The sequence below is a fragment of the Rhinoderma darwinii genome, chromosome 9 (genome assembly GCF_050947455.1).
Source record: "Rhinoderma darwinii isolate aRhiDar2 chromosome 9, aRhiDar2.hap1, whole genome shotgun sequence".
NCBI classification, from domain to species: Eukaryota; Metazoa; Chordata; class Amphibia; order Anura; family Rhinodermatidae; genus Rhinoderma; species Rhinoderma darwinii.
Window position 1 is genome coordinate 11452889 of NC_134695.1, and position 72089 is coordinate 11524977.

A 72089-nucleotide genomic window follows, 5' to 3' on the forward strand; every position below is an offset into this window, starting at 1 on the left:
GTAGTTGCCCTCCCCGGGATCCCCAGTTTTAACACTCCTTCAACCTCCAAGCCATCTTTTCCCCTTTCCCCCCTAAGCACAGCTTCCCCCATTCCCATTCAGTTGCAGCCTATCCCGAAAAACCTGTAGCCAATCGTTAAGTTGGCCCAGTTCTCAAAGGACCCTTGCCCCTCCGTCCTTCACAGGTTCTCAAACCACTTGCTTACTTCCCTAATCTCCCGCTGCCTTTCTGGTGTGGTACAGACAGTACTTAAGAAACTACTACATTTGACATCCTTGCTCTAAGCTTATGTCCTAAGTCCCTGTACTCTTTTTTAAGGCCCCTCCAGCTATCTTTAACTTTGTCATTGGTGCCAATGTGCACCATGACCGCCGTGTCTTTACCAACCCCTTCCAGTAATCTATTAACCGAACCACGATGTCAAACTCAAGCGCCAGGAAGACAACACACTGCTCGAGGATCCCGGTCTTTGTCACAGATTGCCCTGTCTGTTCACCTAATAATTGAATCACACACTACCAGCATTTGTCTGGCCTGTCCTGTGCTCCTACTCCCCACCTGACTGTAGCAGACATTCCCCTGGCTGTCAGAAGACAAGTCTTGCTATAGTAGGGCTACCCCTGAACTGACATCCCCCTCATTCGCTAACTTGTTGGGGTGTACCAGATCAGGACTAGCCTCCCTGGCATGCTTTCCTCCACCACACCTTCTGTCACTCAGTTAGCTGCCTCACTTTCCTGCACCCCCATGCTACCATCCTCTCCCACATCTGCACCAGCAAGTGCCTGCTCAGTGAGCAGCAAACTTCTTTCCATGTCATCAATGGATCTCAGTGTTGCAAATTGCTCATTTAGATCCAGGATCTAGGCTTCCAAACGTGCACACATTTTGCACTTCAGTATGCTCCCTCAAACGGCTGCAAACATTACTCAAGACACATGCTACACAGCATTGTTAAAAAGGCTATGTCACCACATTATAAGTGCCCTATTTCCTACATACGGAGATCGGCGCTATAATGTAGGTGACAGCAGTGCTTTTTATTTAAAAAAAACTATCTGTTTTAACCACTTTATTAGCGATTTTAGATTTATGCTAATGAGCTGCTTAATGCCCAAGTGGGCGTGTTTTTACATTAGACCAAGTGGGCGTTGTACAGAGGAGTGTATGACGCTGACCAATCAGCGTCATGCACTCCTCTCCATTCATCTAGGCAGCGCATAGGGATCCTTTTAGATCGCTATGTGTTGTCTTATACTAACACATTAACGATACTGAAGTGTTTAGACAGTGAATAGACATTCCACGGGATGTCTATTCACAATCTTTGCACTTCGTTACTCTGTGGTAGTTACAGCAGAGGAAGCGTAATCTCGCGAGATTATGTGGTAAATGACAGGTTACAACGAGATTACGCGTCCTCTGCTGTAACTACCACAGACAGAGTAACGAAGTGCAGGGATTGTGAATAGACATCCCGTGGAATGTCTATTCACTGTCTAAACACTTCAGTATTGTTAATGTGTTAGTATAAGGCTGGGTTCACACAACCTACTTTCAGACGTAATGGAGGCGTTTTACGCCTCGAATTACGTTTGAAAAAATGGCTCCAATACGTCGGCAAACATCTGCCCATTACTTTCAATGGGCTTTACGATGTACTGTGCTGACGACCTGTCATTTTACGCGTCGCTGTCAAAAGACGGCACGTAAAACTACAGCCTCGTCAAAAGAAGTGCAGGACACTTCTTGGGACGTAATTGGAGACGTTTTTCATTGACTATTGAAAACAGTTCAAAAAAACGCCTGAAAAGAAGCCTCTAAAGAAGCTCCAAATTTCATTTTCAGCTTTAAAAACGCCTGAAAATCAGAGGCGGTTTTCTCTGAAATCAGCTCCGTATTTTCAGACGTTTTTTGTTAAGCGTGTGAACATACCCTAAGACCGCACACAGCGATCTAAAAGGATCCCTATGCGCTGCCTAAATGAATGGAGAGGAGTGCATGACGCTGATTGGTCAGCGTCATACATTACACTGTACAACGCCCACTTGGTCTAAAGTAAAAAACACGCCCACTTGGGCATTACGCAACTCATTCGAATAAATCTAAATTCGCTAATAAAGTGGTGAAAACAGATCGTTTTATTAAATAAAAATCACTGCTGTCACCTACATTACAGCGCCGATATCCTTATGTAGGAGATAGGGCACTTATAATGTGGTGACAGAGCCTCTTTAAGTATGAAGCACATAGTTTGTAATAGGGATGTCACAGATACACTTAAAACAAGCAAATTTATACAAGTAAATGGAGACAAACAGTAAATACATACCAGTAATTTTAAACTCTTTTAAACGCTTTGAAACTCCCCGAATCTAAAGTCACTTAACCCCTTCCCGACATTTGTCATAAGTATACGTCATGGAAAGCTAGTGCTTCCCGCAAATTGTTGCATACTTACGGCAAATGGATGGCTCCAGCTCAGAAGCAGAGTCGGTGCCATCATCCCCGAATGTCGGCTGTATCTTACAGCTGACACCCTGCTGTAATGGCGGGAACCGAAGTTAAAGAGGCTCTGTCACCAGATTTTGCAACCCCTATCTGCTATTGCAGCAGATAGGCGCTGCAATGTAGATTACAGTAACGTTTTTATTTTTAAAAAACAAGCATTTTTGGCCAAGTTATGACCATTTTTGTAGTTATGCAAATGAGGCGTGCAAAAGTCCAAGTGGGTGTGTTTAAAAGTAAAAGTCCAAGTGGGCGTGTATTATGTGCGTACATCGGGGCGTTTTTAATACTTTTACTAGCTGGGCGCTCTGACGAGAAGTATCATCCACTTCTCTTCAGAACGCCCAGCTTCTGGCAGTGCAGACACAGCCGTGTTCTCGAGAGATCACGCTGTGACGTCACTTCCCCAGGTCCTGCATCGTGTCAGACGAGCGAGGACACCGGCACCAGAGGCTTCAGTTGATTCTGCAGCAGCATCGGCGTTAGCAGGTAAGTCGATGTAGCTACTTACCTGCAAACGCTGATGCTGCTGCAGAATCAACTGTAGCCTCTGGTGCCGTGTCCTCGCTCGTCTGACACGATGCAGGACCTGGGGAAGTGACGTCACAGCGTGATCTCTCGAGAACACGGCTGTGTCTGCACTGCCAGAAGCTGTGCGTTCTGAAGAGAAGTGGATGATACTTCTCATCAGAGCGCCCAGCTAGTAAAAGTATTAAAAACGCCCCGATGTACGCACATAATACACGCCCACTTGGACTTTTACTTTTAAACACACCCACTTGGACTTTTGCACGCCTCATTTGCATAACTACAAAAATGGTCATAACTTGGCCAAAAATGCTCGTTTTTTAAAAATAAAAACGTTACTGTAATCTACATTGCAGCGCCTATCTGCTGCAATAGCAGATAGGGGTTGCAAAATCTGGTGACAGAGCCTCTTTAAATGCAGCCGTCAAAAGCGATCACTGCATTTAAGGTGTTTGCAGCTCATCAGCACCCCAGAAAGGAAATTTCCGGGGTGCCGGTGGCTGCAATGGCAACTGGAGGCCTAATAGTGGTCTCCCAGTCTGCCTAGTACGGAAGCCTTTAAGGTCCCAACCCGGAGGCAGGGCCTAAATGGCTTCCGTAGCCGTCGCCAAGATGGCACCGGCTCAGGAGATGAGCCGGTGTCATCAGCGCTGGATGTCCGCTGTATGCTACAGCAGACATCCACCTGTAACAGCAGGAACCGGAGCCAGCTCTGATTCTTGCCATTAACTCCTTAGATGCATCTTAGCGGTTGGCAGCAGATCGCAGGGCAGCTATGGCAAAAGGAGGCCTAACAATGGCCTCCCGCTCGGCCATTACGGAAGCCGATTAGGCCCCACCCGGAGGCGAAGCCTAATCGGCTTGAGGTCAGTGAATGACTGACAGCGAATACATTGCACTACATAGGTAGTGCAATGTATTAGGAAAAAAAAAACAGACAGTTGGACCTACAAGTCCCCTAGTAGGACTAAAAAAAAATAAATGTTGTAAAAAATGTAATAAAAGTTTCAAATAATAAAATAAAACACTATGGCCATTTTTCCCTGATCAAGTCTTTATTATAGAAAAAAATAAACCATACATATTTGTTATCACCGCTACCGTAACGGCCTGAACGATAAAATTATTATGTTATTTATTCCACGCAGTGAATGGCATAAAAATAAAACCAATGCTAGAATTCGTTTTTTAGTCACTTTGCTATACAAAAATTGTAATAAAAAGTGATCAAAAAGTTGCATGTATCCAAAAATGGTACCTATAAAAACTATAACTCGTCTCGCAAAAAACAAGTCCTCATACAGCTCCGTCGATTAAAAAATGTAAAAGTTATGGTTCTTACAACATGGCGACAGAAAAAATACATTCACAATGGTGCTTCGGTTGCTGTTACTTCACTGGAAGAAGGTGTCTCGATGTTACACAAGTGGAACATTCGCGTCCCAGATCTGGCTCCTAGAACAGGAGGTTCGCGGGTGCACACTCCATTGATCTCAGAATGGCGCACTATGGGTCCCCGTGGGCATATTATCTGACCCAACCTATTGTGTGGTACTTTGCGAATCCTTAAAGGGAATGTGTTGCCAGCAAAACATGTTTTTTTTTTTTTTAATTAAACATTTAGTGTGTAGGTGATTAAACATTGTTCAAATTTTTTTTATTTTTTTCACGAGTCAGGAAATATTATAAATTAGATTCTAATTTATAATATTTCCCATTGCTGGTCGCTAGATGGAGCTATTCCCAAAATTGCAGCATTGCATGTGGTAAAGCAACCACATTGCTTTTTGCTGCAAAATTGGGAAAAAAGCACTCGCTCTAGTGAGCTCTGAGAATCCCCCCCTCCTTTATCCTGGCTAGTGCCGGGATAAACGAGGGGATTGAACGGTCTAACCTCCTACACTGTGTGTCGCCATTTTTTGAGCTAACACACAGTGTAGTAGGTTTACATACAGTAGTAAACACACACAAACATGAACATACATAGAAATCTCTTACCTGCTCCTGCCGCCGCGGCTCCCTCCGGCCCGTCCGCTCCGTCTGCTGCCGCTGGTCCAAGTGCACAAGTCCGGAAGCCGCGACCGGAAGTAGTAATCTTACTGTCCGGCCGCGACTTCCGGTCCACAGGAAAATGGCGCCGGACGGCGCGCATTTCAAATTGGACTGTGTGGGAGCAGCGCATGCGCAGTTCCCACACAGACGGCGTACACAGAAGTGGATGGGACGGGACCCGTTCGCAGTCCCTATGGGACTGTGGCTGCCTTATTCCATGTCTGTATGTGTCGTTAATCGACACATACAGAAATTGAAAAAAAAATGGCAGCCCCCATAGGGAAGAAAAAGTGAAAAAATAGAAAAAAGTAACACACAAACACACAAATAAATAAAAACGTTTTTAATAAAACACTAACATTAAACTGACATTAAAAAAAAATTTGTGGTGACACTGTTCCTTTAAGCTTTAGTACCCTTAACCTGGTTAGCTTTAATGTGAATTGCATAAATGAGCATTTGTAAGAGGTGCTTGTTCTCTTTGCCGGATCTATCAGTGCGTGTATCGCACTATGTCTGTTCCTAACTTGTTCGAATATGGTTTGTTTTATGTTAACATTTTATGTATTGTAGTCTCTGCTTCTCGGCTAATAAGCATTTATTTCTGTCGTAATTGCTACCTATTACTGTATTGTCTGGCAGTCTGTGTCCTCCTAACTTATGGGAAGTACTATAGTGGCAGTTTTTTTGTGCCTGTTGGCATCCTTCGATGAGTTACTATGGTGATACGCTTCTCATCAATTAATGCAAGGGTGTTGAATAGTCCCTCTAAAAGAAGTATGATGTGGCGCGAGGCTAAGAGTTTAAAATGTGATATTTTACTGGTACAGGAAACACATTTTCATGCAGATAAATCTCCCACACTTACTAATAAGTTCTTCCCACATATTTTTACCTCCTCCTGTCCAGCTAAGCGCAAAGGGGTTATGATAGCTGTTAAAAATACGGTAGTTTTCAATTTTAAATCAATTACTCAAGACCCACAAGGGAGATTTTTGGGATTGGTGTGCAGAATTAATAATATTTTATACACTATTTTCAATGTGTATTTCCAAAATAAACGTCAATATCACTATCTGAACTCCTTGCTCCCAAAAATCAAGAATGTAATGCAGGGTCTGCTGGTTATCAGGGGAGACTTCAATATGATCATCGACCAGTCTATAAACACTACGGCTAGATCTCGGCTTTCATCCCCCTTCGCTGCGACTCTGGTGGAGGAGGGTTTGTATGACGAGTGGAGGTGCCAACACGGGGATGAAAGGGACTATACATTTTTTTCTCCCCCACGTTTCATATTCTAGAATTGATTTTTTTTTAGTAAATAACAAGGGACTTTTGCAATCTCAGTCTACTGATATTGGACAGATTACCTGGTCAGACCATGCCACTGTTTCTCTTTCTTTAGCGGAAACATTTTCCTCTCCTGGCATTTCCCAATGGCGGTTAAATTATTATATTCTTCACCATTCTGATCACAAAAAGAAATTGACAGATGAATTGATACATTATTTTTCTACTAATATAGGCTCAGTTACCTGCCCACACGTATTATGGAATGCTCACAAGGCATATATGAGAGGGATGTTGATAAAAGCCTGTTCACAGGCCCAAAAAAAAAAAATAGAAAAACACTTATTTGATTTAACTAGGAATATTTCGAGCTTGGAATTGAAAAATAAAATATCCCCAACAATATCCTATACGGCAGAATTGCATTCCTTACGTTTAAATTTACAATCCTTACTTGCTTCCCAGCACGATTTGTATCTCAAACGTATGCAAATGCACACTTACATGCATAATAATAAAGCTGGGGCATTTTTAGCTAAGAAATTAAAACAAGCAACGCCGCACTCTCGCATTGCTTATCTCATAGGTGAAAAGGGGCATAAAATCCTGGATCCTAGATTAATTGCTAAGAAATTCCAAGGGTATTACAGTACTTTATATAGCCTCCATGGAGATAATGATACCTTTCAACCTACAGATTCTGATATTACAAATTTTTTCAATTCTGTTTCACTGCCACAGGTCCCACAATCTTATCTATCAGATCTTTCAGCACCATTTACTGAGGCGGAAATAATTGAAGCTATATCTTCCCTTAAATTATTTAAGGCGCCTGGCCCTGATAAGTTCACAAATAATTATTATAAAGTGTATGCCACAATTCTAGCTCCTCATCTCTTGCAAGTCTTTAATAAGGCTGCAACAGATGGTAACTTCCCGGAGGAAATGCTATCTGCCACTATAGTTACCATTCCAAAGCCCGGAAAAGACCCTATATCTCCAGCTAATTTCCATCCGATTTCGCTTTTGAATTCGGATATTAAAATTTATGCAAAAATTCTTACAAACAGGCTTTTTAAAATTGTCCCCGAACTAGTTAAATCAGACCAAGTAGGATTTGTCGCAGGACGACAGACCCAAGATGGAACTCGTAGGTTTATAAACTTAGTACAATGTGCAGAAATATCTCAAAGGCCTTCTCTGCTTTTAGCTTTGGACGCTGAGAAGGCCTTTGATCGAGTCCATTGGAATTATCTATCTCACCTTTTGGAGCAATTTGGCATTAGAGGCGTTATAAAATCTTCTATACTTGCATTGTATTCATCTCCTTCAGCTAGAGTTCTTTCCTCAGGGTTCTTGTCCGATTCATTTAAGATACAAAATGGCACGCGGCAAGGTTGTCCCCTATTATATTTGCCCTAGCCATGGAACCATTGGCAGAGTTGATACGCAATGATCCAAGTATTAAGGGTATTAGAGTTGGTCCTAGAGTCCACAAAATTGGTCTCTATGCCGATGATGTTCTTCTTGCAATTACGGACCCTCTACAATCAATAATTTCGGTCCAGAAAGCTATTTTTGAGTTCGGTAGAGTATCATACTATAAAGTTAACCCGGCTAAGTCTCAAATATTGAGTATAGGTATAGATCCCACCATTAAAGCTGCTTTAAATGCGAAATTTCCCTATGAATGGAAAAAGGATCAGATTATATACCTAGGAGTGTCTATTATTAGTCCTAGCTCAGCTCTCTTCATGAAGAATTATATTCCATTACTTGCTAAAGTCTCCAAATTATTGAAAAAATATTCAAAACCTATGATTTCCTGGGCAGGTAAGATAGCTATAGTTAAAATGATGGTATTGCCTGTAATATTATATATGTTTCGTACAGTAATCATCCCGGTTCCTAATTCTTATCTTTCTAAACTTCAGAAATTACTTACAGATTTTATATGGGCTGGAAGGAAACCGAGAATACGACTTTCCACGATGGTCAGACCTTGGCTTTCTGGGAGGATGGGAGTTCCGGATATTAAAAAATATTTTCATTCTACTGTTCTTACCCATATGTACCATTGGTGGCAGAGTAATTCGGATCTTAGATGGGTAGAGATTGAGAGGGCCATAGTGGGGTTTCCTCTGGTCTCCCTTTTGTCTATAAAAGAGTCTAAAGGCCCAGTATTGGGTAGACCTTTACTCTCTATTGTTGCTTCCATATCCTCCTGGAAATATCTTATTTCAGTTACGCCTGTGTCGGAGTGCATATCTCTGAAGTTACTTCCCCTTTGCTATCTATCTTACTTCATGCCAGGAATTAATTTGGGGATTTGGGTAAAGGCTGGAATATGTGACATAGGGTCATTGTATGATGGAGATGTATTAATACCTTTTTATAATTTGGTAGATAGTTACCACATTCCCAAACATGATCTGTTTAAATATTTTAAAATCCGCCATATTTTACAGTCAAGTTCTGTCGATTCCCCAGTTTTCCCTATTAGTGCACGCAAGATATTTGTCTTAGCATCGTAAAAATCAAAAGGGATCTCTCTGCTTTATTCTGAAATTTCCCGATCTCAGTCGCTAGTTAAGCCTGGGTATTTGTTGCATTGGGAGCTAGATTTAAAGCTGGAAATTTCACTAAGTGAATGGTACTCTGCTATACATTGGGCCTCTAGGATTTCAAGGAGAGCTAGCCACAGAGAAATAGCGCAAAAAATACTACTTAGGTGGTATAGAACCCCTCTGCAAATTGCTAAATTTAATGTTAATTATTCTCCGTCATGTTGGAGGGGTTGTGGAATAATAGGTAGTTATATGCATGTATGGTGGACTTGTCCCCTAGTATCCAAGTTTTGGAAATTAACCTTTACATTTATTTCTTCTATTGTACATTTCAGGATCTCTCCATCCCCAGCTCTGGCACTATGTTTTATTGGCCTTGTTGACATCCCTATAGAGTTTCGGTGGATTGTTGGCCATGTAATCTTGGCTGCCAGATTATTGATAGCTAGGTCTTGGAAGTCTTCAGATCCGATCACAATAATGGAGCTAAGTAACCTAGTACATTTTGACTATGTTATGGAGAAGATGATAGCTATACGTTTAAATACTTTCAATACCTTTCGTATACAATGGGCCCTATTGTCAGAATATAGGTTGTCCAGGACTCCTTCCCCCACGTAACATGGGCGCTGGTAGTTCGGGGGGGGGGGGGGTGGGGCAACGTATGGCTATAGGTTCATTTTCCATTTTCTAAACTTTTCTGTATAAACCAAATAATGCGGCAGGGGGAAAACTTCTGGCTCAGACTTCCATGTTTTGGAAGAAGGTAATACGGCGGCTTTTCTTTTTCTTTGTTAAAATTACTACTTATAGTCGAAGAAGCTGAGACTTGTTTATTTGTTATTTTTAATGTATTTGTACTATAAAATATTAAGATTTTTCACTAATTCTGTTGACAACGGATGGAATTGTTTTTGTCTTTCCTTTCTTCTGATGGATTATATAGTGCAAATGTTTTAGTTTTTTTTGTTTCTTAACTGTTTTGTTATGTTGAAAACTTAATAAAAATTTTAATTAAAAAAAAGAAAAATTACATTCTTTTTACAAAAGTAATTTTATTGTGCAAAAAGTTGTAAAACATAAAAAAGCGCTATAAATTTGGTATCGCCGGAATCGTACTGACCCGCAGAATAAAGTTAACATGGCATTTATAAAGCATGGTGATTGCTGTATAAAAAAAACCCCTAAAAAACTATCCCAGAATTGCTGTTTTTTGATCACCTTGCCTCCCAAAAAAATAGGATAACAAGTGATCAAAAAGTCGCATGTACCCCAAAATGGTACCAATAACTACAGCAAATCCTGCAAAAACACAGCCCTCATACCACTAAGTCTATGAAAAAATAAAATAATTAAAGGCTCCAATAATTCAGGAAAGAAAAATGTGCAGTTGTGCAGGCTCGAGGGGAACATTTCTTCTGTTTCAAGCGGTGATTTATCAAGACCCTAAAATTAGGAAACCAGGAAGGGTAGGACTCAAACATATCTGCTGGAAGGGACTGTGCCTGTATTATACCAGGACAACACTTTCCCAGCAAAATTCCCCAAACTGCAAAGGTGCGGAGAGTGTACCAAAAGGGGAATAAGAAAGGACACAATTTATCAGTGAGACACTGGCCTATGCATAGGATTGCTTCACAGTGTAACACACGTCTATGGATTATTTAATTGTCTTTTTACCCCATTATTATACCACCTGACTATGCGCCTGATGTACTCTGCCCGGCTTATATGTACCCCCACGTTATAAACTGAAATATCAGTAATACCCCAAACTACTACCAAGCAAAAATCCACGCTCCAAAAGCGAGATGGCGCGGCCTCCCTACTGAGCCCTACAGTGCAACCAAACATCTGTTTACTTCCGGGTATGCCATATATGTGGGAGAACCCTTTTAACTATTTTTTGGGGTTTGTGTCTCCAGTGGCACAAGCTGGGCACGAGATATTTGCCACTGAGATGGCATATCCAGGGGAAAATTGAAATTTTTACATTGCACCATCCGTAGCGCATTCATTTATGGAAAAGACCTGTGGGGTGAAAATGCTCACTACACCCCTTAATAAATGCCTTGAGGGGTGTAGTTTCCAAAATGTGGTCACTTCTCAGGGGTTTCTTTTATTATTTCACACCAGAGCCTTAACTGAATCAATACTTTGTAAATAGCCAAATTAGGCCTCAAATTTTGAATGGCACTCTTTCACTCCTGAGCCTGGTCGAATGTCCAGGCAAAAGCTTAGGGCCACAAGTAGGGTGTTTCACAGTAATAATAACAATAATAATTAGAGAGTGGTCTTGTTATGGTGGAATAAGCTGGGCACCACATATTGGCATATCTATATCCTATAGTCCTTGTGAAAATGCTAAATTTTGGGCTAGAACTACATCTTTTCGCAAAAAAAAAAAATAATTTTATTTTCACATCCCAATTCTAATAAATGCAGCAAAAACCTGTATGGTCAAAATGCTCACCACACCCCTAGATAAATTTCTCAAGGAGTGTAGTGTAAAGGATCTGCCAGGCACAGCTTCTTTATCAACGTCCATAGGTAATCAGTCTGCACCTGCTTCTAGGTCTGTGAGACTGACTCCATCTTCCACCACTCAGGATGGCAGGCTTAGGAGTGGGAGAGCCTATCGCAGCCTGGCCAGACGGAGCTAGCTCCCGCCCTCTGTCTATTTATACCTGCCTTTCCTGTTCCTCCTTGAATGTGAATCTTCTCTGTTGGTTTCTTGGCCCTGCTGCAGCTTCTTGTACTATTTGTCCCTGCTTTGTATTGACCCTGGCTTGTTGACTACTCTCCTGCTCTGCGTTTGGTACCTCGTGCTCTCCTGGTTTGACTCGGCTTGTTCACTACTCTCCTGCTCTGCGTTTGGCACCTCGTACTCTCCTGGTTTGACTCGGCTCGTTTACTACTCTTGTTGCTCATGGTGTTGCCGTGGGCAACTGCCCCGTTTCCCTTTGTTCTGCGTTTCCTTGTCTGTTTGTCTGTCGTTCACTTATTGAGTGTAGGGACCGTCGCCCAGTTGTACCCCATCGCCTAGGGCGGGTCGTTGCAAGTAGGCAGGGACTGAGTGGCGGGTAGATTAGGGTTCACTTGTCTGTTTCCCTACCCCCTTCATTACATGTAGTTTACCAAATGGAGTCACATTTCAGGGGTTCTTACTGTACCGGTACCTCAGGGTTTTTGTAAATGCAACATGGTGCCCAGGAATCAATCCTGCAAAATCTGTGCTCCAAATGGTGCTCCTTACCTTGTATCCTGCCGTGTATCCAAACCGCAGTTTATGACCACATATGGGGTATTTCCTTAGTCTGAAGAAGTTGCTTTACAAATGTTGGGGTGATTTTTCTCCTTTATTTGTTGAGAAAATTAAAAATTTTTAACTACTGCCGAGTCTTATTGGAAAATAATGTAATTTTTAATTTTCACTGCCTATTTCTAATAAAATCTATGCGACACCAGTGGGGTCAAAATTAGAGATGAGCGAATTTATGAAAAGTTCGGTTCGGCTGGTTCGTCGAATTTCATGAAAAAGTTTGATTCGGACCGAACTGGTTCTGACCGAACCTGTAATTCAAGAAAGCCCCTAAAAATCGTGTATAACACTGTTTAATAGCCCTAGAAGCCCTGTATAACACTCTTAGGTCACCCATGAGTGTATCCAAGTACTTTTGAGCTGTCTTTAAGGCAAAGTTAGTGTCAAAGTTACGCCAACATGTATGGCTATAGGAAAACGGATGGGACACGGTGATAACTAACAGAAACCACTGCACTTGTGCATGTTGTATGCTTAATGCATTGTTAAAAAAGGTACAAAAATTTACCCTTTATGGTGGCAGATGCCTGCCGGGCTTCATCCATACATGGATGTAAAAGCAACAAGCAATGGCTTTTCACAAGCCCTCCAAAAATGTACCCTTTTTATTGGCAGATGCCTGCCAGGGTTCATCCATACATGGATGTAAAAGCAACAGGCAATGGCTTTTCACAAGCCCTCCAGGCCTGCTTGTAGCAGACGGCAGTGGAGGTGTATTGGTGGTAGTAGAGGTAGCCAACGGACAGCAAGGGTGGTGGTAGTAGTAGTAGCAGCACATTAAAACAGACTGGACAGTCACAGGACAAAGCCCTGTGGTGGGGCAGGCCTGCTTGTAGCAGACGGCAGTGGAGGTGTATTGGTGGTAGTAGAGGTAGCCAACGGACAGCAAGGGTGGTGGTAGTAGTAGTAGCAGCACATTAAAACAGACTGGACAGTCACTGGACAAAGCCCTGTGGTGGGGCTGGCCTCAGGCCTGCTTGTAGCAGACGGCAGTGGAGGTGTATTGGTGGTAGTAGAGGTAGCCAACGGACAGCAAGGGTGGTGGTAGTAGTAGTAGCAGCACCACATTAAAACAGACTGGACAGTCACAGGACAAAGCCCTGTGGTGGGGCAGGCCTGCTTGTAGCAGACGGCAGTGGAGGTGTATTGGTAGTAGTAGAGGTAGCCAACGGACAGCAAGGGTGGTGGTAGTAGTAGTAGCAGCAGCAGCAGATTAAAACAGACTGGACAGTCACAGGACAAAGCCCTGTGGTGGGGCAGGCCTGCTTGTAGCAGACGGCATGGGAGGTGTATTGGTGGTAGTAGAGGTAGCCAACGGACAGCAAGGGTGGTGGTAGTAGTAGTAGCAGCACATTAAAACAGACTGGACAGTCACAGACAAAGCCCTGTGGTGGGGCTGGCCTCAGGCCTGCTTGTAGCAGACGGCAGTGGAGGTGTATTGGTGGTAGTAGAGGTAGCCAACGGACAGCAAGGGTGGTGGTAGTAGTAGTAGCAGCACATTAAAACAGACTGGACAGTCACAGACAAAGCCCTGTGGTGGGGCTGGCCTCAGGCCTGCTTGTAGCAGACGGCAGTGGAGGTGTATTGGTGGTAGTAGAGGTAGCCAACGAACAGCAAGGGTGGCAGTAGTAGTAGCAGCAGCACATTAAAACAGACTGGACAGTCACAGACAAAGCCCTGTGGTGGGGCAGGCCTGCTTGTAGCAGACGGCACTGGGGGTGGATTGGTGGTAGAAGTAGTAGCAGCACCAACAGCGGCACATTAAAAAAAGAGTGGACAGGACAGAATTCCGTAGTAGCAGGCGGCAGTAGCAGGCGGCAGCAGCAATGTCAGATCTAATCAGTGGCATCAGGCACAGGGGTTTTATAATCCTCACCGATCCACGCTTGATTCATTTTCAGAAACGTGAGATTTTCCAAGCTGTTGGCGGACAATCTTGTTCGCTTAGGGGTGACGAAGCCCCCTGCCGCGCTGAATACCCTCTCTGACGCTACACTGGAGGGTGGACAAGACAGTACACCCATGGCAAACTGGGCCAGTTCTTGCCAATGATCCAATCTGCTGACCCAGAAGTCCATTGGGTCGGGGATCAGGATTTCTGACGGAGAAAGGGCACAGTCCAGGTACGAGTGAACCTGGTTGTTTAGGTGCTGGTGAACATCCCTTTGGTGACTACGATGTGTGTCAGGTCGGGATATTGGATGTAAAAATGTTGTCATCATATTTTCCAAACAGAATTGGCTGCTGCTGCCGCCTATTGCAGAGGTAGCACTGCCAGAGGCGGTGGAACGATGAGACAGTGGGGAGCGGAGAGTGGCCCCCCGGTCAGACATGCTTGCAGCAGGTGTTTGCCGTTTGAAAGCCGTGACAAGCTGGCTGCATAGCTTCTCTCGATAATAAGCCAATTTTGCCTCCCTCTCGGAAGGCACAAAAAAACTCCCCCATTCTGGCTTTATACCGAGGGTCTAAAAGTGTGGCTATCCAGTACTCATCTCTTTGCTTCATGCTAACAATACGACAGTCAGCGCGCAAGTAACGAAGCATACAGCTCGCCATCCTGGCCAGCGTTTCAGAGGGCCCGGTTGGTTCCATCTCCGCCCCATACTGCCATGGTTGTACATCATCAAGGTCGTCGTCAGACTCGTCATCATCACTGTCATGTTGTGCGGCTGCCTCGTCCCCTATCCCTTCCTGTGATTCCATCTCCAAATCCAGCTCCTCTTCAGGTCCTGTTTCCTCCTCCTCCTCCTCCTCCTCCACATCCATAGCCAGATGTGATCCTTCCTCCATCCTTTGCTGAATCATCACTGTGAGCGTTTGCTCCAGAATGAATATCAGTGGCATAACATCGTTCATTCCGCTAGCGTCACGGCTCACAAATCGTGTGGCCTCTTCAAAGGGCCTCAAAACGCGACATGCGTCTCTAACCAGCTGCCAGTGCCTGAGCTCGAAATTACACTGGCTCCAAACGCTGCCCGTCTGCTGCATCAGGAAATCATTCACGGCTTTCCGCTGTTCGTACAGACGGCCCAACATGTGCAGGGTGGAATTCCAGCGTGTTGGAACGTCGCAAATCAGGCTGTGTTCTGGGAGATTGTTTTGACGCTGCAAGTCCAGGAGGGCGTGCTTAAATGCATACGAACGTCTAAAGCGAACGCAACCCTCCTGGACATGGCCAGCACACCCTTCAAACCAACATATGACTTTAAGAAGCGTGTTATGACCAGATTGATCACATGTGCCATGCAAGGAGCGTGTGTCAGGTGACCTAGACGCAGTGCAGCCACAACGTTCTTCCCGTTATCAGAGACAACATTGCCCAGTGTAAGTTTCAGAGGAGACAGCCAGCGTGCGATTTCCTCCTTGATGCACAGCAGCAGCTCCTGCCCTGTGTGGCTTTTCTCGCCCAGGCTCAGAAGGTGTAAGACAGAGTTGTGGCGCTTCACCTTGCACCTATGAAAAGAGGAGGGAGGAGGAGTGGAAGATACGCTGTGTCCTGTCGGAGACGGGAAGACCTCCATTGAGGAGGGCAAGGAGGAGGAGTAGGAGGATGGTAGGCGCCTGGTGTCCGGAGTTGAACGAGAAAGATACAAGCGTGGAGGTGGTAATGCCTGGCATTGCTGCGGTGGTGCATCGGACTGCAAAATATTGACCCAGTGGGCCGTGAAAGACATGTACTGTCCCTGCCCATAGTTGCTGCTCCACGTGTCGACGGTGGCATGTACCCTGTTGCACACAGATAATTGCAAGGACTGGCCCACCTTTTCCTCCACGTGCTTGTGCAAGGCAGGGATAGCTGTTTTGGAGAAGTAATGGCGGCTAGGTTGAGCACGCCATCAATTGCTTGAAGCCGGCGGAGTCAACCAGGTGGTACGGCAGCGACTGCACCACCAACAACTTAGCCAGGTGTGAATTAAGCCGCACGACAAGTGGATGACTGGGTATATATTGTTGCTTATTGGACAACGATTCCGCAATGGATAACTGATGGGACGTAGGAGGAGCACTAAATGACAGTGATGATGACAACGAGATGGTGGATAAGGCCTGGCTACTACTTAGATGACAGGGACTCGGAGCAGCAGCAGCGGCAGAGGAGTCTTCATTAGATGTACATGATGGTGGGGCATGTCTATTGTCCCACATGGCCTTGTGATGCCGCTCCATGTGTTTACGTAGAGCGGTAGTTCCTACATTGCTGCCCTGCCCACGCATTACTTTCTGCTTGCAGATACGGCACTGTGCCATTTTTTCTTCCTCCGGGAAGGTACAGAAAAATTGCCACACGGCAGAGTACCGTAAAGAGGTAGTACCACGTCCACCACCACCCGAGCTTGCCCCTTGTCTAGCAGCCTTTTTTCGGGAGCCTACACCAGTAGCAGCAGTCTCGCCGTCACCGGCTCCTGAGCTGAGCCTACCGCTGCAACGTTTTGCAGATTTACTTCTGCCCCTACCTCGGCTTGGCTGTTTATCACTGCCAGTGCCGCCACTACTAATGCTCGCTACACCCCTAGATGAATTCTTCTAGGGGTGCAGTTTTCCAAATGGGGTAGTTTTTGGGGTATTTCCTTTGTTTTGGCACCACAAGACCTCTTCTAACCTGACATGGTGCCTGAAATATAATTTAAGAAAAGGAAGGCCGTAAAAACCAATAGGTGCTCCTTTGCTTCTGGGGCCTTTGTTTCAGTTAATTAGCACACTAGGGCCACATATGGGATATTTCTAGAAACTGCAGAATCATGGAAATAAATATTTAGCTGCGTTTCTCTGGTAAAAACCTTCAGTATTAGGGTATGTTCACATGGCCTATTTTTGGGCCGTAAACGGCCGAAAAATCGGAAGCAGAACGCCTCCAAACATCTGGCCATTGATTTGAAAAACGGTATTCCGTTCCGACGGGCCGTTTTTTTTACGTGGCTGTTTTGAAAAACGGCCGCGAAAAAGAAGTGCAGGTAACTTCTTGGGACGTTTTTGGAGCTGTTTTTCATAGACTATAGAAAACAGCTCCAAAACCGGCTGTAAAAACGCAGCAAAAATCGCGAGTGGCTTAAAAAACTTCTGAAACTCAGGAGCCATTTTTCCTTGAAAACAGCTCCGTATTTTCAGATGTTTACGTGTGAACATACCCTTGCAGGAAAAATGGATTACAATTGAATTTCTGCAAAAAAACTAAATTCAATTAGAAACTTTCTAAATGCTGTTTTGAATACTTTAAAGGGGTGCAGTTTTTAAAATGGGGTGATTTGTGGGGGTTCCTAATATAAAAGGCCCTCAGCCACTTCAGATCTGAACTGTCCCCTAAAAAAATAGGCTTTTGAAATTTTCTTGAAAATGTGAGAAATTGTTGCTAAACTTATTAGGCTGGGTTCACACGGCTTATTTTCAGGCGTAAACGAGGCATATTATGCCTCGTTTTACGCCTGAAAATAGGGCTACAATAGGTCGGCAAACATCTGCCCATTCATTTGAATGGGTTTGCCGACGTACTGTGCAGACAACCTGTCATTTACGCGTCGTCGTTTGACAGCTGTCAAACGACGACGCGTAAAAATACAGCCTCGTCAAAAGAAGTGCAGGGCACTTCTTTCAGACGTAATTTGAGCCGTTCTTCATTGAACTCAATGAAAAACAGCTCAAAATTTACGGCTGTCAGAGAAGCCTAGCAAAATGCGAGGAGGAGCATTTACGTCTGAAACGAGGCAGCTGTTTTCTCATGAAAACAGTCTGTCTTTTCAGACGTAAAAGCAAGCTAGCGTGTGCACATACCCTAAAGCCTCGTAACGTCCTAGAAAAATAAAAAAGGATGTTAAAAAAATTATGCAAACAAAAGTAGACATATGGGAAATGTTAACTAGTAACTATTTTGTGTGGTATAATGAAAATTTTTGCAATTTTTCTCTAAATTTTGATGTTTTTCACACATAAATATTGAATTTATCGACTACATTTTTTTCACTAACATAAAGTACAATATGTCACGAGAAACAATCTCAGAATCGCTTGGATAGGTAAAAGCAATCCGGAGTTATTACCACATAAAGTAACATGTCAAATTTGAAGAATGTCTCTGTCAGAAAGGGGTCAAATTCAAGTCACACACTTAGGCCTCATTTACACGAGCGTAATATACGCGCGTGCTTTTCACGCATGTCGTACGCACCTATATTAGTCTATGGGGCAGTGTAGACGATGCGTGAATTTTGCGCAACGCGAGTGCGTAAAACTCACGACATGTTCTATAATCGTGCGTTTTTCGCGCATCACGCACCCATTGAAGTCAACTGTGACGAACTGCGTGCGAACTTCCGTGCGAACTGCGTGATTCGCGCAAGAGCTGTCAAAAGGATGAATGTAAACAGAAAAGCACCACGTGCTTTTCTGTTTACAAACATCCAAACGGAGTGTCAAATTAGAGATGAGCGCACCGAACTTCACCGGGTTCGGCCGAACTCGTTTTGACCGAACCCGGCAAAAAATGTTCGGGTACGCGACGGCAGGAGACAGTCACTGTCCACGGTGCTGAAAGAGTTAAACTGGTTCAGCACCATGGACAGTGACTTCCGATCACAATATACATATACGTGTAAAAAAAACAAGAGGTTCTGACTTACCGAGAACTCCCGGCTTCTTCCTCCAGTCCGACCTACCGGGATGACAATTCAGTCCAAGTGACAGCTGCAGCCAATCACAGGCCAAGCACAGCCTGCAGCCAATCACAGGCTGCAGCGGTCTCATGGACTGCCGCGTCATTCTGGGAGGTGGGGCCGGATGACGAGAGGGACGCGTCACCAAGGCAACGGCCGGGAGACCGGACTGGAGGAAGCAGGAAGTTCATGGTAAGTATGAACGTCTTTTTTTGATTCACAGGTTGGTGTATATTGTGATCGGAACTCACTGTCGAGGGTGCTGAAAGAGTTACTGCCGATCAGTTAGCTCTTTCAGCACCTTGGACAGTGACGGGCGTCGACTAGCCTCATCTCTATGATGGCGGCTGCGCGAAAATCACGCAGCCGCGCATCATACACGGATGACACACGGAGCTGTCAAATGCCTTTTGCGCGCACAAAACGCAGCGTTTTTTGCGCGCGCAAAACGCACACGCTCGTGTAAATCAGGCCTTAAAGGGAACCGGTCACCAGCATTTCACCTGTTGAAGTTTACTTATCCCTCACTGACCGCTGCTATAAAAAGTTCATTGCCGTTATCCCATCTCCTAAACTCCTCCTGCGACTGTAAATAACAGTCTGCAAACATTTTGCGCCTTTTATCATAATAATCCGGTGTCCCTTTGTGCGCACACACCAGAAGAGGACATCAATGCACAAGCACGGGATTTTGTGTGCTGGGGGAAGGCGAGGAGCTGTCAATCAAAAGTAAGAAGGCGGGGTAAACGCGGAAAGACTTGAGGAACGAGGATTTGACTCTTTTCAAACGAGGATTTTACTCTTTTATGCTCATTAGCATACGGTGTGGGAACACTAAAAAACGGAATACTAAAGCTACAGAGCCGACTAAGATGACAATTATAGGTTATATAGAAATGATTTTTCACCCACCTGGTATTGCTGGTTTAAAGAGTCATATACTTCTCATTGTTCCAGCCCAGCATGCTTGTGCAGTGAAAGAAGCTGGGCTGGAACAATGAGAAGTATATGAGGCTGATTGGCCTCATACACTCCTCTGTACAACGTCCAGTTGGTAAAAAGTAAAAACACGCCCAGTTGTCTATTAAGTAACTAATTAGCATAAATCTAAAATTGTTCAGAACTTGCTCAAAAATGATAGTTTTTCAAAGTAAAAACCACTGCTGTTATCTACATTACAGCGCCGATCAGATTATGTAGGCGATAGGGCACTTATAATCTGGTGACAGCCTCTTTAATAGGTGAAATGCTGGCGATGTGTTTTTTCTTAAAGGGAACCTGAGTTTAAACACTCGCCAGCTCCCACACCACCTTCTCAGTATAATTTAAAGCATTTTTTTCCACCTATCTGCAGAAGATGCTGTCAGTGATTCCTCTGGTTGCAAAGGTGACATATTGCTGTTAGGTGTATTCTTATTATCAGAACATTTCTGCACAGAAACAAAGTTACTCCCCCCTAAAAAAATGCACTAGGGCTACACGGCAACTTTGGCCGTGACACCGTCTGATTTTTTTTTTGCGACTGTCGTGTCACAATGCAATCTTTGGCCATTATTATAATGATTGCAGATCACTGTAAAATAATCAAAGCATACTTTTTAGACATTGTAAACATTTCTGCAATTTGCGCAAATTTTCTGAAAATGGTGCATGGTACATAATTTTAACAGCGCTTTTCTTCACACCACCTTTTGTCCGTTTTACATTGTTGACTTCCCCACCACCTTTTTGAGTTCTTTAGCCACGCCCCTATGATGAACTTTAACCCCTTCCCTCTTTAGCCACTTTTGACCTTCCTGACCGAGCCTCATTTTTCAAATCTGACATGTGTCACTTTATGTGGTAATAACTCCGGAATGCTTTCACCTATCCAAGCGATTCTGAGATTGTTTTCTCGTGACACATTGGACTTTATTTTACTGGCAAAATTTGCTCGATATGTTCAGTATTTAATTGTGAAAAACACCAAAATTTAGCGAAAAATTGCAAAAATTAGCATTTTTCTCAATTTAAATGTATCTGCTTGTAAGACAGGCAGTTATACCACCCAAAATTGTTTCTAATTAACATCCCCCATATGTCTACTTTAGATTGGCATCGTTTTTTGAACATCCTTTTATTTTTCTATGACCTCACAAGGCTTAGAACTTTAGCAGCAATTTCTCACATTTTCAAGAAAATTTCAAAAGGCCATTTTTACAGGGGCCAGTTCAGTTGTGAAGTGGCTTTGAGGGCCTTATATATTAGAAACCCCCAAAAAGTCACCCCATTTTAAAAACTTCACCCCTCAAAGTATTCAAAACAGCATTTAGAAAATGTCTTAACCCTTTACACATGTCACAGGAATTAAAGCAATGTAGAGGTGAATTTTACAAATTTCATATTTTTTTGCAGAAATAAATTTTTAGTACAATTTTTTTTATAACACAGAAGGTTTTACCAGAGAAATGCAACTCAATATTTGTTGCCCAGTTTCTGCAGTTTTAGGAAATATCCCACATGTGGCCGTAGCGTGCTACTGGAATGAAGCACCGGCCTCAGAAGCAAAGGAGCACCTAGTGGATTTTGGGGCCTTATTTTTGTTAGAATAAATTTTAGGCACCATGTCCGGTTTGAAGGGCTCTTGCGGTGCTAAAACAGTCAAAATCCCCCAAAAGTGACCCCATCTGGGAAACTACACACCTCAAGGAAATTATCTAGGGGTACAGTGAGCATTTTGACCGCACAGCTTTTTTACAGAAATTATTGGAAGTAGGTCGTGAAAATTAAAATCAACATTTCTCCAAAGAAAATGTAGGTTTAGCGATTTTTTTTCTCATTTTCACAAAGACTAAAGGAGAAAAAGCACCGTAAAATTTGTAAAGCAATTTCTCCCGAGTAAAACAATACCCCACATGTGGTAATAACCGGTTGTTTGGAGACACGGCGAGGCTGAGAAGGGAAAGAGCGCTATTTGGCTTTTGGAGCTCAAGTTTAGCAGGAATGGTTTGAGAGGCCATGTCACATTTACAAAGCCCCTGAGGGGACAAAACAGTGGAAACCCCCCACAAGTGACCCCATTTCGGAAACTACGCCCATTGAGGAAATTATCTAGGGGTATAGTGAGCGTTTTGACCCAACAGGTTTTTTGCATAAATTATTGGAAATAGGCCCTGAAAATGACAATCTAAATTTTTTCAAAGAAAATGTAGGTTTAGCTAATTTTTTCTCATTTCCACAAGGACTGAAGGAGAAAAAGCACCGTAAAATTTGTAAACCAATCTCTCCCGAGTAAAACAATGCCCCATATGTGGTAATAAACGGTTGTTTGGAGACACGGCAGGGCTGAGAAGGGAAAGAGCGCTATTTGGCTTTTGGAGCTCAAGTTTAGCACTAATGGTTTGCGGAGGCCAGGTCACATTTACGAAGTCCCTGAGGAGACAAAACAGTGGAAACCCCCCACAAGTGACCCCATTTTGGAGACTACACCCATTGAGGAAATTATTTAGGGGTATAGTGAGCTCTTTGACCCCACAGGTTTTTTGCAGAAATTATTGGAAGTAGGCCCTGAAAATAAAAATCAACATTTTTTCAAAGAAAATGTAGGTTTAGCTTATTTTTACTCATTTCCACAAGGACTGAAGGAGAAAAAGCACCACAAAATTTGTAAAGCAATTTCTCCCGAGTAAAACAATGCCCCACATGTGGTAATAAACGGCTGTTTGGAGACACGGCTTGGCTTAGAAGGGAAAGAGCGCTATTTGGCTTTTGGAGATCACATTGAGCAGGAATGGTTTGCGGCGGCCATGTCACATTTGCAAAGCCCCTGAGGGGAAAAAACAATGAAAACGCCCAAAAAGTGACACCATTTAGGAAACTACACCTCTTGAGGAATTCATCTAGGGGCGTAGTGAGCATTTTGACCCCACAGATGTTTCATAGAATTTATTAGAATTGGGCAGTGAAAATAAAAACAATCCTTTTTCTTCAATAAGACGTAGCTTTAGCGCAAATTTTTTCATTTTCGCAACAAATAAAGGAAAAAAAGAACCCAACATTTGTAAAGCAATTTCTACCGAGTACGGCAATACCCCATATGTGGTCATAAACTGCTGTTTGGGCACACGGCAGGGCTCAGAAGGGAAGGACCGCCATTTGGAGTGCAGATGTTTCTGGATTGGTTTCTGGGCGCCTGTGGGCCCAAAACAGTGGAAACCCCCCAGAAGTGACCCCATTTTGGAAACTACACCCCTCAATGCTTTTACCTACGGGTGTAGTGAGCATGTTAACCCTGCAGGTGTTTTGTAGAAATTAGTGTGAACTCGATGTTGCAGAGTGAAAATGGGATTTTTTCCACAGATATGTGGACAATATGTGGTGCCCAGCTTGTGCCACCATAACAAGACAGCTCTCTAATTATTATGCTGTGTTTCCTGGTTTTAGAAACACCCTACATGTGGCCCTAATCTCTTGCCTGGACAGTCGACCAGGCTCAGGAGTGAAAGGGTACCATGTAAAATTGAGGCCTAATTTGGCGATTTACAAAGTATTGGTTCACAACTGCAGAGGCTCAGATGTGAAATAATAAAAATAAACCCCTGGGAAGTGACCCCATTATGGAAACTGCACCCCTCAAGGCATTTATTAAGGGGTGTAGTGAGCATTTTCACCCCACAGATCTTTTCCATAAATGAATGCGCTGTGGATGGTGCAAATTAAAAATTTATATTTTTCCCTAGATATGCCATTCAGTGGCAAATATGTCGTGCCCAGCTTATGCCACTGGAGACACACACCCCAAAAATTGCTAAAAGGGTTCTCCCGGGTATGACGGTGCCATATATGTGGAAGGAAACTGCTGTTTGGGCACGCTGTAGGGTTCAGATGGGAGGAAACGCCATTTGGCTTTTGGAGCGTGGATTTTGCTTGGTAGTAGTTTTGTTTGGAGTCTTACTGGTGTTTCCGTTTATAATGTAGGGCATATGTAAGCCGGGCGGAGTATATCAGGGGCATAGTCAGGTGGTATAATGGGGTAAAAAAAAACAATAAAATAATCCATAGATGTGTGTTACGCTGTGATCGATCCTTTCCGCACAGGCCGGTGTCGCACTGATAAATGGCGTCCTTTATTATCCCCCTTTGGTCCACACTCCGCGCCTTTGTAGTTTGGGGAATTTTGCTAGGAAAGTGTTGTCCTGGTGTAATACGGGCACCGTCGCTTCCAGCGGACATGTTTGGGCCCTCCCTTTCCTGGTTCCCTAATTTTAGGTCCTTGATAAATCGCCTCTTCAAACAGAAGAAATGTTCCCCTCGGGCACAACTGCATATTTTTTTATTTCCTGACTTATTGGAGCCATAACTAATTTTATTTTTCATAGACGTAGCGGTATGAGGGCTGGTTTGTTGCGGGACGAGCTGTAGTTATTATTGGTACCATTTTGGGGTACATGCGACTTTTTGATCACCTTTTATCCTATTTTTTGGGATGCCAGGTAAACAAAAAAACGCAATTCTGGCACAGCTTTTTTCGTTTTTTTTTTTATACAGCGTTCACCATGCGTTATAAACTACATGTTAACTTTATTCTGCAGGTCCGTACGATTCCGGCGATACCTAATTTATAGAACTTTTTCATGTTTTACAACTTTTTGCACAATAAAATTACTTTTGTAAAAAGAATGTATTTTTTCTGTCGCCAAGTTGTGAGAACCATAACTTTTTCATTTTTTTGTCGACGGAGGTGTATGAGGGCTTGTTTTTTGCGGGACGAGCTATAGTTTTTATAGGTACCATTTTTGGATATGTGCGCCTTTTTGATCACTTTTTATTCTAATATTTGTAGGGCAAAGTGACCAAAAAACAGAAACTCTGGTAACGTTTTTTACGGGTTTTTTTTACGCTGTTCACCGCGTGCAATAAATAATATAATATTTTGATACCTCCGGTCGTTACGGTCGTGGCGATACCAAATACATATGGTTTATTATTATTTTTCAATAATAAAGGACTTGATAAGAGTAAAAGGGGGATTGTGTTTTATTTGATTACTTGAAACTTTTACTGTTTTCAAACTTTTATTTTGTGCACTTTTTTTTACACTTTTTTATACTTTTTTTACACTTTTTCTCAAGTCTCACTAGGGGACTTGAAGTTCCAACGGTCAGATTTTTTTTTTTCTAATACATTGCACTACCTATGTAGTGCAATGTATTAGATCTGTCAGTCATTCACTGACAGCAAGCCGATTAGGCTTCGCCTCCCGGCGGGGCCTAAATCGGCTTCCGTAATGGCAGAGCAGGAGACCATTGTGTCTCCTGTTGCCATAACAGCAGTCGCCAGTCCCGATTGCCTGTCAGGGCTGGCGATCTGCTAGTAACCGCTACGATGCAGCAATCGCTTTTGATTGCTGCATCGAAGGGGTTAATGGCAGGGATCGGAGCTAGCTCCGGTTCCTGCCGTTACAGGTGGATGTCAGCTCTACAGTACAGCTGACTTCCACCGCTGATGACGCCGGATCAGCTCCTGACCCGGCGCCATCTTGCCGACAGCTACGGAAGCCGATCAGGCTCCGCCGCCGGGCGGATCTTGACCGGCTTCGGTGCTAGGCAGACCGGGAGGCCAGTATTAGGCCTCCGGTTGCCATTGCAGCCACCGGAACCCCGGCAATTTCATTACTGGGGTTCCGATGAGCTGCAAACACCTTAAGTGCAGCGATCGCGTTTGAGCGCTGCACTTAAGGGGTTAATGGCGGGGATCGAAGCTAATTTCGGTCCCCGCCGTTACAGCCGGATGTCAGCTGTAAGATACAGCTGAGATCCGGTGATGATGGGACCGGCTCAGCTTCTGAGCCGGTCCCAAACATTTGGCGTACATGTACGGCAAGATGCGGGAAGTCAGTACTTTCCATGACGTACATGTACGGCAAATGTCGGGAAGGGGTTAATGGAAATTGATTCATTTTTTATGCGCATTTCCTGCTCAGAAAAGCATTAATAGTCAGTATACTTTCTGATCAATAGAGCTTCAACACAACCTGCTAGTTGAGTAATCGTGTCACGTGTCAAACTTCTGTTTACAATACACGATTTTGTGCAAGTCTCTGGTGTGCCATCACCAGGCAGTAACCTCTTGAGACAGAAGAGAATAAAGATCAAGACGTACGTTGTGAAGAGGAATTAAAAGTCATAAAGGAGAGCAGCAATGGTAAATACGGAGAAGTTGACACGGTCCCATAACACTTAATTACATTTTTATTTAGTTAAAAAAAGATTTCTACAAAATCATCATATAAAAAAGGTTCCCCTGCAAGTAGACTGTAGCCAAGCACACTCCATGTTTGCAGGAGGCGCCTATGACCCTGCGATACCACGATTCTACCCAGATGATAGGGGGTGCCAATTTTTATCATCTCAGTGAATCAATCACTTCTTCTGGGGAGTACTCAGCTTCTGCATTCCCTGTATCTTCTCCAGTAATCCAGAAACAAAGGCCTGTGTGATGAAGAACTGCATTTAGTATGACTTTCTATTGCATGCACAATATTTCTGTATTACGCAGTAGAAATTTGGGTCCCTTGCACATACTCCTTAAACATGGTATGGGAACAACAGGAGAGGAGAGTATAGTCTTATTTTAAACTCTGAATATAGTGGCGCTTTTTATTCATTTACCTTTTTTTGTTGTGGATATGCAGCTACTCCGCCACAACATTTGCTGTTTGTTGCAGATTTTGACTTCCCATTGAACTCAATGTGGAAAATCTGATACAAATCTATGGTGACTACAACAAACTGGAAATTGACCTGTGGTGCAAATTTTAGACGCATTCTAATCACATTTTTTCCGCAGCGTATGTATGGAGATTTATTTAACCCTTTCCCAACATGTGCCATATACACATGAAGCCCTCTTAATACGCTGTGGGTGTCGGCTGTATGCTACAGCCGACACTCTCACCGTAACAGCCCAGATCGGACATAACGCATATCCCGGCCATTTAACCCTTTAGAGGCCACGGTAAAATAGCGACCGCGCCGTCTGAGAAGTTAGACAGAGGGAGGGGGCTTCCTCAGTCACCCAATTGGCCCCCTGTGATGCAATTGTGGGGTGCCAATCAGTTGAAATAGCGTCTAGAGGTTTATTGAAAGCCTCTATGTCTGCCATCATTGTCTTTTCAGAGGCAAGGCTTGATAGTAAATCACAGATTAAGGCCCCATGCACACGACCGTGCCCGCAATCACGGCCCAGGATTGCGGGCACGGCCGGCCGCTGACTGCCGCATTTTCGGGCCGTGCTCCCATACAAAGTATGGGAGCACGGCCCGCAAAATGCGAAAGAACGAACATGTTCCATAATTCCCGGAACATTTCCACGGCACGGACACCCTTCCGTAGTGCTATGGAAAGGTGTCAGTGTTCAATGAAAGTGAATGGCTCCGTTTTTGCGGACCGCAATTGCGGTCCGCAAAAACGGAGGTTTTTTACGGTCGTGTGCATGGGGCCTAAGGCCCCATGCACACGACCGTAAAAACCCTCCGTTTTTGCGGACCGCAAAAACTGACCCATTCACTTTCATTGAACGCGGACACCTTTCCGTATCACTACAGATGTGTCCGTGCCGCAAAACTGTGCCGGGAATTATGGAGCATGTCCGTTCTTGGTCCGCAATTGAATAGAAGTCTATGGGGGAAGGCAAAATTGCGAATGGCTACAGAGGTACAGAGGTGTGTCCGCAAGTACGGATAGCCATCCGCAAATACAGAAGTGTTGCTAATCGACACAAAGGGGATTTCCAATCAACCAGGCCTCTTTTTTTTTTTTGCGGATCCGTATATACGGATGTAATACGGATGCACTACGGACCGTATTTACGGATACCATTCAGCAGAAATGGGTACATTGCTGAGGATTTGCTGATGACTATTAAGTAATACGGAACCGTATTTACGGGCAGTATTTGCGGATACGGTCGTGTGTATGGGGAGGCAATACACAAGTATTGCAGTGTATTGCCTGAGTGATCTAACAATCGCATGGTTAAGGCCCCATGCACACGACCGTGCCCGCAATCACGGCCCGCGATTGCGGGCACGGTCGGCCGCTGACTGACAGCCGCATTTTCGGGCCGTGCTCCCATACAAAGTATGGGAGCACGGCACGCAAAATGCGAAAGAACGGACATGTTCCATAATTCCCGGAACATTTCCACGGCACTGACACCCTTCCGTAGTGCTACGGAAAGGTGTCAGTGTTCAATGAAAGTGAACGGCTCCGTTTTTGCGGACCGCAATTGCGGTCCGCAAAAACTGAGGTTTTTTGCTGTCGTGTGCATGGGGCCTAAGTCTCCTAGGGGGACTAAAGTTAAAAAAAATTATAATAAATAATAATATATATACACACATATATGTTAAAATATAATAGTTTTATATATATATATATATATATATATATATATATATATAAAATTATTTTTTAACATATATGTGTGTGTGTGTGTAATATATATATATATATTATGTAATATATATATACACACACACACACATTTATTTGGTTTCACCGCGTCAGAAAAAGTACGAACAATTAAAATATACCGCTATTAAGCACCAAAGAATAAAAATTCACATTGCAAGCATTGCTTTTTTTTTGGACACCTTGCTGCCCAAAAGGTAAATGGAATAAAAAGTGATCAAAAAGTCACATGTACTCTAAAATGGTACCAATAAAAACTGTAGCTCGCCCTGCAAAAAACAAGCCCTCAATCTGCTCCATCAACGGAAATATAAAAGTCAAGGGTCTTAGAAAAACAAACTGAAATCATTTATAGGGGAAAAATAAAACAAAAACTACAATAATGTGGTTGCATAAGTGTGAACACCCTCTTATAATTGGGGATGTGGTGGTGTTGAGAATTAGCCAATCACATTTATACTCATGTTAAGTAGTAGTCAGTACACAGCTGCCATTATTTAAAGTGATTCTGGAGTAGCCCCATATAAAGTTCAGCTATTTGATTAGGATTTCCCTGACATTTTCTTTGTTGCATGTGACAGCAAAAGCTATGGTCCGTAAAGAGCTTACAACACATCAAAGGGATCCGATTGTTGAAAGGCATCAGTCAGAAGGGTACCAGAGAATTTCCTAGGTATAAGGGTATGTTCACACGGCCTATTTTCGGGCCGAAAAATCTGAAGCAGAACGCCTACAAACATCTGCCCATTCCAATAGGAAAAACCGTTCTGTTCCGACGGGCCGTTTTGAAAAACGGCCGCGTAAAAATAATGGCTGTGAAAAAGAAGTGCAGATCACTTCTTGGGACGTTTTTGGAGCCGTTCTTCATTGACTATGGAAAACAGCTCCAAAAACGACAGTTAAAAACGCAGCGAAAATCGCGAGTGGCTTAAAAAGCGTCAGAATTTTTTTTTCACCAAAAGAATGTCGTGAGCTGCGGGGCCCCGCCCCCCTCTCGTCATGGGGGGCCATCAAACACCGCCTGCCCGACCGCGCACTCGTGAGCGTCCGCGAGCGTGCACCTGCGACCGCACGCACCCGCAACCGCGCACCGAATTTTGAGGCAGATTTTGACCTGCCCACACTATCTTGCCGGGTTTTTTGCCCGCGGCGATTGAGGACAGCAGACAAAAAACGCAGCCTCCCATTGATTTCGATGGGAGGTCAGAGGCGGAACAGCGGCAAGAAAGGATGCGCTACTTTTTCTTTTTTCCGCGACTGGCTCCCATTGATTTCAGATTAAATCAATGGGAGGCGGTTTTGGAAGTTGTTTGGTGCTGATTCTGACGCAGTGTCCGAGTCAATATCAAGGCCCAAAAACTCTGTAAACTGGGCCTTATTGTTAGGGCCTCGCACGGACCTATGTTACTCTATGGGGCCGTTCAGACAGTCAGTGATTTTCACGCAGCGTGTGTCCGCTGCGTGAAACTCATGACATGTCCTATATTTGTGCATTGTTCGCGCATCACGCACCCATGTCAAAAATGGGTGCGTGAAAATCACGCCCAGCACTTCTGCAGCAGTATAAACTATGAATGAAAACATAAAAGCACCACGTGCTTTCTGTTTACAAACATACAGATTGTCATAATGATGGCGGCTGCGCGAAAATCACGCAGCCACACATACGCTGCTGCCACACGGAGCTGTTATGGACCTTTTGCATGCGCAAAACGCCACGTTTTTTGTGCGCGCAAAAAGCACACGCTTGTGTAAATCCGGCCTTAGGGTAGCAACACACTAGACATGAACACTGCGGATTTTATGCAACACATTTTATTGCGGAAAATCCGCAGCGTATTACAGTCGCAGCAGAGTGGATGAGATTTGAACAAATCTCATTCACACGCTGCAAAAAAAATTGACCTGCAGTGTGGCTTTTTAAGCCGCAGCATGTCAATTTATTCTGTGGAATCGCCGCTGCTCTGTTGCGGAAATGCTGCGGTTCTGCCACAAAAAAAAAAAAAAAAAAAAAAAAAAAAGGCATTTTTTAAAATTTATTACATTTTAGACTTACCCCGGCCGTAGTCCTGGTGACGCGATCCTCTATTCTTAGCGCAGCCCGGCCTCCTGTCAGGACGTTTCATCCCATGTGACTGCTGCAGCAGTCACATGGTCTACAGTGTCATCCCAGGAGGCGGGGCTACGTTCAGAAGAGAGAGATGCGGCACCTAAACTACGGCCGGGGCAAGTCTAAACTTCTTTTTCCCTGCAGGATTCCCGCATCAGACATGCCTCACGAAACCTGCGCCACTATTCGGTGCGGTTTTGCTGGCAGAATTTCCTGCGGCTACCGGGGCGGATAAGCGGTGTAGTTTTACTCAGCATATCCGCCTAGTGTGTTCCTACCCTTATGATGCGCTGCTGGAGCTGCTGCCTGTCTCTAAATAGGCAGTTGGTCCAGTAGAATTTGGAATAATTTTTTTTTGTGAACCAGCTTAAAAAAAATACACAAAACTTTTGTGTTAGGGCCTGTTCACATCACCGTTCGCTTCCGTTCCGGGGTTCCATCTGAGGTTTCCGTCGTTTGAACTCCGCAACGGAAAGTGACAGCACAGCTTCCGTTTCAGTCACCATTGATCTCAATGGTGATGGAAACATTGCTAATGGTTTCCGTTCGTCACAATTCCGGCTGGTTTTCGGTTTTCCGACGGAATCAATAGCGGAGTCGACTAACACAAAAAAGTTTTGTCTTTTTTTAAGCTGGTTCACAAAAAAAATCATTACAAATTCTACTGGACCAACTGCCTATTTAGAGACAGGCAGCAGCTCCAGGAGCGACATCATAAGGGTAGGAACAGACTAGGCGGATATGCTGAGTAATACTACACAGCTTATCTGACCCGGTAGCCGCAGGAAATTCCGCCAGCAAAACCACACCAAATAGTGGTGCAGGTTTCGTGAGGCATGTCCGCTGCAGAAATCCTGCAGGGAAAAAAAAAAAGTTTAGACTAAGGCCTCATTCACACGACAGGGTCCGAGTGTCGGCCGGGAAAATCGGCCGTTTTTCCCGGCCGGTTTGCATCCGTTCCGATTCCGTTCCGAGTTGCCGTTTTTACCGGCCGATTTGCATCCGTTTTTTTCCCTGTCCGTTTTAAAAATCGGATGAATTTCATTTCAATTTGTTGCCACACACAGCCCTTTGTAGATAATGCCACGCAGCCCCCTGTAGGCGATGCCTGCCACGCAGCCCCCTGTAGGCGATGCCTGCCACGCAGCCCCCTGTAGGCGATGCCTGCCACGCAGCCCCCTGTAGGCGATGCCTGCCACGCAGCCCCCTGTAGGCGATGCCTGCCACGCAGCCCCCTGTAGGCGATGCCTGCCACGCAGCCCCCTGTAGGCGATGCCTGCCACGCAGCCCCCTGTAGGCGATGCCTGCCACGCAGCCCCCTGTAGGCGATGCCTGCCACGCAGCCCCCTGTAGGCGATGCCTGCCACGCAGCCCCCTGTAGGCGATGCCTGCCACACAGCCCCCTGTAGGCGATGCCTGCCACGCAGCCCCCTGTAGGCGATGCCTGCCACACAGCCCCCTGTAGGCGATGCCTGCCACACAGCCCCCTGTAGGCGATGCCTGCCACACAGCCCCCTGTAGGCGATGCCTGCCACACAGCCCCCTGTAGGCGATGCCTGCCACACAGCCCCCTGTAGGCGATGCCTGCCACACAGCCCCCTGTAGGCGATGCCTGCCACACAGCCCCCTGTAGGCGATGCCTGCCACACAGCCCCCTGTAGGCGATGCCTGCCACACAGCCCCCTGTAGGCGATGCCTGCCACCCAGCCCCCTGTAGGCGATGCCACCCAGCCCCCTGTAGGCGATGCCACCCAGCCCCCTGTAGGCGATGCCACCCAGCCCCCTGTAGGCGATGCCACCCAGCCCCCTGTAGGCGATGCCACACAGCCCCCTGTAGGCGATGCCACACAGCCCCCTGTAGGTTGCACCCATCCCCCCCCTTCCAGGAGAAGTCACTGACTTCAATGTCCATATATGGACAGTGTAGTCACTGACTTCTCCTGTAGCGGAATCCACGGCCATAGAGTCGGGGATTTTGCTACAGAAGTGAGTCACTTCGCTGTGTCCATATATGGACAGTGTAGTCACGCACTTCTCCTGTAGCGGAATCCCCAATCCCCGGCCGGGGATTGGGGATTCCGACTCATACAGCGAGCAATAAAAGACCCTCCTCCCCCTCCTCACATGCACTCTGCACTGTGAGGAGGAGGAGGAGAGAGTGCGCGAGCGACGGTAGACCCGGCCATCACTCGGGACGCATTCCGATGATGGCCGTGTATTACCCGGCCCCATAGACTTCTACCCGGCCGAAAATAGAGTATGACCTATTTTTTTGACGGCCGGTTTTCCCGGCCGTCAAAAAAAAAATAAATCGGTCGTGTGAATAGCCCCACTAGGGGTCTATTATTCCTAATGCAGCCGGGTGCCGGCCGATTTATGAACGGCCGGCACCCGGCCGGGAAACCCTGTCGTGTGAATCCCGGTCGTAGTCCAGGCGACGCGATCCTCTATTCTTAGCGCAGCCCGGCCTCCTGGGATGACGCTGTAGACTATGTGACTGCTGCAGCAGTCACATGGGATGAAACGTCATGACAGGAGGCCGGGCTGTGCTAAGAATAGAGGATCGCGTCACCTAAACTAAGGCCGGGGTAAGTCTCAACTTTTTTATAAATTTAAAAAAAAAGTATTTTTCTGTGATTTCTGCAGCAGAACCGCAGCATTTCCGCAACAGAGGAGCAGCGATTCCACAGAATAAATGGACATGCTGCGGCCTAAAAAGCCACACTGCAGGTAAAAAATTTTTGCAGCGTGTGGATGAGATTTGTTCAAATCTCATCCACTCTGCTGCGACTAATACGCTGCGGATTTTCCGCAATAAAACGTGTTGCATAAAATCCGCAGTGTTCATGCCTAGTGTGTTCCTACCCTAAGGCCGGATTTACACAAGCGTGTGCTTTTTGCGTGGCGTTTTGCGCATGCAAAAGGTCCATAACCGCTCCGTATGTCAGCCCCGTATGATGCGTGGCTGCGTGATGCGTATGATGCGTGGCTGCGTGATTTTCGCGCAGCCGCCATCATTATGACACTCTGTATGTTTGTAAACAGAAAAGCACGTGGTGCTTTTCTGTTTTCATTCATAGTTTATACTGCTGCGGAAGTGCTGGGCGTGATTTTCACGCACCCATTAACTTCAATGGGTGCGTGATGCGCGAACAATGCACAAATATAGGACATGTTGTGACAGTCTGAACGGGCCCATAGAGTAACATAGGTCCGTGCGAGGCGCGTGAAAATCACTCGCGTTGCACGGACGTATTACACGTTTGTCTGAATAAGCCCGAACAATAAGGCCCAGTTCACAGAGTTTTTGGGCCTTGATATTGACTCGGACACTGCGTCAGAATCAGCACCAAACAACTTCCAAAACCGCCTCCCATTGATTTAATCTGAAATCAATGGGAGCCAGTCGCGGAAAAAAGAAAAAAGCAGCACATCGTTTCTTGCTGCTGTTCCGCCTCTGACCTCCCATCGAAATCAATGGGAGGCAGAAAATGCATTTTTCGCTGCGTTTTTTGTCTGCTGTCCTCAATCGCCGCGGGCAAAAAACGCGGCAAGATAGTGTGGGCAGGTCAAAATCTGCCTCAAAATTCTTTAAGGAATTTTGAGGCATATTTTTTTCTGCCTGCAAAATACTCTGTGAACAGGGCCATACTTAAACATTACTTTGAGACACTTTACTCACGGTGTCAGAAGAGCTGCTGGCTTCCACTCCAGTCCTCGTCAGGCGATGTCTTCGGTCCAGACGTCAAGTCCTTCACCTCCAGCCAGGTTCCAGGTAAGTTGTGTCCATGTGTGTCCGCGGCTGCGTGCGTTTCGTTCGCAGATGCGCACGATCGCGAGTGCGCGCGTGCTGTCGCGGGTGCGTGCTTCCCGGCTTTCGCGGGTGCGCGATGGCGGTCGCGAGTGCGGGCCCTCGCGTGTGCGCCCGCGCGGGAGCGCATAATCTGTCGCGCCCGCGGGCGGGCGGTGTTTGACGGCCCCCATGACGAGAGGGAAGCCCACAGCTCACGACATTCTTTTGGTGAAAAAAACGGGCCCCATTGCAGGGGCCTGTTTTATTCTACCAAAGGCAAGTCACGGCAGTTGCCGAGCCCCCCTTTCAATTAGGTTTGGCCGGGCCCCTCACATCAGTACCCCTAATATCCCCCTGATGGCGGCCCTGCACGCACAGAAACACACACTTACATGCCTTGGCATGCTACCATTGAAGTTATTAATGGTTGTCTGAGAAACGTTATGCCACGTTGAATGCACTTGGGCACGCATATCATCAAGATTGGCTGCAGGCAGCTCCCCTTGCAATTGCCGACCTATGGAGCCCCAGATGTGCTCGTTGGGAAACATGTCCAGAGACACTGTAGGCCATGATAGCACGTTTAGGCCATGCAGGCTGCTCGCAGTAGCAACACGTGGCATCCTGTTGAAAAACAGCTTCTAGGAAACTGGAGAAATGGCTGTACCTTTGGTTCCACGACCAAATCAATGTAACGCCGAGCTGTTAGTGTACCTGAAATGAAGACTAGAGTGGTCCGGCTACCGTAAATTATGGTACCCCACAACATAATCACATGAGTAGGACCGGTACGACGATCCATTGTGAAGGCCTCTTCGTGGCGTTGCCCACGTGGCCTCCAGACCAATCTCTGGCTATCATTACGTCCCACTCATCGTTGAGGAGGATAGATCTCCATTGCCGTCCTTCTGTGCACCATGAAAGCATTTTAGACTGGTGGCATGTGGTAAATGGAACACCTGTAGCTGAACGTCTGGCCCATAGCCCAATGTCGTGCAAACGCCTTCTGAGGGTTTGTGTGGACAGAGGTTGTCGCACTAGTGTTGGGATGGGACGTCCGACTTCCCTTGCAGTACAGAATGAATCACTATTCACCATTCTTCCAATCAGACGATCTGTCCATACAGAGGTTCGCCTCCACACACATCCTGCTGTTATTCGTTGTTCTCCCAACCTCCGGAACATGCAACATTGAACGGTGCGAACATCTCGGCCTAGGCACATAGCGATCTTCCGGAGTGATAAACCAAGGTCTCTCGGTTCAAGAATTCAGTCCTTTTCAGTTTGCAACAAGTGGCGATAACTGACACGTCGACGAACTGGAGGCATCGCACAAATCACCTCACACGACTTGATCAGATTTTTGAGGTATGTGGCTAAAAAAAAACCTTTGCTTTCAATTTGGATTTTATGCCCTTCTCATGCCACAGATTGGAGCCAGGCGCTGGAAAATTGGACCATTTGCAGATCTTAGCGACACCTGCTACCTCCGATCTGCATAACCTTACGGCTTGCCCTGCTTGGTGTGTTGCAATTTTAATGTTGAGGAGTGTTATACAATATAAATTTGGTATTGCCATAATCACATTGACCCGCAGAATAAAAGTTAGGCCCCATGCACACGACCGTAAAAATAGTCCGTAATTGCGGGCCATAACTAGGGTCCGCAATTACAGACCTATTCACTTCTATTGTCCACGGACACCTTCCCGTTTATTTACGGGAAGGTGTCCGGGCCGTAGAAAGTCGCCGTAAAAGATAGGACATGTCCTATCTTTTGCTTTTCACGGACCGTGTACCCATACTTTATATGGGTGCACAACCCGAAAATGGGGGTGGCTGTCCGCAGCCTTCCACGCAATCGCGGGCCGTGATTACGGGCACGGCCATGTGTATGGGGCCTTAAATCATTTTCTTCAGCTTTACAGCACATTGTATGGTACAATAAGCAGTGCAGTTAAAAACTACAACTCGTCCTGCAAAAAAACAAGTCTGTCAACACAAAAAAAAAAAAAGTTATGGCTTTTGGTAGGAGAATAAGAAAAAATGAGGAAATACGAAAAATGACTGACTGGAAGGGGTTAAATCTCATCCACTATTTTGCTTAAGTAAACACTGCAGATTCGCCCGTGTGAACATAATCTTTGTATAATGAAAAAAGTTTGAACATTTTTCACCCCGCTATAAACACAATCAAGAAAAAAAAAAAAAAAAAAAGAGGAAATACCAACAAGTTTCCCCCTAGCTTTTTTAACATTAGTCTTCCTTTAAAGACATGCAATAGCCCCATAAACACCAGCCAAACAGATTCATGAACACAGATGTAAACTCACCTCAGTTGGTTTATAACAGTCATTGAGAAGTTCCTGCAAAATAATGAATAAAAGGGATGTCAGGCGGCTGGAATGAGGTTGGGCACACGGAACACATCACTACAGACTGAACACCAACCTTCACCCTCTCTCCCCTCTGTTCATCAGTTTCCATATCTAATAATTCATCCACATCAATTTCCAGTTCTGGGATTTCTTCTTCCTGTAAGGACAGACACATTGAACATACAAAATCCACAACAATGACTAATCACAAGGAAGCCATGCATGTGTGGAGTGACCGTCACATGAAGAAACGCAGGAAAAATAAAACACTTATTAAATGGAGAACCTTAACTTGATGGGAGCATATATTCCATAGAAACAGATTCTTCCCTTAAGGCCGGATTTACACAAGTGTGTGCGTTTTGCGCGCGCAAAATGCACTTAACAGCTCCGTGTGTCAGCCCCGTATGATGCGCGGCTGCGTGACTTTCGCGCAGCCGCCATCATTATGACACTCTGTATGTATGTTTTTAAACCGAAAAGCACGTGGTGCTTTTCTGTTTTCATTCATACTTTTTAGTGCTGTTGCGCAAATCATGCACGTCACACGGAAGTGCTTCCGTGTGCAGCGAATGATTTTCACACACCCATTGACTTTAATGGGTAGGTGATGCGCGAACAACACACAAATATCGGACATGTCGTGAGTTTTACGCAGCAAACACACGCTGCGTGAAAATCACGGACTGTCTGCACGGCCCCATAGACTAACATAAGTCCGTGCGATGCGCTTGAAAATCACGCGCGTTACACGAACGTATTACACGGTCATGTAAATCCGGCCTAAAGGGAAGGGGTCATGCTTTTTTTTTTTTTGGTAATTATATTGCTTTTTATATAATGTAAACAAAAATGTTATTTTTATTTATGTTGTCACTTTCAACTTTTTAATATATTCATACTTTTACTTCTCTATGGGGGGCTGCCATTTTTTTTTTTCATCTCTGTCTGTGTCGATTAACGACACATACTAAGATGCTATACGCCACATACAATCCCATAGACAATGCGAACGGGAGCCGTTCCATTCTCAGGAGCGTGCGGCGTCTGTGTGGGAACGGCACGTAAAAAGACGCCCGCCAAAAAGAAGTGCATATCACTTCTTGGGCCGTTTTTGGAGCCGTTTTTCATGGACTCTATAGAAAAACAGCTCCAAAAACGGGCGTAAAAAATGCCACCAAAAACGCGAGTTTGATTAAAAAAATTACTGAAAATCAGGAGCCATTTTCTCTTTGTTTAGGCCTCATTCACACGGCAGGGTTTCCCGGCCGGGTGCCGGCCGTTCATAAATCGGCTGGCACCCGGCTGCATTAGGAATAATAGACCCCTAATGGGGCTATTCACACGACCGATTTTTTGACAGCCGGAAAATCCGGCCGTCAAAAAATAGGACATGCTCTATCTTCGCCCGGGTACCTGGCCGCCCGGCTCCCATAGAAGTCTATGGGGCCGGGTATTACACGGCCATCACCGGAATGTGTTCCGAGTGATGGCCGGGTTTCCCGGCGCTTGCGCTCTATCTCCTCCTCCTCACAGCGCAGAGTGCATATGAGGAGGAGGAGTTGATGCCATTCTGACGAATGGCATCGCTGCACACTGTGTGGCAGGGCCGGGGTGTACAGCAGGTGGAAGGGAGCGCTGCGCTGGCTCCCTTCCCCTGCTTGTTAAAAGCACCCTGGCCCGGCGACACCTTCGTTGGCGCCGCTAGCAGCTGCTGCTACTACTGTAGCGACCCCACTATAGCAGAGCAGGGAGGTATCTCCCCGCTCTGCTATGTGCTAGCCGCACTTTAGCTCCTTGAAGGAGCGGAATCCCCGTGTTTTCGGGGATTCCGCTCCTGGACAGAGCGCTTGATGTCTCTGTCCATATCTGGGCAGTGACATCGGGGGAAACTCCTGAAGCGGAATCCCCGAACACATGGGGATTCCCCTTCAGGAGTTGCCGCTGATGTCACTGTCCGGATCTGCCCGGCCCGGCACGGATGCAAAACTTTATGCAAACCGGCCGGGCAGAATGGCCGATTTTACCGGCCGGCACTCGGGCTCGGGAACGACCCGTTCGTGTGAATCCCGCCTTAGTAAGCGTGTGAACATACCCTTAGCCATTTGGTGTGTCCTATAGCTTCTGCCAGCTGCATTTGTACAATCGCACCCAAAATGGCAGCCGGACACTGCTTAGCAATTTGAAGACACCTTTTCCTGGCTTGTAGGAGGGGGGTGAGATTCCCTCCCACATTTACAGCAGCTGTGAGTCAGGTTGCTTTCCCTTATTCACCTTGCTGTAATTCTGGGAAGTGCTCCCTCTGGTGGCCAACATAGGAAAACATGTCAAATTATTATTTCATTTTTAAGGGTATGTTCACACGTTTTAAGCCTCGAATTACACCTGAAAAAATGCCCCATATATGCCTACAAACATCTGCCCATTGCATGCAATGGGTTTTACAGTGTTCCGTTCCCACGAAGTGTAATTTTACGTGTCGCTGTCAAAATACGGAGCGTAAAAAGACGCCCGCGAAAAAGTGCATGTCACTTCTTGGGATGTTTTTGGAGCCGTTTTTCATTGACTCCATTGAAAAACAGCTCCAATAACGTCCGTAAAATCCGCAGCGAAAAACGCGAGTTGCTACCAAAACGTCTGAAAATATGGAGCCGTTTGAGGCGAAAACAGCTCCTGAATTTCAGACGTAATTGCTCGTGCTCACGTTTTTCGCGGTGTCAATTACGGACGTAATTGGAGCGGTTTTGAAAATGAAAAAAACGGCTCCAATTACGTCTCAAGAAGTGACATGCACTTCTTTGACGCGGGCGTCTTTTGACAGCGGCACGTAAAAAAAAAAAGCCCCTGTGCACAGAACACCGTAACCCCATTGATTTCAATGGACAGATGTCTGTCAGCGGTTTGGAGCCGTATTTTCGGACGTAATTCGAGGCGTAAAACGCCCGAATTGCATCTGTAAATAGGTCGTGTGAACATACCCTAATACTTTCCACCATGTGGAAGAAAAAAAGAAATAAAATACAGCAAAAAAAAAAAAAAAAACTTTAAAAATATAATATAAATAATTATCTAACGATCACTGGTTAAAGTCCCCTAGGGGGAATAATAAAAAAAATTAAAATTAGTTTTTTTTTGTTTTCTTTTTTTACATAAAAAAAACAACAAAACACATTAAAAGTTCCAAAAACCCCCCTTTTCCCATTTTCCCCCTAGAGCATAGTAAAAAAATAAACATAATTGGTATCGCCACGTCCGTAAAAGTCTGAACTATTACAATATATCATTATTTCTCGCACAGTGAGCGCCGTAAAAAAAAAAATAAAATAAAAAAAAAAGTCACCTAATCTCCCACAAAAAAATTAAATAAGTCATCAAAACGTCGCATGTACACCAAAATGGTATTAAAAACCACAGCTTATCCCGCAAAAAATAAGCCCCCATACCACTTAAGCGACGGAAAAATAAAAAAGTTATGGCTCTCGGAATTTGGCGACACAAAATAAACTTTTTTACACTTAGGTTTTTACTTGTAAAAATAGTAAAATATAGAAAAAACTATATATATTTTGTATCGCCGTAATCCTATTGAGTGAATGCTGTAAAAACGGCACGCAAAAAACCTTGGAGGAAATCGCTGTTTTTTTTCATTTTCTACCCCACAAATAATTTTTCCCCTGTTTGCTAGGTCATTATATGGCACAATAAATGGTGCTACGAAAAACTACAACTCGTCCCGCAAAAATCAATCCCTCATAGGAGTACTTCGACGGAAAAATAAAGAAGCTATGGCTTTTGGAAGGTGGGGAGGAAAAAACGAAAATCTGAAAAAGGCCTGCGGCGGGAAGGGGTTAAGGAAGGACTCTCCACAAGGCATTAGGGTATGTTCACACGCAGTTGCAAAATACGTTTGAAATTACGGAGATGAAAACAGCTCCTGATTTTCAGACGTTTTTTTAACAACTAATGTTTTTCCCTGCGTATTTTATGGACGTTATTGGAGTGGTTTTTCAATGGAGTCAATGAAAAACGGCTCCAAATAGGGCCCAAGAAGTGACATGCACTTCTTTGACGCGGGCGTATTTTTACGCGCCGTCTTTTGACAGCGACACGTTAAATAACACCTCGTGGGAACAGAACACCGTAAAACCCATTGAAAGCAATGGGCAGATGTTTGTAGGCGTAATGGAGCAGTTTTTTCAGGTGTAATTCAAGGCGTAAAACGCCAGAATTACGTCTGAAAACAGTGCGTGTGAACATACCCCAAGGCTGGGTTCACACAGAGTTTTTTCCAGGTGGAAAATCGGCCTCAAAATTTCGTTTTTCGCAGCGGTTTTTGCCCGCGGCTATTGAGCGCCGCTGGCATAAAACGCCGCAAAATAAGTTTCTCTGCCTCCCAATGGGAGGTCAGAGGCGTAATCGCGCAAAGATAGGGCATGTCCCTTCTCCCGCGAGCAGGTTTTACCGCTCGCTGGAGAAAACCGCCCCCGCCTCCCATTGAAATCAATGGGAGGCATTTTCGGCCGTTTTTTTGCGGAGCGGTTTCCGCGCCAAAAAAACTCGTAAAAAAAACTCAGTGTGAACACAGCCTTAAAGCATGTGTCCGTTGCAAGAAACTCACAGCATGCCCTAATCTGGTCCGATTTTGCCGGCATGACTCCCTCATTGACGTCTATGGGTATGCAAAAAAATAAATAAATGGCGGCACGTAGACGACAGCGGTGTGTGGTCTGGTTTTCACGGATCAGATGCTAAACAAATGCAGAAAAAAGTGAAACCAGGATGTGCTTGTCGAGGGGAACGGACAAGAAAAAGAGATGACACCCGGAAACCACACAGACATTCATATGGATGAAAAAAACGTATGCTTTTTGCGGTCGCACAGCCAAGACGTTTGTGTGGCTAAAGCCTGACTGTAAAATGTTATTAGCTGCTGGGATGAAATGTCATCCCAGGAGGCCGCGCTGGAGGGAGGAGCACAGACTTCTGGGTAGGAGATATTTTTTTTTCTGAGTTGCGTTTTTTGCGGCGGAATTGCTGCGAACCCGCTGCAAAAAACGCAACAACTGCTATTTGTTGTGGGATTTACCTCCCATTGAATTCAATGGGGAACACCCGCAACAAATAAGCAGCGTTTACGCAAATACAATTGACATGCTGCGGAATAAAATTCTGCACCGCCGGTCAATTTGAGAGGTTTTTCCACTCCGTATTTACGCAGCGTGAGGATGAGATTTGTTTTATCTCATCCACTTTGCTGCTACTGTATGTGCTGCGGATTTTCCGCAAATTTTCCGTTGCGAAAAAAACCGCAGTATTTACGCAACGTGTGAACTGACCCTAAAGATCAAATTCTGAATAGGGAAACAATTTTTGCGGCAGGCAGTGCACGAGCACGGAGTTAGCTGAAAGGACACAAAGAAAAGTGGTCGGGCATTGAAGCATAATCAAAGAATGATTGGGGCGGGCATTGAGGAGGCTGTGGACCAATAGGATGCCCCAAACCCGGGTCTATGTCAGAAGTCCCAGGTTTGAGGCATCCTATTGGTCCACAGCCTCCTCAATGCCCTTGCCGTTCATTCTTTGCTTATGCTTCAATGACAGACCAGTGTCGACACTCAGTGAGGTATCGACTAGGGTTGCAATATGCATTGAAACGCCGATACGGTTTCGATACCGTGCACCCTCAAACGGTTCAATACAGTTAATTCATGTATTTCGAGACGGAGCCGTGTGGCCGTAGTGTTGTAATACATGAATGTAGTCACTAGCATGATGTGGTGCGGTCGCACAGCTTAGTATAATAACACATGAATGTTGTTAGAGCGGGGCTAAAGTTGTGGAATACAGCCAATGCCCCGCTCCCGAGTCCTGACAAGTGTGTGCGCGGTCAGCACGACATGATGGGACCAGCGATACACTAATGATTGCCAGCACCGCCGCTTATTAGTGCAGCGCCAGCCGCATCTCCTTATGCTGACCGCACGCACACACTTGTTTTCATGTGCGGGGCAACGGTTGTTTACACAGCCACATTCCCACGAGCGTGTGCGTTTTGCGCGCGTAAAAAGGTCCATAAAAGCTCTGTGTGTCAGCAGCATTTGATGCGTGGCTGCGTGATTGTCGCGCAGCCGCCACCATTATGACACTGTTTTTTTTGTTTGTAAACAGAAAAGCACGTGGTGCTTTTCGGTTTTCATTCATAGTTTTCACTACTGTAGTGCACATCACGCGCGGGACATGGAAGTGCGTCCGTGTGCCGTGCACGGTTTTCATGCACCCATTGACTTCGTGGTGCGTGATGCGTGAAAAACGGGCAAATATAGGACATGACGTGAGTTTTACGCAGCGGACATAGGTCCGTGTGACGCGCATGAGAATCACGCACGTTGCACGGACATATTATACGTTCGTCTGAATAAGCCCCAACAGCGGAGATCAGAGAAACCGCTCATCTCCGCCGCTATTCCCATGAATGCTGCGATCAATGCGGACCACAGCATTCAAGGGGTAAGTGAGAAAGCGGGATGCCCTTTGGATGGCGTCACAGGGAACCCGTGACGTGATCGAGGGACATACCATATATGAGCAGGCAGCCCAGGGTTCATTGAAGGACCCCAGGGCTGTCCGACCACATTTCCTGTTGTTAGGACATACCTACGTATGCCCTAACAACTGCCTGTGTACTATCTGTATATAGATATATGCCAGTACGTTAAAGTTTAAAAAAAATTAAATAAAAAGTAATGTTAAATAAAAAACATTTATGTTTACGCTGTTAGAAAATAAAAACTGCTTTCTTTCACTGAATGCGAGGCATGAGGTATTATGAACTTTGAACCTCCATGTGCCTCACATTAATAGTAATTAACCCAATGTTGTCCATTATGACTGAGGAACATGATGGGGTTAATTACTATTAATGTGCGGCACATGGAGGTTAAATTCATCACACCACGCGCCTCAGATCACAAAATAAAACAGTTTTTATTATTATTGTTGGCAAAGTCTTTTTTTGGTATCGAGTATCGCAATACTACACAAAGTATCGGTATCGAAGTCCAAATTCTGGTATCGTGACAACACTAGTATCGACGCAGGTCTGTCTGCATAACGCTCGTGCACGAGAATGTGTCGTAGTAAAAAAAACACTTGAATGTAAAGCAGAACTTCCGGCCGGCCAGAGGTAGGGGGAATAGGAACAAAGGTGTTCAAACTTTTTACAATGCATATTAGGAAGTTTATTTAATTTAGGCAAAGTATAAGTACAAAAATGTTGTATCCCTGGAAAACACCTTTAGGCTTTATTCAAACAAACGGGAATTACATCCGTGCAACGCGTCGCACGGATCTATATTAGTCTATCAAAAATATTTTAAATGTGTGAACCTAAAAGTGCTATGTATTATGTCACTGGAGTTCACAGCTCTGCTGACAAGAGCCTACATGGGGGGATGGCTATTCTATTTCAAGTCGTTTAGTTTATGGCTTTGCATTTCAGCTGTTACAAAGGCAAAGTGAGAAAACGTGCGGACATTGTATTTCTTATGGCTAAAGATATGTACTAAAGAGGGGTTGCGAAGACTGCATATTACCAGATTTAGAATGCTCATGCTTTGCAAGTATGAGGTTACCACCTACTCTCATTTTCCTATAAATAAAGATGGATCGCCCCCTGTGGGCAGAGACTGTTTGACCACTGAAGCTGCGTGTCATGGTCTCTCCGGCCGGCCTCTCTCAGATCCACCATTGAGAGGGCATTCATTAATCTGGAACTCATAGACAAATGCAGATAATATCCAACGTTAATGGACAATGTAAATTCTGCAGCGACAAGTCTATGGGGCCGTGCGGACATGTGCGTGATTTTTACTCAGCGCGAGTCCGCTGAAAAAAAGTCACGACATGTCCATTTTTTGGGCGTTTTGAGTGAATCACGCACCCATTGAAGTCGATGGGTGCGTGAAAACCATGCATGCCGCACGGAAGCACTTCCGTGCGAACTGCGTGATTCGCGCAACAGCAGTGAAAAGGATGAATGAAAACAGAAAAGCACCACGTGCTTTTCTGTTTACAAACATCCAAATGGAGTGTCATAATGATGGCGACTGCGCGAAAAGCACGCAGCCGCGCATCATATGCTGCTGCCACACGGAGCTGTTAAGTGGCTTTTGCTCAGGCAAAACACCGCGCTTTTGCGTGCGCAAAAACGGCATGCTCGTGTGAATCCAGCCTCAAGTTAATAGATTTTAGGAAAACCTAGTCTTTATAATCTGGCTGCTATTATCTTGCTGCTTTACGGGTTTAATATTTAGGGTATGTTCACACGCAAACTCAAAAATGTCTGAAAATACGGAGCGGTTTTTTAAGCCACCCGCGATTTTTCGTAGTGTTTTTTATGGCCGTTTTTCTATAGTCTATGGAAAACTGCTGAAGAAGTGACATGCAGTTCTTTTTTGCGGCCGTTTTTTTACGCGGCCATTTTGCAAACTCCCCGTTCTGCTTCCGATTTTTCAGCCGTATTCGGCCCGAAAAAAGTCTGAAAACACTCCGTGTGAACCCTAAGGCGGAATTCACACGACAGGGTTTCCCAGCCGGGTGACGGCCGTTCATAAATCGGCCGTCACCCGGCTGCATTAGGAACAATAGACCCCTAATGGGGCTATTCACACGACCGATTTTTTGACGGGCCGGGAAAACCGGCCGTCAAAAAATGGGACATGCCCTATTTTCGGCCGGGTACCCGGCCCCAATAGAAGTCTATGGGGCCAGGTAATACACGGCCATCACCGGAATGTGTCCCGAGTGATGGCCGGGTCTACCGTCGCTCGCGCACTCTCTCCTCCTCCTCATCCTCGCGCAGAGTGCATGTGAGGAGGAGTGTATCCCATACAGAAGAAGCGCTGTATGCTGGAGGTAACACTTTGGGGGTACTGCTGTAGCGAGGTCCCTGCTCTGCTATGTGCAGGGGTACTGTGTGGCAGGGCTGGGGTGTACAGCAGGTGGAAGGGGGCGCTGTGATGGCTCCCTTCCCAAATCTCCCTGGCCCGGCAAATCAGCCTCCTTTCCGCCCTGGCGCTTCTTCAGGCGTCGCTACAGCTATAGCAGCCATAGCGGCGACACCTACCATGGCTGATGGCGCCGCTAGCAGCTGCTGCAGCTTCGTCCCTGCTCTATGTGCTAGCCCCACTTTAGCTCCCTGAAGGAGCGGAAACCCCGTGTGTTGGGGATTCCGCTCCTGGACAGAGCGCTTGATGTCTCTGTCCATATATGGACAGTGACATCAGGGGAAACTCCTGAAGTGGAATCACCGGCCACATGGAGATTCCACTTCAGGAGTTGCCCCTGATGTCCCTATCCAGATATGGACAGAGACATCAAGCGCTCTGTCCAGGGGGACATGCAAAAGAATGTTGAAAACTAATGAAGTAAAAGAATGAACATTATTAGTAATAATAAGGTTGACTGGCAATCATGTGACTTTACTGGGTGTGTTTATAGTGGGTTGACTCAAAAAACAATTGACAAATGAAATTCATCCGATTAAAAAACAGTCAGGGAAAAAAACGAATGCAAATCGGGTCCAAATCGGCCGGTAAAAACGGCAACACGGAACGGATGCAAACTGGCCGGGAAAAAAATAAATAAAAAAAATCGGCCAAAAACGGCCGATTTTCCCGGCCGACACTCGGACCCTGTCGTGTGAATGAGGCCTAAGTGTTCATTGGACTGAGCCACTTTGTAATAGACGTGGTCCCTGAGCAGAGATCTTGACAGGGGGTATAACAAGTAACCATGGGGTGTTGTAGAATCCACAGTACAGGACACACTTCCCATACAGAGCTAGTCACAGTCCATAGAGCCCCTTTACCCTATTCAATCACCAAATTAGTTTTATCAGCTGGAAAACGTATTATTCATGGTTGTCTGTTTTACAGAGCGAGTCTGGGAATGTGACGCTTGTGCCGGGATTTTTCAATGCTTGTTAAAAGATTTAAAGCATGAGATGGTTCAGCTAAAGACTTATATAGTCACAGACAGAAAATGTGACCTGATGAGACTTAAATAATCCAGACATACCCGCTCACAAACAAACATCAATGACCACACGTACACAGTCATATGGCTACCAATACAATGCATGACTATTACATTGCTACTGCGCTCAACAGGTTAAATAACAGAAACACTATATGGACAGAAGTATTGGGACAAACCTCTTAATCATTGAAGTCAGGCGTTTCATTAAGTCCCATTGCCACAGGTGTATAAAATCCAGCACCTCGCCATGCAGACGCCTTTACAAACATTTATGAAAGAAAGGGTCGTTCTAAAGAGCCCACTGAATTCCACCGTGGTACTGTGATAGGATGTCACCGTAGTACCAAGTCAGTTAGTGGAATATCTAGGAGGGAAGAAATTTCACTATCAACTGCGGGTGGTATTATTGTAAAGTGGAAGCAGGCGCAGTGCTGAGGCGCATAGTGTATAAAAGTCGCCAATGCTCTGCGGACTCAATGACTGAAGAACTCTAAATCTCCTTTGGTATTAACATCCGCACAAAAACTGTTTCCCGGGAGCTTCATGGCATGGGTTTACATGGCTGAGCAGCTGCATGTCAGCCTTACATCACCAAGCGTCGGATGGAGTGGTGTAAAGCACGCCGCCACTGGACTCTGGAGCAGTGATAACGTGTTCTGTGAAGTGATGAATCACACTTCTCTATCTGGCAGTCTGATGGACGAGTCTGGGCTTGGCCAATGCCAGGGGAACGTCACCTGCCTGATTGCATTGTGCCAGCTGTAAAGTTTGTTCGAGGAGGGATAATGCTATGGGGTTGTATTTTAGGGGTTGGTCTAGGCCCCTTCGTTCTAGTGAAGGGAAATCTTAATGCTTCAGCATAACAAGACGTTTTGGACATTTGTAACTTCCAACTTTGTGGGAACAGTTTGGGGAAGGCCCTTTTCTGTTCTAGCAGGTCTGTACCCCAGTGCACAAGGTCCATGAAGGCGTGGTTGGGCGAGCTTGGTGTGGAAGAACTGAACTGGCTCTCACGGAGCCCTGACCTCAACCCTATCCAACACTTTGGCATCCAAATGGATGTTTTTGATTTCAACATCTTTTTGGATGTTTAGCGTGCCGCGCTACAATTGTAAGCGTGTTTTATTACACTATTATGTCATTTTTTACCAATATCTTATGTTTTTGTTTCTTAGCATTGTTAGTCATTGTTTTTCTTGCCCTCACATGTATAACTGCTTATTGTTTTTACCAACATCGATATTTTAAGTTTAAACTTTGACCTATGACGTCATTGAAGTTCTTTGACCCTGGTCACATTGGCGGTTTTTTTTTCTAATAGTATGGTTATTTAAGCAGTGAAGTTTTTATATTTTTTCATGGCCTGATGAAGATGCCGGTGCGGCATTGAAATGCGTAGCCTTATTGTCATTAAACAAACCTTTATTACTCTTAGGGCAGATTCACACGAACGTTGCGTTTTTGCGCACGCAAAAACGCAGCGTTTTGCGAGCGCAAAAACCATTTGACAGCTGCGTGTGTCATGCGTGTCTGATGCGCGGCTGCGTGATTTTCGCGCAGCCGGCATCATAGAGATGAGGCTTGTCGATGCCCGTCACTGTCCAAGGTGCTGAAAGAGCTAAATCTTTCAGCACCCTCGACAGTGAATGCCGAACACAACAGCGAAAAACATGTAAAAAAAAAGATAAAGTTCCTACTTACCGAGAACTTCCCGGCCGTTGCCTTGGTGACGCGTCCTTGGTGACGCGTCCATGGTGACGCGCCTCTCTTGACATCGGGCCCCACCTCCCTGGATGACGCGGCAGTCCAAGTGACCGCTGCAGCCTGTGATTGGCTGCAGCCTGTGCTTGGCTGGAGCTGTCACTTGAACTGAAGTGTCATCCCGGGAGGTCGGACTGCAGGAAGGAGACAGGAGTAATCGGTAAGTTAGAACTTCGTTTTTTTTTTTACAGGTTCATGTATTTTGGGATCACAAGTCACTGTCCATGGTGCTGAAACAGTTTAACTCTTTCAGCACCATGCACAGTGAATGTCTCCCGACGTCGCGGACCGGAAATTTTTTGGCCGGGTTCGGCCAAAACGAGTTTGGCCGAACCCGGTGAAGTTAGCTTCGGTTGTCGGGGTTCGCTCCTCGCAAAGACACTCCGTTTGGATGCTTGTTTCCATTCATCCTTTTGACAGCTGTTGCGCAAACACGCAGTTCGCACGGAAGTGCTTCCGTGCGACATGCGTGGTTTTCACGCACCCATTGACTTCAATGGGTGCGTGATGCGTGAAATACGCAGAGTTATTGAACCTGTCGCGTATTTTGCGCAGCGAACAAACGCTGCGCAAAATACACGGACTGTGTGTACTGCCCCATAGACTTCTATAGGGCATTGCGTGCCGCGCGAAAACCACGCGCCCTACACGCTGCCAAATCACGCTCGTGTGAATCCCCCCTTACATGACTTTATTCAGTTCATGTATTGAAACATTATACTCAGTGCAGCAGCGCCCTTGGAGACTCTCTCTTTTCCTGCATCCCAGCATCCAACACCTTTAGGATTAACTAGAATGGAGATTGGGAGCTAGGTCCTTTCGTCCAACATCAGTGTCTGACCTCAAATGTTCTTTTGGATGAATGGGCATAAATTCCCAGACACGTCTATCTTGTAGAATGCCTTCCAGGAAGAGTAGAAGCTTCCATTAGAAGAGTAGAAGAGGGGACCAACTCCATATTAATGCCTATGGATTTAGAATGGGCTGTCGTAAAAGCTTCTGTAGGTGTAATGTGTAGGTGTCCCAATACTTTTGTCCATATGGTGTATCAAGAGCTGACTGACCACAGAACAGAACAAATATAGCAAAGATGAACAACATAACGTAAAGTTTCTGTATTTAGGACAACACTGAGTGATCTCTACACTCCTATAACATAACAAGTGATGCATTTGTAGAGCTTCTCGTCAGGCTCTTGATGGAGAAATTAAATTGCCCAAGTTTGAATTCCACAGCTTATCCAATGTTCATTCCTGTTTACAGCAGTCTGTAGTCCGCTACCGAGGCCCAGCAAATTTATTATAATTTATGCCAGAAAACTAGCGTAAATTATAGTGGAAATCTACGTCATCTCCTATCTGACGTAGATTTCACCTTATGGGGAGTAGCAAGGTAGAGGCCCCTACCTGCCCCCAATGAGACTACACCCTGCCCTTCCCCATTAGACATTTTTATTTTTTTTGTAACTAACCTCTTCTCCTCTCCGTCTCCCTCATTACTCCAGCGCTGCTCATAGATCACGCTGTGCCAGGACTTCCTCCCACAGGTCCTTCACCGGAGCGATGCAAGGTTCAACAGACATCGCCTCCAGCCGCGCCAGGACGTTTATCCGAATCTACAGCAGCTAGAGGCGATGTCTGTGCATTCTTCCATGGCTCCGGTGAAGAACCTGTGGGAGGAAGTCCCGTCACAGCGTGATCTCACAAAATCACTGGGCATGAATGAAGAGAAATGTATGACGCCGATTGGTCAGCATCATACACTTCTCTTTACAACGCCCACTTAGTAAAAAGTTGGTCATTAAGAACTAATTAGCATAAATCTAATATTGTTCATAACTTGCTGAAAAATTATCGTTTTTCAAAATTAAAACCACCGCTGTTATCTACATTACAGCGACGATCAGATTAGGTAGTAGATAGGGCACCTTTACAGAGGCTCTGTCACCACATTATAAGTGGCCTATCTTCTACATAATGTGATCGGCGCTGTAATTTAGATCACAGCAGTATTTTTTTTACTTAGAAAAACTATCAATTTTGACGGAGTTATGACCTATTTTAGCTTTATGCTAATGACTTTCTTAATAGACAACTGGACGTGTTTTTACTTTTTGACCAAGTGGGCGTTGTAAAGAGAAGTGTATGACGCTGACCAATCAGTGCCCAATCAGCGTCATACACTTCTCCCCATTCATTTCTTCAGCACATAGTGATCTTGCTAGATCATGATGTGCAGTCACTTACTCACACATTTACGTTACTGAAGTGTCTTGCGAGTTAATAGACATCACTTCCAGCCAGGATGCGATGTCTATTCACAATCCCGACACTTCGGTAACGTTTGCGTGCAATTTACAGCACAGCAAGCGTAATCTCGCGAGATCACGCTGTAAACTGTCATTTACAGCGTGATCCCGCGAGATTATGCTTGCGGTGCTGTAAATTCCACACAAACGTTACCGAAGTGTCCGGATTGTGAATAGACATCGCGTCCTGGCTGGAGGCAATGTCTATTTACGGTCAATCTAAAAAAAATAGGTTATGTGGCGGTAAGCTCAAAATTGTATTGCAACTCAAGGGTGACCAAGCAACGTTGCAAATAGTCTTGATTAAAAGTATGCTACCGTTTAGTGTATACAGTTCCTGTGCTAACCTATGTGTTTTCATAGTTACCGACTACAAACCATTGTCGTCTGATTCTGCAGTCATGTGTTACTACATTCTTATTAACCTACAGACAGTAGGAGATGGGGCAGGAAAAAAAAAAAAAAAAAGAGTAACACATGACGGCAGGATCACACTGCACAGGGAGCTGTAGACATAGAATGGTAGGAGAGATCATCAAGACCATTCACCTATTGCTTCATTTTTTATTTTAGATAGCACTAAAAGAAAAAAAAAAAACGTTGCAAATGTGTCCACAGCCTTTAAAAGGGCTGAATGTTTTATGGCTTATCAGTAGAAGTCATAACACATTGATTGGTGGTGGTCCGACCACTTAGTCTGTAGAATATCTATTCATTTCAATTGGCAGATCCAATTGATAGGTCATAAAACACGGTTGTGGGAAATACTCTGTTCTTTTCTATTCTTGAGTTGTCCAGAATCTAGAATCAATGGACACCCATTGATTTCAATAGTTGCCCTACAATGAGTTTGGCTCCCCCCGTTGGAAACTGCTTTGGTCTGGGGGACCGTCAAACAGATGGGGGGGGGGGTTAGGTACTGTTAGGCAGAGCTCACACGTCGCGGCTTTGATGCAGATTTTCAGCGCAGATTTTACATTTTGCAATGCAAAATGGTGAGATCTGCGTCAAAACCGCAACAAAATCTACGAAAAATCCACGACGTGTGAACTCAGCCTTACTGCAGTGTCCTTCTATGGAGTAAATAGGCAGGGAGTCTACCATGTGCAATAAATGGCTTCTGCTAATTTATCTCTAAAGGGCCTTTTACACGGGCCAATGATCGGGCAGACGAATGTTCACAGACGCTCGTTCCTGATCATTACCCTGTGTAAACAGGTCAACAATCAGCCGTTAAACGAGCAAACACTTGTTCATAGGCTGATGGTATCGTTTATGCAGAATTGAATATTATCGTTGTCGGTAGCACATCTTCCTGTGTAAATAGGGAGAGAAGCTGCCCAAATGATGGAAATGTAGGAGGACAAGTGATCGTAGTAATGATCGTTCGGCCCCATACATAACCAATCATTGCTCCTTGTGAAAGGAGCAAACAAATCTTCAAAGGGTTTACATAGCCTTTAAAGGTAGAATTACACGGTCCGACGTGGGCCGTGTAAAGGAGCGCCGATCAACGAGACAGCTCGTTGATCAGCGCTCGTTTGCTCCTCTCACCTATGTATGGGGACGAGTGCTCGTTAGTCCGATCACTCATCCCCATACAGTTCTATCGTGTCAGGCAGCGCGTCTCCCAATTGACACAGGAAGATGTGCTGCCAACAACGAGAATAGACGACACATATTAAACGATGCAATCAGCCGATGAATGTGCGTTTGCTCGTTCATCTGCGGATCGCTGCCCTGTTTACACAGGGCAATAATCGGCAACTCGTTTGCCCGATAATCAGGCAGTGTAGAAGGGCCTATAGGCTACATGCACACGTTGCATATTTTGCTGGGAAATTGACACCAAAACCACAACAATACGCAGGAAATTCGCAAGAAAAAACCGCACCAGATCACACATTTTTTGTTGCGGTTTTTAAATTTTGATGCGTAAATCGGCACGTTTTCACGCTGAGGGTTTTGGTGCGATTTTCCTCTGCACTAGGCAGATGCATTTCCGCTTGCGAATTCTAAGATAAATTGACATGCTGCCGATTTTAAAATCCACACCGCAGGTCGATTTACGTGCGGGAAAATACTGCCGCGTGTACATAGGATTTCCTGGAATCTCATGGTCTATGCTGGTACTGCATTACGCAGCGGTTTTGCTGCACACAAATACGCGTGGCAAAACCGCACGTAATATGCATCGTGTGCATTGATCCTAAAGATTCTCATGAATAAGTATATTTTTATCAGAATCACGCTCCATAAAGTATGAGAGCTATATAAATCTACTGTAGGAATAAATCCACGTTCCCCGTAGGCATCTACCATCTTTTAGTAGTCCACATCCTGATTTATGACAATCTGTCAGATCTCATTCACAATCTATAGACTAATCTGCTGATAGATTGTGGGATTTTGTGCTTCCAGTCCCAGCAGGATGAGGTCACTCCCACGGGTAACAGGAACAATTTCAGGGATGGCACTAGATTAGGGAACCGTTCCTAGATTTTATATGCAGACTTGAACCTACCTTGTATTAGACAGACCTTTGTGTAAAACAAGTATAAAAAAAAGAATTTTAAATTCTACCAATGTTCACATTTTCTACCATATAATCCAGACTATCATACTAATGAGGATTATTTCCTGAATTGTCCACATTCATGTAAATATGACTGTAAACTGGGATGCCACCCCTCCTCAATGGCGGTCACATGCTCATGACAGGTGTACCCAGCTGTTCCTAAGACTCAGGGTGGCATCACAGCTACTGCCAGCTCACACCCTGAATTTATGGGAGCTTTTTCCTCTTCAAAAGTGAATAGATTACAATCCAGGCTAGAGGGCATATTAATTAGACACTGATGCCCACCCAGTCTGCCAGTTTAGCTCATCTATTGTCCTAGATTACAGGCAGTTATAATCTCATTGACTCCTCAGCACAGGATTAGCTCATCTAATTACTATTATCTGCCAGGGGGAGGGGGCAACACCAGACAAGGGCCAGTTATTGCCCCAAGAGGGGTGGGTATACTTGCCCTCACCTGGCAGTCATACAGCCCCACCAGCTGGTCCAGGATCCACTCTTCCAGCCTCAGTCTCTTCCTCAATTCCTTGCGGTCATACTTGACTGTCACTTTGCCCGGGTGTCGTCTCTCCGGCGCCTCTGCGGTCTCCCCTGGGGATTGGAAGTATACCCGGGGGGAAGTAGGATGGGGGCCGGAGCCGGGACTACTGAGGGCAGCCATGTGGCAGCCAAGGAAAGAAGAGACAGCCCGGGAATAGAAAAAGACAGCTCAGGTCAACAGGGAGAGAGAAGTAAAGTGACAGCCGGGCAAACAAAGACAGGCCCGCACTTTTGCAAAGAACGGAAAAGTGACAGTCACTGGGAGAAGAGACTGCTGACTGCCGGGGGACACTCACTTAGACTTCCTCCGCCAGTCCATAACGTGAAGTTCCCGGATCAGTCACTATAAAATGGAAGCGTCTTTGTCAGTTATCCAGGGTGAATCTCTGTCTCCACACAATCAGTCTCTTTCTTAGACAGCGGTCTCCTCCATATCGTATACTGCTGCTGTCTCTCCCCCACGTGGAACACTCCCTGTGTCCAGCTGCCGTCTCTTTCCCTTCCTGTCTGTCTCTCTCCTTTGTTTCTGTCCGTCTCTCCCAGTTCCTCCCTCTCCCCCGCCTCCTACACAGGCGCCCCCTCCTCCTGGGCTGTCTCTTCCCTTGGCAGTTGCAGCTGTCCCGGGTATTCCTTATTTCAGCTGTCCCTTTCTTAGGAGACATGGGGCAGTGTCACATACATGTACATGTGGTTATTAACCATGGAGCCCTCCCTCTCTCTCGATTTTCTGGCTTGGTTTTACCCCATTGGGGGACGGATAAAAAATGTCTCCATCACATCATTTTTTTTGTCTCTGAAGATGTCTGAGCTGTGTGACAGGCATAAAAACAGGAAATGTGTATGATCAAGTTGAGAATGTGTCGCAATTTTATATTTGAGACCATGTTCACAGGCTGTGTTTTCAGCATAAGGGTATGTTCACACTACAGCGTCCGTAACGGCTGAAATTACGGGGATGTTTCTGCCTGAAAACATCCCCGTAATTTCAGCCGTAACGGCATGTGCAGGCGCTTGAACGCCGCATCCATTACGGACGTAATTGGCGCTGCTATTCATTGGAGTCAATGAATAACGGCTCCAATTTCAGACGTATTTTGCGCTGTCGTGTGAACATACCCTAACTCTTATTCAGCCAATAGCGGACCATGAGAATATTTCAAACGCATTATTAGAATTCTTTATTAGAACGCTGACATCAGGTAACACCTGGAGACAACATACAATAGAGCGGTGGTAGTTGTTCTCTCCCATAGAGGCCACATCAGTGTCTATTTTATTCTCATCTCACTCCCCTTCTTCCTTATGAATAGTCTGTTCATACAATTGCAACTACCCCCAAGGTCAAACACACAGTTCTCCGTATCAAACATGAGGTAACTCAGAGAAACATATTTTTACAGATTCAAGCAGAACTATGTAGAAGAAAAGTCATTAGAAAATGGAGAATAAATATCAATATAATTCAGCATGCTTGATAATTCATAATATAATTTAATACAGAGAATATAAGCAAATTGACCATCCATCACAGGCGCTTTTATAAAAAGTGACAATGTGATTCATTATACAAGTGACCTGCGTCACATTCAGAGAGGCACTTGCACATGGTGAAATGACCACAAATACTTGTACCTGCTGCCAACTGCTGTTTCCTGTGCGATAGTTTCCTGTTAGGCTGGGTTCACACGAGCACATTAACGTCCGTAATGGACGGACGTATTTCGGCCGGAAGTCCCGGACCGAACTCAGTGCAGGGAGCCGGGCTCCTAGCATCGTAGTTATGTACGACACTAGGAGTCCCTGCCTCTCCGTGGAACTACTGTCCCGTACTGAAAACATGATTACAGTACGGGACAGTTGTCCTGCAGAGAGGCAGGGACTCCTAACATTGTACATAACTATGATGCTAGGAGCCTGGCTCCCTGCACTGAGTTCGGTCCGGGACTTCCGGCCGAAATACGTCCGTCCATTACGGACGTTAATGTGGTCGTGTGAACCCAGCCTTATAAATGTTATATATTTGTCTCATGTTTGTAACAAATGACACCACATACATAGACATGAGGAAAATGTGCAAAAATGGCCAGATGCGCTATAAATATGGTGTATGTTCTTGCACCATATCGAGCTCCATATCTACTTCTCTACGTGTGCCCCAATATCATGAGCAGAATTATAAGTATATGAACCATTCATTACGACATTTCTCACCGTTACTTTATATACATGAACTTTTTGTTGGTTTGTGTACGTCACAGTGTGTGTTGGGGGAGATTTAGCATTATATGTACACCAGTCCTCTACTGTAATTATATTACGTAATTGAAAATATGGCATTAGTCACAAATAAAAATTTTGGACAACCGACACTTTTCTGGCATAAACTAAAATTGCTATTTGTGTCTGGAAAAAGGTTACATGGTCTGACAAGAGTGTGGCACGCAACTGATTTACTAAAGGCCCAATTACACTGAGAAACTGTAAGGGTATGTGCACACACACTAATTACGTCCGTGATTGACGGACGTATTTCGGCCGCAAGTAGTGGACCGATCTCAGTGCAGGGAGCCGGGCTCCTAGCATCATACTTATGTACGATGCTAGGAGTCCCTGCCTCGCTGCAGGACAACTGTCCCGTACTGTAATCGTGTTTTCAGTACGGGACAGTCGTCCTACAGAGAGGCAGGGACTCCTAGCATCGTACATAAGTATGATGCTAGGAGCCCGGCTCCCTGCACTGTGTTCGGTCCGGGTTTTCCGGCCGAAATACGTCCGTCAATTACGGACGTAATTAGTGTGTGTGCACATACCCTTAAGATTTGTTTGTTTCCGATAGATCGATAACGATAAACAATAAAACTACCGCAAGCCGCCATTCGTATCGGTAAATGTAAATTCCACACGTACTGACTTACAAAACATTTGCATGCCTGGCACATAGTTCTCATTGAGAGCCCTCAGTCTCTAGGCAATCATCGCTGTGGCAAATACGACATTAGAAATGTACAAAATGTTGTTAGGAGATTCATTAACACTGGCGCACCCTACGAGCACTGTGCCCCTCTCCACCAGTGCAGCTGGTGCCAGCTTTCTTGGGAACCTTCTATTAGCCTGAGCGGAGGACCAATGCAAAAGGGCAGCTCTTCTACTGGAGAACTCACTAGTCTATGTATTTCATGTTTGGCTCATTGGATTCAATGTTCATCTCTATGGCTAGCTTAAAATAGTACAGGCTCATTGAGCTTGTGTCCTGTGTGTCTTTTGATATTGAAGACACAATAGAAAAAAACACCTACACCTTAATTGAAGATTATTAAATAAAAGCATTTGTCTGAGTGGTTGCTGTAGACAACTCACCCACTTTTTATTTGCCCCAATTTAAAAAAGGATATTACTTGTCGCTGTCAATATTCACTATAATTTTTTTCTCCCAAATTCCACAACTGATGGTAATTTGCCTAAAACAAGAGTATCTGTCTTCACACTATGACACTATATAAGGGCAGAATAGTATGTGGGCAGGTCCGCTCTTCTATTAGCCAAAACGGCACAAAAATATATTGTGTCTTTTGGCTAATAGGAGCATTCAAAGAAGATAACAGACACAGTCAGTGGTGGATTATCATCAGGGCGGTTCGGGCGGCCGCCTGGGGCCCAAGGCTCCCAGGGGGCCCATAGCCACCAGAATCCCCTCATGCACAGTGGCGTCGCTAGCACCGGAGGGAGCCCCGGTGCCAGGACCGCACCTGTCATGAGACGAGGGGAGCTTCGCTCCTACTTAGCAGCCGTGGTCTGTGCTGCTTTAGAAGCTCCCCCTCCAGCCCCCCTTCCCTGCTCTAAACATCTCTCCTCCTGCTGCTAGCTGTCGGGACATGGGGGAGGGGAGACTGTCGGCGGGCTCTGTGTCGGGCTGTGAGCAGGAGAAAAGCTGCAGTGAAGACTCACAAATATCCTACATAAAAGGTAAGTGCATGTGTGTTTACAATGTGTACTTTATATGTGTATAATGTGCATATTCAAGTTTGTTTACAATGTGTACTTTATATGTGTATAATGTGCATATTCATGTGTGTTTACAATGTGTACTTTATATGTGTATAATGTGCATACTCGTGTGTACTTTATATGTGTATAATGTGCATACTCGTGTGTACTTTATATGTGTATAATGTGCATACTCTTGTGTACTTTATATGTGTATAATGTGCATACTAGTGTGTACTTTATATGTGTATAATGTGCATACTCGTGTGTGTGTGTGTGTGTGTGTGTGTGTGTGTGTATATGTATATATATATATAATATATATATACATATATACAGGGTGGGCCATTTATATGGATACACCTAAATAAAATGGGAATGGTTGGTGATATTAACTTCCTGTTTGTGGCACATTAGTATATGGGAGGGGGGAAACTTTTCAAGCTGGGTGTTGACCATGGCGGCCATTTTGAAGTCGGCCATTTTGTATCCAACTTTAGTTTTTTCAATGGGAAGTGGGTCATGTGACACATCAAACTTATCGAGAATTTCACAAGAAAAACAATGGTGTGCTTGGTTTTAACGTTATTTTATTCTTTAATGAGTTATTTATGCTGCACCACCACATTATGGGTGTCAGGTCCGAGCATTCCTAGATGAACAGTTTCCTGGAAAGTGGATTGGTCGTCGTGGGCCAGTTGAATGGCCCCCTAGGTCTCCCGATCTGACCCCCTTAGACTTTTATCTTTGGGGTCATCTGAACACAATTGTCTATGCTGTGAAGATACGAGATGTGCAGCAACTGAAACTACGGATACTGGAAGCCTGTGCTAGCATTTCTTCTGCGGTGTTGCTATCAGTGTGTGAAGAGTGGGAGAAGAGGGTTGCATTGACAATCCAACACAATGGGCAGCACTTTGAACACATTTTATAAGTGGTCAGAAACTTGTAAATAACTCATATTATATATATTTCTGCAGCAATTCCGCAGAAACTAGCAGAATTTTTGCTTCAGAAAATGGTGCGTATTTTGCTGCGTTTTTCTCAATGTTGGGGGATGGTGACGTCTCCTCTGAAAAAACGCAGCAATTCTGTCCAATTTCCGCGGCAGGAATTGACATGCTGCAGTACGAGAAATACGCACCGCAGGACAAAATGTGTGGTCGGAAATTTTACGCAGTGTCTGGATGAGATTTGATAAATCTCACTCACTTTGCTGCTACCGTATATGCAGCAATTCCGTTACATGTGGACAGCCCTAACACACTAGCAGCAGAGTAGATTAGATGTGAACAATTCTCATCACACGCTGCGTAAATGTTAAGTGGGGGGAAAAAAAGCTCCGAAATTGACCTGCGGTGCGGTTTTTTATTCCGCAGCATGTCAATCGTATTTGCGTAAACGCTGCTCATTTGTTTTGGGTTTTCCCCATTTAATTCAATGGGGAGGTAAAACCTGCAACAGATAGCAGATGTTATGTAAAAACGCGATTTAGAAAAAATAAAAATCTTATACTTGCCCAGAATTCTGTTTCTTCGTCCGGGCCGGCCTCCTGGGATGACGTTTCACCCCTTGTGACCGCTACAGCCAATCACAGGCTGCAGCAGTAACATGGGATAAAATGTCATCCCAAGGCTGCAGTGTAGCGACGCTGTGTAGCACTATATACAAGGGGGGGGAGCGCTGTGTTGCACTATATATAAGGGGGAGTGCTGTGTGATGCGATCTATAGGGGGCTGTGTAACGCTCTCTACAGGGGGTTGTGTGTGTGTGTGTGTGTGTCTCTATCTACAGGGGTGTGTGTGTGTCTCTATCTACAGGGGGGTGTGTGTGGCTCTATCTACAGGGGTGTGTGTGGCTCTATCTACAGCGGGGTGTGTATGTGGCTCTAGCTACAGGGTGTGTGTGTGTGTGTGTGTGTGTGGCTCTATCTACAGGGGGGTGTGTGTGTGTGTGTGTGTGTGTGGCTCTATCTACAGGGTGTGTGTGTGTGTGTGTGTGTGTGTGTGGCTCTATCTACAGGGGGGTGTCTGTGTGTGTGTGTGTGGCTCTATCTACAGGGGTATGTGTGTATGTGTGTGTGTGTGTGTATGTGTGTGTGTGTGTGTCTGTGGCTCTATCTACAGGGGTGTGTGTGTGTGTGTGTGTGTGTGTGTGTGTATTAGAAACCCTGATAAAACACCCCATTTTAAAAACTAGACCCCTCAAAGTATTCAAAACAGCATTTAGAAAGTTTTTTAACCCTTCAGGCATTTCACAATAATTAAAGCAAAGTGGAGGTGACATTAGCAAATTTCATTTTTCCTGCTGAATTTCAATTTTATTAAAAAAAAATTCTGTAACAAAGAAGGTTTTACCAGAGAAACACTACTAAATATGTATTGTCCAGATTCTGCAGTTTTTAGAAATGTCCCACATGTGGCTCTACTGCGCTCGTGGAATAAAACACAAGCCCCAGAAGCAAAGAAGCACCTAGTGCATTTTGAGGCCTCTTTTTTATTAGAATATATTTTAGGCAGCATGCCAGGTTTGAAGAGGTGTTGAGGTGTCAAAACAGTAGGAATCCCCCAATAGTGACCCCATTTTGGAAACTGCACCCCTCAAAGAATTTATTTATGGTTGTTGTTACTATTTTGACCGCACAGTTTTTTCACAGCACCTATTTGAATTGAGTTGTGAAATGAAAAAAATGTCATTTTTTCCAATAAGATATCATTTTTTAATCAAAATTTCTTATTTTCACAGGGAACAAAATACCCCATTTTGTTGCCCGATTTCGCCTGAGTGCAGCAATACCCCATTTGTGGCGATAAACTGCCGTTTGGGCCCATGGGAGGCCTCAGAAGGGAAGGAGCGCTGTGTGTTCTTTGGAGTGCAGATTTTGCTGGTTTGGTTTTCGGGGTGCCAAGTCGCATTTGCAGAGCCCCAGAGGTATCAAAGCAATCGAAACCCACCAGAAGTGACCCCATTTTGGAAACTACACCCCTCAAGGAATTAATTTATGGGTGTTGTGACCATTTGGAGACCCCATAGTTTTTTCACAGAACTTATTTGAATTGGGCTGGGAATTAAAACAAAATTAATTTTTTCCAATAATATGTAGTTTTGGCTGAAAATTTCATATTTTCACAAGAAATAAAATACCCCATTCTCTTGCGCAATTTGTCCAGAGTGCAGCCATGCCCCATTTGTGGTGATAAACTGCCGTTTGGCCCCATGGGAGGGCTCAGAACAAAAGGACCACCATTTGGCCTACTGGAGATTTTCTGGTGCGAAGTCATGTATGCAGAAGCCCCTGAGGTACCAGTACAGTTGAAACCCGCAAGAAGTGACCCCGTTTTAAAAACGACACCCTTGAGGCATTCATCTAGAGGTGTAGTGAGCATTTTGACCGGAGACATACACCCCATAAACTGTAATGTTGGTTCTCACGGGTACGGCAATACCCTCAATGTGGCTGTTATCAGCTGCCTGGGCACACAGCAGGGCTCAGAAGGGAAAGATGAGGGGGATAAGCTGTGCGGAGTGCATCAGGGTAAGTAAAATTGGGGTAAATTATAAACCAAGGGATGTATGATAAATTTTAAAACACTCCTTCATACAGAGCTCTGGTTTTTCGGGACACACGTCACATTGATATATTGTGTCCTCCATCATCCCCCTCTTATAGCAGACTTTGCATCTCTTTTGACTTTTTCCCTTCTTGCCAGTTTGGGAACTTCTACTGGAAAGTGTTGCCCTGGTACGATGTGTGCGGCCCCGCTTCCAGAAGTACTGGGTGCCCCCCCCCTTCCTGGTCCCTAAAGATTAGGTTCTTGATAACCACCTCTTGAAATTCCAGGAAAGTTCCCCTCTGGCCTGCACATCGATGTAGCACGTATGCATTGTACAATGCCATCTGTATGATGTGCCCGGCCAGCTTCTTATACCACACCGCATGGCCCTGTAGGGCTTCAGGACTTGATCTGACAAGCCCACCCCTGCCATGTACCTATTGTAGTCCAGGATGCAGTCTGGTTTGGGGGTCTCTGTACTGGTACATGGGTACTGGTGTGGCATCTCGCTTGTCTTGTACTTGACACACAATATGTTGCTGCTAGAATGTGCCCTGCTCTCCCCCCTTCTTTTTTTCTCAAGCAGAGTCTTGGGGAGGCCTCTCAGATTTGTTCTAGCAGTGCCGCATGCTGCAGGACTTCTGAAAGCGAGGCAGTTGAAGAGTGGGATGCTGGTATAAAAATTATCCAGGTAGAGGTGGTAACCCTGGTCAAGCAGTGGGTGCATAAAATCCCACACAATATTTGCATTAACTCCCAGTAAGGGGGGGGGGGGGGGAAGGCATTCTGGGGCTGAATACTGCTGTCCTTCCGTTCATATATCCTAAATTTGTAGGTATACCCTGATGCACTCTCACACAGCTTATACATCTTCACGCCATACCTTGCCTTCTTACCCGGCAGGTACTCGCGGAATTGAACCCTCCCTTTAAAATCTACCAAGGACTCATCAATAGAAATACACTTCTAGGGGTGTATGCTTGGGAAAACCGGGCACTGAAACGGTCTAATAGGATTTCTCCGTTTATACAAACGGTCAAAACTGGGGTCATCTCAGGGTGGGCACGGCTCATTATCAGTATAATGTAAGAAGCGAAGTATTGCCTAATTTATTTATTTTTTTAGGTTCCAGTTCAGTTCTGAAGTTGCTTTGAGGGACCTATATATTAGAAACCCCTATGAAACACCCTATTTTAGAAACTAGACCCCTCAAAGTATTCACAACAGCATTTAGAAAGTTTATGAACCCTTTAGGTGTTTCACGGGGATTTAGAGCAAAGTAGAGGTGAAATTTACATCTTTTTTTTTGTCAGAAAATACTTTATATACCATTTTTTTTATAACACAAAAGGATTTATCAGAGAAACGCAACTTAATACTTATTGCCCAGATTCTGCAGTTTAGAGAAATATCCCACATGTGGCCCTAGTGCGGTAATGGACTGAAGCACCGGCCTCCGAAGCAAAGGAGCACGTAGTGGATTTTGAGCCCTCCTTTTTATTAGGCACCATGTCCGGTTTGAAGAGGTCTTGTGGTGCCAAAACAGTGGAAAACCCCCAAAAGTGACCCCATTTTGGAAACTAGACCCCTTGAGGAATTAATTGCAGTTTTCTTGGGGTGCATGCGGCTTTTTGATCAGTTTTTATTCTATTTTTAAGTGGCGTGGTGACTAAAAAACAGCAATTCTACTATTGTTTTTTTATTCAATTTTTTTTACAGCGTTCACCGTGCGGCTATAAATGACATTCACTTTATTCTGCGTGGCGATACGATTACGGCGATACCAGATGTTTATAGTTTTTTTTTATGTCTTATGGCGTTTGCACAATAAAATACTTTTTGCAAAAAATCATTTACTTTTTGTGTTACCTTATTTTAAGCGCCATAACTTTTTTATTTTTCCATCAATAAAGCCGTGCGAGGACTTATTTTTTGTGTAACGAACTGTAGTTTCGATCAGTACCATTTTTAGGTACATGCAACTTTTTGATCTCTTTTTATTCCATTTTTTGGGAGGTGAAGTGACCAAACAATTGTGATTCTGGTACGGTTTATTATTATTTTCTTTTACGGCGTTCACCGTGCGGGTTAAATAATGAAATAATTTTGTAGTTCAGGCCGTTACGGACGCGGCGATACCAATTATGTATAGTTTATTTGTTTGTTTATATATTTTTATTAATAATAAAGGACTGATAAGGGAAAAGGGGGGATTTTGACTTTTATTACTTTTAAAACTTTTATTTTTTTATTTTTACACATCTTTTTTTAACTTTTTTTTTAACTTTATTACTTTGTCCCACTAGGGTACTTGAGGGCAGGAGGCCCTGATCGCTATTCTAATACACTGCACTACATGCGTAGTGCAGTGTATTAGAGCTGTCAGCTACTCACTGACAGCAAGCATAGTGGGTCCTGACTTTGTCAGGACCCACTAGGCTTCCGTCGATGGCATAGCCGGACACCATTGTTTGGTGTCCGGTTGCCATAGTCACCATCGCCTGCCGCTATCGTGTAGCAGGCTGACGATCGTAGCTTAACCCCTAAAAATGGCCGTTACTCCCGCGACGTAATAGTCCGTCGCTGAGCGCTAACGATACACTTAGCACGACGGATTATTACGCCGCTGAGCGTTAAGGGGTTAAGCAGATAGATATTGTTGATCTATTGTTGATCTATTGTTATTAGCTGGATCCAATTTTCACAATTGGGAACACAATGCTCTGTTCTGCTGACTATATCGGTTCCCGATCACAATAGGCTCTCACAGTGATCTTTCTTTTTATTTGATCTGCATAAATTATGCAGGACATCAGGCAAAAAAAAAAAAAAAAAAGTGTTTCCCACAGAACCCTGTTCTTATTGAAGATATGTGTTACATATATCTATTACAGATACATGCAGGAAATGACTGCCCAGGGTCAAGTGTAACATGTGGGTTGACCAGGCTGCTCCTTCACGACCATGAAGTCCTGTTTTGGTAGAAATTAAGCCCCCATTACATTTATGTATGATTAAGGTATACTGTTCCCTGCATTTCTCTGTTTTGGATGTTGTGAAGAAACCTTGTGGTATGTTAAGAATGGACAGAGGGAGATATAGCTGCTCACGTCGGCAAAATGTGCTAATAACACGCACAACGCCGTACAGTACCTTTGAGTAGTTTAGGACCAGCTGCAGCTCCTTGCCGGTTGTGCATAAAAACATCCGCAATAAGTAGCATAAATAAAGTGTAAAAGACAAGGATATATGGGCACTGCTGGAGGAAGGACATGGACTGGAATCTGTTTTTAAAAGAACCTTTCACCTGCCCAAAAAAACTGCAGTTGACATCTCAGTTAGTTTGCAGGCGCCTCACAGATTCTGATGATTTTTATTTTTTTCTTCCAGCCCCCCCCCCCCCCCGTTCCTGAGATATTGGGGCCATAAGTTCTGGTGTCCGATATGCAAATGAGGCCTTTGACAGTCAAAGGCCTCATTTGCATATCGGGCACCAAAAATAAAGGCACCGATATCTCGGCAACGGTTTGGGCTAGAAGAAAATAATAAAAAGCGGCAGAATCTGTGAGGCTCCTGCAATCTGAGATGTCAGCTGCAGTTTTTTTGGCAGGTCACAGGTTCACTTTAAATGTATTCCAGTCAATGTCCTTTATCCAGCAGTGCCCAAATAAATATATATATATATATATATATATATATATATATATATATATATAAAAAGCAAAATAGAAGCAGCACGGTAATTTTAGTATCGGGTGCACAGGTTCCTGTTCAGACACTCGACCAGTGTCTCAAATAGCCAGCAACAATTCCAAAAGACAAGACAGCACTCCAGATTCAGTGATAGATAGGATCACTTTTAATCACCTCTTGCAACGTTTCAACCCTACTCAATGGGGTCTTTTTCAAGCAATACATCTCAGTGAACAGTGCACGTGTATATATACATGGTTTACAAAATTTGTATAATGAAGCAATAAAAATTCAATATTGCATAATTCTCTGAGTTCAAATGCAAACATTGCAGTGCAAAAACATCAACGTGCTAAACACACTTTTCTTGTGTACTTTGTGTACAAACGATTATAAGGGCATATTCCCGTACTGTATAAAAGTTAAAATACAATATAATTGGCTAACTGCCAATCAATGTAAGTGCAGGTGCAAAACATTTTAAACATTAAAAACTATTTGATCATTTCTTAATTTCTTAATTCGGCTCACCGTTCAGTGGATGCCCTCACTTCTTCCATGCTGATCATAGTTCTCGGCTTCTTCTGTGGCATCATCTACAGAGGGCATTGTGGTATAATCTACAGGGAGCAGTGTGTGCCACTATCTACAGAGAGCAGTGTGTGGCATCATAATCTACAGGGAGTAGTATGTGGAAATATCTACTGGGGGCAGTGTGGAGCACCATCTACAAGGGGCACTGAGTGTGGCACTATCTACGCTGGTTTTTACGCTACTAGTAGTGGTCAGCACATATCGCCTAGCGCTAGTGATAAAGTGAGACATCACCGGCCTGTAAACAACCGGATCACCAGAGAGAGATGCTGGCCACCATAGTAGTTGTCAGCCAAACTAGTGCAGAACTTTTGTTTGTTTTTTTTGTATGCAGAAATTCTGGAAAGCCAAGCCTACTAACCACAACGACCAGATAAAGCAGGCTCCATAAGACACACCCACCAAAGACGCCACATACTAAGTGTCTCTAGAAAAAAAATTCAAATGTTGGCAACTATGTTATACCAGAGAGTCTATTGTATTGATTTGCATGTTCCCACTTCCTTCCTATGTAGACTGTATATGATGGCCAGCACTGTGTAGAGCTGTTATTGGCTCCTTTACCACAAGTCATTAACTTCTCTGTAGTGAGGAAACTGTCACAGCCACAATTATCCTTTACGAGTTCTTTATAATAAGTAAAGAACTTGGACTCGGACCTACAACTAATGACTGTCCTGCTACAAGTCACCGGTGCTCACACATACCACCAGCCAATGTGTTAACATCTAATGACAACTGATACACTACAAAACTAACTTATTAGTAAATCAAGGTACTGTTCAATTGTAGGATACAGCAAAATATGATCTGTCTCTATGACCCCCTTAAAGCAGGGGTCTCAAGCACGCGGCCCGCGGGACGCATGCGGCCCCAGAGGCTGTCATCTGCGGCCCGCAGGACACAGAGCCGCTAGTATATGCTCTGCTCCGGGACTCTGTGGAATTCCCTGACATCACTGTCCATATATGGTCAGTGTTGTCAGGGTTGACCCTGACATCTCTGTCCATATATGAACAGTGATGTCAGGAGCAGATATGGAATCCCAGGCAAAGTTATCTGCTACGGGACTCCATATATGGACACTGATATCAGGGGCTTACCCAGAGTTCCGAAGCAGAGCCTATACTAGTGGTCCGCTCTGGGACCCTGGGTCTGGGGTCGGCCCTGAAAGCACATTCCGGTCCAGGAGGATCCCCTGACGTCGACAGTGACGTCAGGGGCTCCTCCAGCAGAGGAATCCCTGGTCAAAGCGTCGGCAATGCTCTGTCTGGGGATTCCACTCCTAGATGGAGCCCAAATGGAGCTATCTACTGGGGATGTATGTGGCACTATCTACAAGGGGGTGTGTGGCATTATCTAGAGAGGGCACTGTGGCAGCATCTACAGAGGTCACTGTGGCACCATCTACAGAGGGCACTGTGGCAGCATCTATAGAGAGCACTGTGGCAGCATCTACAGAGGCACTGTGGCAGCATCTACAGAGGGCACTGTGGCAGCATCTACAGAGGGCACTGTGGGTGTGTGGCAGTATCTACAGAGGACACTGGCATTATCTAGGGGTGTCTGGCATTATCTACAGAGGGCACTGTAGCAGTATCTACAGAGGGCACTGTGGCAGTATCTACAGAGCGCACTGTGGCAGTATCTACAGAGGGCACTGTGGCAGTATCTACAGAGGGCACTGTGGCAGTTTCTACAGAGGGCACTGTGGCAGTTTCCACAGAGGGCACTGTGGCAGTACCTAAAAAGGTGCTGCCCAATCTTGATATTTGTGTGTCTGCCAAACACTGCCAACTGAGCCGCCGAACTGCATTTAGCAACACTTAAGCTGGAAAACTGGGTTGTTGAAATAAGCACGTGGAGAAAACTCACACATTTCCGTTAAGTTTAAACCTAGCGGTATTATTATAGTAATGTTTTATTATTATAGTGATGTAGTATTATTATAGTGATGTAGCATTATTATAGTAGTTCAAATAACTAATTGATTAACAATAATTTTGTATTGTATCAAATTTTAAAGTAATGCGGCCTGTCAACATTAAATTTATATATTACCCGGCCGAGTTTGAGACCTCTGTCTTAAAGTGTACCTATACTTTCAAAAAATGTTTAACATGTCATAGGGACATGTCAGAAGTTTTTATCGGTGGTGGTCCGAGTACTGAGACCCCCACCGATCACTAAAATGAAGCGGCAGAAGCGAAAAACGTTTTTTGAAAGTATGGGTGCACTTTAAAATACCAGTATGTTAACCCATTTACAAGTTAAAACACTGTGTCAGTTATATAGTGTCCAGGCCCTTTAATGCAATATAGTGCCTAATACCTAGTGATGCACTGGTCAGCCCCTGGTGTATTATAGATTTTGTGGCATGTGACCACGGAATAGTAGCTGTTTCTGATTTTCCAGGATCAAGCCTGGTAAGTCACACAGAATTCGTCAATTCATCTAGGGATGCAGTCCTTTGTATTCTTCCTTGATGATCCAGTGGCTACTACACTATATGGCCAAAATGATGTGGGCACAGTCATGCTGGAAGAGGAAAAGGCCTTCCCCAAACTGATACTACAAAGTTAAAAGCATACAAATGTCTAAAATGTCTTTATATGCTGTAGGGACCTAGCCAAAACCCTGAAAAACAACCCCAGACCATTATCTCTCCTCCACCAAAGTTTACAGTGGGCACTATGCGTTCCGGTAGGTAACGTTCTCCTATGTACCACACAAAGTACTGACACCCTATTCTCCCCAACATCACAAAGTCAGGCTGCATTCTGCAAAAATAATCAACATGATAAATGTAGCGTCCATGGATGCGGGTCGTCGGGTTTACTCACCTCCCGACGCCCGCAGCCATGGATCAGTGAGCGCTGGCTCGCATCTCCTTCCTATGAGATGCCAGCACTCACTTCCGCTCCGGTCTGCTGTGTCCCGTAGGGTGGGAGCGCACGCTCGTGCCCAGTCTTAATGGGCCAGCGCGCGCACATGTGAAACAATCATCATCAACACTACACATGATTCCTGGACTATAAGAAGGGCCCTGCCCTTCTGATCCTTGCCGGAGCGTTGTTAGTGTATCCCAAGTCTGTCTTGCAAATAGTCCCTTAGTGTTTTCCCGTTCCAGTTGTTTCCTGTGCCCTGTTACCCATATCCTATATCCCGAGCTGTGTTCTCGTTTCTGAGCCTTTTAGTGTTGGAGTCGTGTCCTACTGCACCTGCTGTCGTTTGCCACGTCCAGTGTCTTCTGCCACGTCCAGTGTCTTCTGCCACATCCAGTGTCTTCTGCCACGTCCAGTGTCGCCTGCCACGTCCAGCGTAGTCTACCACGTATGGCGCAACCTGCTGCACCTACTTCCATCCATGCTGAAGCCACAGCCACTGTCTGGACTAGTTCAGGTACCTGTGTGTTACGAACTGCTATAGACTTTTGCATAGACTGTGACTAGGCCAGCTGCCTCTCCGCTATGGTGGAGCGGCCTAGTGGGACCACATACCCTGTGATCGTGACAATAAATATGGTATTAGCTGATATTTTGGCCAAAATACACAAGCTCGCAACATGCGTCAGTAACCTTGTGATGTGTGGGGAGAATGTGGTGTTAATGCTGTCACAGTCCGTGGGTATGTGGACCCACTAGGCCGCACCGCCGTAGCAGGGAGGCAGCTGGCCAAGCAACAGAGCACCCAATCGAATACAAAGTCCCGCACTAGGGTACCTGAATAGTCCAGACAGTGGCCAAGGCTTTAGAACGGATGGAGGTGGGTGCAGCAAGTTGTGCCAGACATGGCAGATGACACTGGATGTGGCAGATGACACTGGACGTAGCTGATGACACTGGACGTGGTAGGTGACACTGGACGTGGTAGGTGACACTGGACGAGGCAGATGGCACAGGACGTGGCAGAAGGCAGCAGGTGCAGTAGGACATGACTACAACACTAACAGGCTCAGGAACAAGGACACAGCACGGGATACAGGTAGCAGGGCACGGAAAACAACGGGAACAGGATAACACTAAGGGACTATTTGCAAGACTGACATGGGAATACTAACAAAGCTCAGGCAATGAGCAAAGGGGCAGGGCCCTTTTTATAGTCCAGGGGAATCATGGGCTAATTGATGATGATGAGTCCCATGTGCGCTACGGGACACAGCGGACCAGAGCGGAAGTGAGCTCTGGCATCTCCTGGGAAGGGGATGCGAGCCAGCGCTCACAGATCCATGGCTGCGGCTGCCGGGGGGTGAGTAATCCCGATGGTCTGCGGCCACGGACGCTACAAGTGCTTTGTGTGATACTCTTAGAAGGTGTTGGGTAGCCCACCTGATCTAATAGTATGGGTGTAACTAATAGGGTGTAAGCACCTTATAGAAGCACCTGATAGAAAACTTATCTGTGTGCAATGATAATATTAAAAAAGGAATCAACGGGGGGTGTGGCCAACGACGGACATGAGCGGTCACATGCTTTAAGTGCTCCGTACCCAGCTAAGGTTTTCCTCTATTTATCCTGCTGAAATACCGCTATAACTTCTACCAAAACCGACCTGCATACTTACCGAAGAGGATACGCTGTCATGAACCGAACCAGGCAATCCTTGGCGGCTGAACGGCTGAAGGAATACGCTAGGGCCGTTCCACAAGATGGCGCCGGCGCATCTACATCTTCACTGTCTCCCTCCTCAGAGCAGGAACAGCCTGAACCTCCCCAAGCTCCTGAAACAGAGCTTACTTTGGCACAAGTGTCTTCCAGATTGCTGGATGCGATTCAATTATCCACATCTTCCTTGACTGGCAGGATTGCAGAGGTAAAGTCGGATGTGGGTCTTCTGAGACAAGATTTGCAGAATTTAAGGGAAAGAGTGAGAGAGACAGAAGATAGAATCTCAGGACTTGAAGACAGAGTGGCGCCGCAGACCACTAAATTGATTCAGCTGGATAGGGTGGCTGGCCAATGGGCGCAACGAGCAGACGACTTGGAAAACCGCCTTCGTCGCAATAATATAAGAATCCTGGGGCTACCCGAGCGTAGTGAGGGACGTGACCCCTGCACATTCATGAAGGCCTGGTTTAAGGAAATATTACCGGATGCCATTTTGTCTTCTTCCTACACTATCGAAAGAGCGCACCGCGTGCCGGGCAGACCACCACCCCCTGGAGCTCCACTGAGACCCATGATAGCTCGTCTACTCAGCAGCAGAGATCGAGATGCCATTTTACAGGCTGCGCGCAAGCACGGAGAGATTCGCTTTCAGAATGCCACCATACTACTCTTTCCAGATTTTTCAGCTGCATTACAGAAAATGAGGGCCTCCTTCGTGCAAGTCAAGAGGAGACTCAGGGACCTACAAATATCTTACTCAATGGCGTTCCCAGCAAGATTGAGAGTCGTCCATCAAGAGAAAACTATCTTCTTCACTGATCCGGCTGAGGCAGATGAATGGCTGAGTTCAGTTGGTCGCTCGCCCCGTCGCTAACATTTGAATCATCGGGACTGTTCTATATGTATGCCATGTTCACATTGCCTGCACTTTCGGAATATCGTATGGGACTCTCAGATGAGTATGCAATGTATAGATAAGATGTTTTTTGACATAATATGCATCCTGCTGCTTGTGGCCTTACCATATATTCAACTTATACTGTGGACGCAGATTTCGCTTGGCAGGGTGGATTGGAGAGAGAAACCTGCGGTTCATCTTTTTTGTAATAGGGTTATTTCTTACATTTATGCTATATCGTGCTTTTCTTAGGTATATGATTAGAAGGAAATAACGGGATAACTGCCTTGTATAGAATCAATAGAACCTGTTGTGGGCCCCTGGCAGGGATAGATATTGAGAGGCAGTGCGTGACTCATGGCATGCTTGGATACATGTAATAGCGGTTAAAATGATTCACGTATGAGGAAACATAGTGCTGGTTTTTCTTCTGTTATTTTATAACTTGTTCACCTATATCAGATATAAGGTATATAGGTGATCCCCCGTTTACCCACAATATCACACCTGTGATATAAAGTAACTTAATAGCCTTGAAAGCTTCGGTTACAAACTGTTGGTACTGGTGTCTTGTTCTTTGCACCAGCTGTTTACCCAGAAAATTGCATTGTATTGATATGTAAGGTAATAAGTGCCATGACTTTGAATGTTTTGTCTGTAAATGTGAGAGGCCTGGGAGAATCCCATAAAAGAAATCTAAAGTTTTCCTTTATCCGCAACTAAGGGCCACAATTAATATGTCTCCAGGAAACGCATCTAACTCCTCCCACTGTTCATTGCTTGAATCGCCCGTGGATACAATGGTCGGCCCACTCCACTTATAGCTCCTATTCCAGAGGGGTTTCCATTTTAGTCCATAAGTCACTTAGATGGGAACTGGACGTGG

The 72089-nt window shown here is 45.1% G+C and overlaps 1 protein-coding gene across 1 annotated transcript; it reads right to left on the reverse strand.

The window, feature by feature from the left end:
- Positions 1–26126: 26126 nt before the first annotated feature.
- PPP1R14B (protein phosphatase 1 regulatory inhibitor subunit 14B) lies at positions 26127–54443 on the reverse strand. The gene is made up of 4 exons (XM_075836842.1): positions 53791–54443; positions 36719–36802; positions 36601–36633; positions 26127–26384 (listed from the first exon to the last, which is right to left on the reverse strand). Exons 1-4 carry the CDS (start codon positions 53992–53994, stop codon positions 26316–26318), a joined length of 390 nt encoding a protein of 129 aa, XP_075692957.1. The 5' UTR covers positions 53995–54443; the 3' UTR covers positions 26127–26315.
- Positions 54444–72089: the final 17646 nt, after the last annotated feature.

Coding starts and splice junctions, on each gene's coding strand:
- PPP1R14B (XM_075836842.1), bottom strand. CDS start 53,994: ATGGCTGCCCTCAGTAGTCCCGGCTCCGGCCCCCATCCTACTTCCCCC. Junction 36,803..53,790: donor TGGGGCTGTATGACTGCCAG/GTGAGGGCAAGT, acceptor CTGTCCTTACAG/GAAGAAGAAATCCCAGAACT. Junction 36,634..36,718: donor AGAGGGGAGAGAGGGTGAAG/GTTGGTGTTCAG, acceptor ATTATTTTGCAG/GAACTTCTCAATGACTGTTA.